Source organism: Aulonocara sp. 'chitande type north' Nkhata Bay, linkage group LG11 (assembly GCF_057382095.1).
Source record: "Aulonocara sp. 'chitande type north' Nkhata Bay isolate Kocher_YH1m ecotype deep benthic linkage group LG11, A_spYH_male_GT1.1, whole genome shotgun sequence".
Lineage (NCBI taxonomy): Eukaryota > Metazoa > Chordata > Actinopteri > Cichliformes > Cichlidae > Aulonocara > Aulonocara sp. 'chitande type north' Nkhata Bay.
Genome location: NC_141354.1, coordinates 808,829 through 880,917, shown reverse-complemented (window position 1 = coordinate 880,917; position 72,089 = coordinate 808,829). Strand labels below are relative to the sequence as shown.

Below are 72,089 nucleotides of genomic sequence, written 5' to 3'. Positions count from 1 at the left end.
AGACAGATACAAACTTTATAAGATTTATATATATCTTTTCCATATGGGCATATACAGTGGAAAAATGTTCCACAGGCTTCTCCACATTTAAAACATGTATCTGGGATTCAGTTATTATATTTTTTCAATTTCACCGGTGTTACATGTGTTTGCATGATCCAGTTGTATTGTAATAGCTTTAGGTTACTATTAATCGATTGTTTTTATGATTTTAAGCAAACTGACTTCCATGTCTCCTCAGAAATATTAATAGTTAGGTCATCTCTCCAAGATTCTAACAATCCAGTTCTAGAATGTTGACATTAAGCCTTTGTTAACACATTTTTCTCACCATTAACTCCTCTAAATTAGTTAACTGGGGGACGTTGAGAGACTGATTTTGTATGGAAGAAATGAAGCTTCTAATCTGTAAATACTTAAAGAAGTGTTTTGGGGGGATTTGAAATTTTGAGACTAAATCCTCAAATTAAACCATTATTCCATCACAAAAAAGATCACCCACTTTCCTAACACCTTTTTCTGCGCAACCCTGGAACCCTGTGTCCAAATTTCCTGGTACAAATAAGGCATTTCCCCAAATAGGACTAAGCTGAGAGAGATTATTCTTAATATTCATCATTTCTTTTATTGTAAACCAAACTTCAATCATATTGCGGACTATAGGAATATTTGTTTCTTTCTTTAATTGTTTTGGCTGTGCAGAGTATAAGTACAAGCTTAGAATTAGAATAGAATAGAGTAGAATTCAACTTTATTGTCATTGCACATGCACAGGTACAGGGCAACGAAATGCAGTTTGTATCCATCCAGAAGTGCTTTAGCCATGATATAGATATATTACAATATATATTAGCAATAATATAGATATGTAAGTATATTACAGAAATGGGTCTATTATGGTATGTTATAATGTACACAGTATGAAGTATGTTATGAATATTCTATAACTATAAGTATGTACAGGCTGTAGTGAGTACAAGCTATGTACAGGATATGAACAGGATATAAATATGAAATAAAAAAACTATACAGAAATCTCAGATATACAGTTATACAGAAATGTGAACTATGCAAGTTACAAACAGTTGTAGGATTAAAAATTATCATCTGTACAGAATGATTATTTACACAGAACTATACAGTAGTGCAGTTAAGATAAGTGAGATATGTGGATAATTTCTACAGAGGCTATATAAAGTGCTAGTGGTTGTGAGTGGTGGTTCAGTCCATGTTATTATTGTATGTTCGAGGGTACGGTTGTCCATTGTGTGTGTGTGTAGGTGGTTGTGGTGTGTGTATGTTCAGTCCATGAGTTTAGTGTGGGTCAGATGTCAGGAGGCAGAGTTCAGGAGTCTGACAGCTGTGGGGAAGAAGCTGTTCCGGTACCTGGTGGTCTTAGTCCGGAGGCTCCTGTAGCGCCTCCCAGAGGGCGGGAGGGTGAAGAGTCCATGTGATGGGTGACTGGGGTCTTTGATGATTTTCCCAGCCCTTTTCAGACACCGCTTCCTGTCCTTTAATGGCATTTTAAGAGAATTTGCTTCCATCCCCACCCAAGACCGGGTATTTTGGGATGAAAAATAAAACATTATTGTCCTTAGTTGAATAGCCAGATAGTACCAGTAAAAATTGGGGCATTTCAACCCCCCTGTATCAAAGGGAAGATACAACAAAGACAAGCGAATGCGGGGATGCTTCTACTTCCAAATAAACTCTCTGACTAATGACGCTAGTTTGGTAAACAATCAAACAGGAAGAGCCAGTGGGACATTTTGTTGGACATTCTGAAACATATATCACCAGTGTGTGAATGTGTGTGTGAATGGGTGGATGACTGGATATGTAAAGCGCTTTGGGGTCCTTAGGGACTAGTAAAGCGCTATATAAATACAGGCCATTTACCATTTATTTACCATATACAAGAGTTTAGGTAATACATTAGTTTTAAGAACACTTATCCGTCCAATAATAGATAGTGGTAAACTTATCCAATGCTCCAAATCTTTGGAAATTTTCTGTAGAATTGTATTATAGTTAAGTACCACCACATCTTTTAGTAAAGGAACTATTTTAATGCCTAGATAAGTGAATTCAGAATTAACAGTAAAGCCAGATATATTCTCACTTACGTTTTGATTATACCCTTGTTTAAGTAACATTAATGATGATTTTGTTACATTTACTTTATACCCCGAGAAGGCCCAAAACTGGTCTATTAAATGCTTTACAGCAGGCACAGAAGTTTTTAGTTGCTTTAAAAATAATATAACATCATCAGCAAATAAAGCAATTTTATGCTCCTTTCAACCAATCTTAACACCTTGTATTTGTCCACTTGTTCTAACAGCTATTGCCAGAGGTTCAATAGCTAAAAGGAATAAAAGTGGAGATAATGGTGAACCTTGTGGGCACCCTCTTTTAATGTCAAATGGTTCAGAAATGATCTCATTAGTCATAACCTGAGCAACAGACTGACAGTGTAGTAGCTTGATCCAATGCAGAAATAATTTACCCATCCCAAATCTAACAATCACATCAAAGAGATATGGCCGTACGTTTCTATCAAAAGCCTTCTCCGCGTCGAGCAAGAGAATGGCTGCATCTTCCTGTTCACTTTGATTATGAAGAATGTTGAGGACTCGTCTTACATTATGAAAACCCTGTCTATGTTTAACAAATCCATTTTGAATGAATGTTCTATCTGCCAGAAATGAGGTGAGCCATTTCAGAACAGATACAGATATCCTTACCATATGATTTAAGCTGTGAATTAAGATCTGATGATCAACGGTATCGAAGGCAGAGCTAAGGTCCAATACTACAAGGATTGAGCAATCACCTCTGTCCGCGGCCATCAAAAGGTCATTTGTGACTTTCAGGAGAGCAGTTTCTGTGGAGTGTGACTTTCTAAATCCTGACTGAAGTTTATCAAGAATGTTATGTTTCTCCAGTGCCTTCTTTACTTGGTACCAAACAACTTTTTCTAATATTTTAGAAATGAAAGGAATGAGATGGGTCTGTAGCTCAACTGAAGAGTCGAATCCAGGTTTGGCTTTTTTTTTTGTTGAATAACACCCTGTTTAAAGTACCTGGGGACAGAGCCGGACATCAGGGAACAGTTTATCAGTGTGACCACAGAGGGCCCAATGGTGTCAAAAACTCTGCAAAATAAAGAAGTAGGTAGGACAGCAGCTGGACTCATTGAGGGTGTCATGGTCCTGAGTCTGACGACCCAGTGTTTTGTGTTTGTTAATATTATCTTATGTTCTTGCTTATTCTGGTTATGTCTTTTGTTAAGATTTGCTATTTGTTAGGTTTTGGTTCTGTTTCCCACTGTTCTCTGTCTGTACCGCGTCTCTGAGTCCAGTCTGTACATTTCCTGTTTTATTTTGAAGGTCTGTATCGTATGTCATTGTGCTCTGTTTGTGCTCTCCCTGGCTGTATCCCAATTCAGGGTCTGCAGCCTTAAAGTACGCATTTCAAGGCTGATTACGTCACAGCGGCGCGCCGAAGGCTGTCCCAATTCAAAGGCTGCTCGAAATGTGGCCCTGAAATGCGTCCTTCATTTCCCTGAATTTTAAGGCTGTGGCGGTGTAGACTTCGTGGCCCAACATATCCCAGAATGCAAAGCGCGGTGGTGGGTGTGGATAATTTTGCGTGGAAAAAAACCGGCGGATGAGGGGCGGCCGACGAGTAAACTTTAAGTACTGAATATTATGTCACTTATTTATGTGCAAATGTGTAATAACGAAGAACATTAAAACATTACTGTTGGCCACATGTCGGCAAAGTTATGTGACATTAGTGACATTTGTACTAACTTGGTTTTAAAGCCTTTGCTTTAAAATATACTCCGTTCAATAGCTGAGCTTAATCTTACAGAGAATGACCAAAGCTCATGTAGAAACAAACAAACAAATGAACAAAAGATTTTTTCTTTCATTTCTGTCAAACAAAGCTGTATGACACGTTTCCAGCTGTTAGTATCATGGTTGCTAGGCAACCTGGGCAGCGCAACGGAGGCTAGACCGTCCCATTTCACAAGCCTCGCACTTCCGGCCTTAGCGGTCTTTGAGTACGCGGCCCTTGAGGATCGTTGAGGCTGCGTACTTTAAGGCTGCAGACCCTGAATTGGGATACAGCCCCTGTCTCGTCAGTGTAATCAGCATCAGCCATGTCTCCCAGCTGTTTCCTCTTACTTCTGTTCACCTCTTGTATTTAGTGTCTGCGTCTTCCTCTGCTTGTCGCAGCGTCGTACTCTCACTTTCGCTCTGTGTTCTGTTTGCTAGCCTGCCTGCCTGTTTAGTTTGTTTTTGTATTCCCAATTTAGTTAGTTTTCTGTTCTGTTGCTATCCAGCAATAAAACTGAGTGTTTTGAGTTTACGTCTGCCTCCGTGAGTGCTGCTTTTGGGTCTGCCACTCCTGCCTGCCTTCACACAGCCATGACAGAGGGTTTGATTTGGGTCAGTATTTCTGATAGATCTTCTAAAGAAACTGGGTGAAAGGATTCCATAATTACAGGCTGTGGAAGATTATGGTTGAAGGGACTGAGGGAGCTAAGTTTCCTCTTAGGTCACTGATTTTGTCTTGGAAAAATCTTAGAAAATCATCGCAGTCCTTATCTGAAAAGACAGGTGTGCACGGAGATAGGGGGGAGACTATGTTATTTACTGTGTCGAAGAGAACCTTAGGATTTATTTTTCCTACTGCAAGTAGTTTCGAGAAATAAGTGGCTCTCGCATCTTTCACCATGTTGTTAAAGGTAGATAATAGTTCTTTTAGGTGGCGCTTATGAATCTCAAGTTTTGTGGCTTTCCACAGGCGCTCAGTTTTATTCGCCTAAAGCTGCGAATAGCTTCTGTGAACCAGGTCAGGGTTTAATAGTGCTGCCTTTACTGATTTTAAGAGGAGCCACTTTATCTAGAATGTTTTGACATTGCGAATTAAAGGAGGCCACATGCCGTTCTATACCATCGGTTTGAAGTAAGTTATTATCAAACAATTCCACAAATTGTTCCACTGCAGAGTCAGTAATTAATCGTGAATGCTTCACATAAACAGAGGGCAGTGTATCACAAATAAAGGAGAGATCAAATAAAAGATATTTATGATCACTAATAAAAATTTCCTCACAACAAACTGGACTGATATTCAGATCCAGTGATGGCTGTGTATTGGCCCACATGTTGGGTAAAGTTAAGAGCCTAAAAGACTAAGAAATTCAGAAGCAGCATGGCATAAGCTGTCATCAGCATGCAAATTAAAATCCCAAAGCAGAAGGATTTTATTCAGCTTGATGGAGGAGTAAGTAACGCAAAGGGATTTAACATGGCAAATTGCAAAGAACATCTTATTGCAAGTGATTTTAGAAGTGGTGGGAATTATTTTTGTCAGTCCTGAACCCTTCACACACAGACCCTGGGAGCAAATAGCTTGTAAGTAGTTTAACTGGTTTACAGAAACAAAAAAGAAGACAAGGAGCATACGTCCAGAAACACAAGAAAACAGATCAACACAAAACCAAACTACAGGGTGGGCCGTTTATATGGATACACCGTAATAACATGGGAATGGTTGGTGATATTAAAGTCCTGTTTGTGGTACATTAGTATATGTGAGGGGGCAAACTCCTCAAGACGGGTGGTGATCATGGTGGCCATTTAGAAGGCCATCTTGGATACAACTTTTATTTTTTTCCAATAGGAAGAGGGCCATGTGACACATCAAACTTATTGGTAATGTCACAAGAAAAACAATCGTGTGCTTGGTTTCAACGTAACTTTATTCTTTCACCAGTTATTTACAAGTTCCTGACCACTTATAAAATGTGTTCAATGTGCTGCCCATTGTGTTGGATTGTCAATGCAACCCTCTTCTCCCACTCTTAGTGGGTTAGTGTCAGACCACCGCTATTGGTCTGACACTAACCCACTTCAACCCAAGTGAAGCTGAGGGTTGAAGTGGAAGTGGAGTAGGACTGAACTACAGGCTGCACTGACAGCAGAAACCTAGCAGGCTCTACTGTCTTCAGGGGTGCAGAGGTAGCAACTGACACAAACTCAACCTCTGGGGAAGCCCTGGGGTGAATCTCTGTCTCTATGTAGCCTGACTGGGCCGAAAGGTCCACTAACCTTGCGTCGTCTAACTCAAAACTCCAAGACTCTGAGCTCCCTGATTCAGGGTTGAATACTTCTGATTCCACTGACTCAGAAATCAGAGTTGTTTCATTAACATTAACAGACACAGGCTCAACAGATTTTAAGCTCATAGGTTCAAAGCTAACTGCCAACAGTCTCGAACATAGCGGAACAAATCTTAGTCTTCTCAGTTTCAAAATCAAGTGGAGAGGGAACACCAGATTTCTTCTTAGAGAGAGGCAGCTTGGCAGCAAAAACATTCTTAAAAATGGCAGTTAACATAGAAAAACTCCTCTGAACTTTCCTGATCTTAGTGAGTGAAGTTGTTCTGGTGGGGTGATGATGGCAAGGGCGCCGTTTCTTCCTTAAGGGAGGATCAATGATTTGGCTATAAACATCGACGGGAAAGGCGGCTGACGCTGAGAATACCAAGCGGCAAGGGCTTCCAGGAGGGCATCTGAATTTTCCTTGCACAGACCAGACCGTGCCAAACAGTTCAAAGCAAAATCTGGCTCTTAGAGCTGTTATTATTTGTTTTAATCTTTTAATGTCCAAAAAAGTGATGGTGAAGGTAGTGGATGACAGGAAGTTATCAAAAAACACTACCTCTGGAAGCCTCTTTAGTGTTCCGCAGTGTGAAATTATGCGCTGGCAATAATCCCACAGCTGCGCAAAAATACCCCCCCTCTGAAGCAAAACGTGAGTCCACTGGATCCATGCTGGTCGTGTCGTTCTGTCAGGGCTCTGTGTGCGGGCAGGCGGAGGTGAGGATCCAAATGCAGGACTCATGGAGAATGAATTGCAACTAAAAACCACAGCTTTATTGCTGGTGATGAACAAAACATGAACTTAATAATGAACACTGAGAACAGAAACACATAGACACAATCTGAGGGTATGACGTAACACTGACACAAAGAAACACAGGGCTTAAATACACTGAGGAAGTCATCAAGGAATTAGAGACAGAAGGGGAACACAGCTGGGAGGAATGAGACCTAACGAGACAGGGGGAGCGAAGCTAGAAACACTGACATCATAACCCTTCAAAATAAAACAGGAAACAATTCAAAAAGACACAGACTAAGAAACATGGTCTTTACACAGAGTGAATACACGGGCAGAGAAGGCTAAGCACAGAACTAAACCTAAACTAGACATGAGGGTACAAAATCAAAACGTAAGAACTAAACCCTAAACCAGAATAAACTGAAACGTAGATTTATAATAATAATCAAAACAGGATAACTAAAGAATCAGAACATAATGGCCTGTATTTGTATAGCGCTTTACTAGTCCCTAAGGACCCCAAAGTGCTTTATATGTTCAGTCATCCACCCATTCACACACACATTCACACACTGGTGATGGCATCACTAGTCATAATGCAGAAGAATACCAAACACATAAGAAACTGAAAATTCTGGGACAAAATGACCCAGAACCGTGACAGGTTGGGCTCAACGTCAGTTAATTTATTAATAACAAACCCTTCTTAGAAATACTGTCAATGCGGACTGTTTGCTGTGCGACTATGCTACTGTGACTTGTCCAGTTTTACTCTGGATGAGTAACACTACACACACAGATATGCATTTATATGTCTAGCTCAGCAGAAGGCTACCAGGTTGTTCTTCAAAGTGACGTTTGCTGTTTGGAAATTCTTCAAATCTAGTGCAAGTTAGGTTAACCAAGAAGAAATGCTGTACAGGTGTGTCTGCACTGCAAAGAACACAATTAACTTATTTCACCGCATGAAAACACACCACAAACTCAAGTATACTCCATACATGAAGGTAAGAATAAAAAACATTGCAGTGGTTGCTAAAATCAATCAATTGTTCAACATGAACTCAAATGTCTATAAAAGTGAGGCTATTGCAGTACATAGTACATAAGGATACCCATCCAGCTCACAAAGACACACTGAAATATGATGTGGCCAAAAACATCCTTGGCGAAATCAAATTCCATCTGGCCATAGACGTGTTTCCAATAAGCATGGTGAGAAATTAATGTTTCAAGAAAATAGTCAATTAATTAGACAAAAGATATGTTATCCCCCTCCAATTTTTGTGTGTCATGGCCTGCCATCCTAAATAAAGTGATGGGCAGGTATTTTCACCATAGGCACTCTGATGAGCCTAGTAGGTCACCAGAATGGGGTGATACTGTGGTGTTGCTTCATTCCTCCTTTCCTGACTCACCATTTTCTTTCTGTCTTTGTCCTCTATATGTGTGAATGAGTTTTGTGTGTGTTAAATAACTTGGCCTTGTGTTTCAGGGACAGGACTTTGGTTCCCTCCCTTCAGTGCCACGCACTATAAGCTACTTAGTTTGTTACACTATGCAGAAAGTACTGGTTGTTGGACAGAAAGAGAGGTCTTTGGAAAATTTGTGAAGCGAAGGAGATGTGAATTTGCATGTTCTGTAAGTTTTGATACCCCAGCACTTTATTTAAAAATAAAAGCAAATAACAATGAGTGTTTTCTATGAGCTAAAAACACTCAATTTCAGAAAGTTATTTATCTATTTTACCTATTATATAGTTTTGATTTCAGTGAGAGGGGAAGGTCATGTATTCACACAGCTTTAGCTGTGAGCACTGAAACCTCACCCACCTGCTGTTTAAATTTTCTGTATGCAAGACTAGAATATGAGAAGAAAGTTAGTCTAAGGGGGGAAGGGAATAAAAGGGCTTGTTTCAGACAGAGAATAAACTAGGAGTTTGTACCAGTTAAATGATAAAGGATTAAACTGTAAATTATCCAAAGTTATTCTTGTAGAGTCCAGTAAAAATGAGCATAACAAGTCCCTTTTAACAACCTGACCTAAAGTTTGTTAGATTTAATAAAATTTCTATTAACAAGGTAGGTATGATGTGTATTTCAGGAAGTAATAATACTATCTCATTGAGCTGGAACACTAAAGCCTACATCATTGTCATTATTCAGTAATTTCCTCTATTAACAAATCTTCTGGTGTAGTCTATCACCCCCGTCAGGATGCTTTGACATTTTTATTTAGTAATGCTAAAGTGTCTGTGTCCACTCTTTGTCAAGGAAATGTAGGTTCCATATGCTCCAATCCCAATCTATGGAAAGCAGAAACGTATGAGGAGCCACTTTATAGTTGTACCAGCCACTTTATAGTTGTACCAGCCACTTTATAGTTGTACCAGCCACTTTATTTCCAATAATAAAGACACACTTAAAAATGACATTTCCATTACTGAGCTCCCAGTATTGCTATCAGAACGAAGAGCTGAAAGAGCCTATCCAATTAATCAGAGAGCATTACAAGACTCACACAGGCTCTCTTATTATCTAAAATATACAGAACACTTTCTAAATTAGATGAATCAATATCCCTTCCTATTGCAAAGTGGGAAGCAGATTTATCAGTCAGCTTAGACCAAAACTTCTGGTCTCAGATTTGCTTAAAAACCTTTAAATTACTTTAAAATCCCAGTCTGCAATTAATACAATACAAAATACTACATAGAGTGCACTATACAGGTCATCGGATGTTCAAGATGGGCTTTACATCTTCCAACAACTGCTCACACTGTCAAGGCAATACACCAGACAATTACATCCACGCTCTTTGGTTCTGTCCACCAGTGCAAAAGTTTTGGCGCGAGATATGTGAAGACTTATCAAAGTGTCTGAAATGTAACATTCCAACCTCCCCCTTAGTGTGTTTACTGGGCAGCTTAGATAATGTCACTTCAGAAAAGAATATAGCCCATATGATTTTCACTGCCCTATGCATAGCCAAGAAAACAGTCCTCATGAACTGGAAAAATAAAAATAATCTTAATTCTAACCAATATAGAAATTATCTATTAGATTACATTAGTCTTGATACAGCCTCTGCCACCACATCAGATCAATTGCTCTGGACTCCTTTTATCAGCTCCATCACCTAGTGGGGGTGGGGGGTCATAATTTGGTCCCGCCTTCACTGTTGTGATTGGTGTGGGGGTAGGGACAGGCTTAGGGCGTCGGGGGGTTCCCCGGAGGCATCTTCCTTGGGGGGCTCAACCCGGGGTAGCGGTCATGTCCGGTTGGGGGCTCTGTTGGCTCTCAGGTGACTGTTTCCTCGCGGCTGCGTGCAGCGGGGCTAGGGGAGGGTCTGTGCTGACGGACGTGGGTTACTGACCTGGTAGCCTGGCTGACCCTGGGTGGGTCCGGGATGGGCGTGAGGTTCTGGGGGCGCTCCGTCTCTGGGCTGGGGCCCGGGCCGGGCCTCGGGGGCTTGGATCCTGGTTGGTGTGTTGCCGGGGTTGTGGGCGGGTGGGTGCATGGGCGCCCGGCCCTGGAGCGGGGTGCCGCCGGTGCGTCGAACCACCTGGGGGGCTCTTCAACTGGTGGGGGAGATGGTCACATCTTGCAGGAGCTTTCCTCTCTTCAGGAACTCTCTCTGCAGGAGGGGGAGATACAGGAGAGGTGGAGGAAGATCTCAGCCTGGGCGTTTACTGTCTTATGTAGTCTGGAAGATGAGTGGATGGTGGGGTGGGTGCAGTTTTCTCTGTGGTGGGGTTGGGTGGACTGTCCCGGGCTCTGTGGGGCCGGGAGGCGCTGCTGCACTGGGCCCCGGTCTGGATGGGCCTGGGCCCCCTTTCCCTGGTGGGTCGCGGAGTGTGGGAGTGCCTACTGGGGTCAGCGGGGGAGCTGGCCCCAGGGAGGGGTTACCTGCCCCTCCCTTCCTTCCCTCCCCATCTCCAGCTGCCTCTCTCTTCCCGCTCCACCACAACCACCCACACATGCAGGGCCTTGGAGTAGGGGTATGTCACCAGGGTGCAGAGGAGGCTACCCCCCCCCCCCCCCCCTCTGTCCCCTTCTGGCTGCCTCTGCCTCAATTTTATCCCACAACTTAGACATTCACATTATTCACACTCTCATTACACATACATATAGGATCTTGGGGGTGGGCACAATCACGGAGTCCAAATTACCATCAGGGTGTACACCTCACCCCTGGCGTCGTTGCCCACCTCTCAATTTTAAATACACTTAGACATTGAGGGCTATCAGGAGGGACTATGTGCTTACCTGCTGCTCCTTGGCAGGTAGCTCCATGCCCTCCTGGGTTTTAATTGCACCTTAGAACATACATGCATCAACACTACAATGAGCGGGTGGAGGGAGGTTTGGAGTCTTCTCCCACCCCCATTCTCTGCGGCCTGCTGGAGCGGGAGGGCTAGGTGGAGTTGGCCGTCCGACTGCGGTCTGGAGTGTGGGGCCTCCCTGCTGCTACGGAGTCGGGGTGGTCTGCCTCTCCCCACCGCAGGGAAAAGGGTAACACCACCTGGGTCTGGGTGCAGTTCCCCCCTCCAGGAGCAAGGGTACCTAGACCCGGTTTGTAGAGTACGCTTGGGGAGTGTGATCGTGTGTACAGCGTCTCTTTATGTCTGTCTCCACGTTGGTTGAGTGTGGAGTGAGTGCATATGAGAGCATGAGGGGGGGAATGGATGTTTGTGTCTGTGTGTGCCTGTATGTCTGTGTCTATATGTCAGGTTGGGTATCAGACGCCACCTCTCTGGGGACACCTCAGGCCCTCCAAGGTTTGGAGGCCTATCTCCACCTACCACCACTTCCCCTGCCGGTGGCGGACTCCCTCAGGTGTCGGTGCGTTGGTGGTTCTTTGTGTCTGGGGGTTGGCGTCCAGGTACACACCAGCTCACTCCTTGGCGGCCGCTTATCGGGGCCTGGAGCCTGGGGCTCGCTCGGGCCCCTTCGGGGGTGGGGTGCCCCCGGCCTCTCGGCCTGGGGCTCGGTCACTCAGGCACAGCTGGCGGCCGGCGGAGCTCACGGGCGCGTCACTGCAACTCCCCCTGGCTTCTGCTCCGCGGCTGCTGAGTGAACCCTCATCTGGGACTCTCCTCAGCTCTTACTGGAACAGTGGCGCGGCTGCCCCTCTGTTGGTCTTCCATGGTTTCTTGTGTTCTGGGGGCCTCTGAATGTCTGGAGTTTTGATCTCCTCCATACCTGCTTCACACCCTGGAGGACGGGGCTGTGGCCCCCCCACACTCCCTAGCAGATCGTTACATGGAGAAACCTTTGGAATACAAGCGCGCTGATCCACACAGGTATGCACACGGGTGTTCACTGCTCGTAGACCCAAATTACACCTTTCTTGGCTGCTACTTCGAAGCACATCTGTCCTGCGTGCTGCACAACAACATTGAATATTTAGTATTTACTGCTGTTTACACTTAGCTAGATTAATGCGATGGTGTTGTGTTTAGTATGTTGCTTTGTTTTTTGTTTTTTTGTCTTTTTTTGCTTGTTTTCTATTCTTCTCTCAACAGGTGATCCAGGAGATTTTTATTTTTTTCTCCCCCCCTTTCTCACTGTCCCTCTCCCCTTCTGTTTTTCCTTTCCTTCCTCTTTCTTTCTCCCTTTCCTATCTCTCACTCATGTCTGTCCCGTCTGTAACATCTGAAAATAAAATATAATAAATAATAAAAACAAAGATCGACCAAATGGACCAATACGGCAATGCCACGATGATCCATTTGGCAAAGTAAATCCATTGGGTATCCTTGTTGGTCTTCAGACAACAATTCTGATGGCTAAAGGACCAAATGGGACAGGCGAAAAAAAAAAAAAAAAAAAAAAAGAGAGAGGGCTGAAGAACACTGAATGAGGCAGCTTGTAGAAAGTGACAGAGAGCACAGCATCTCTAACAGCTCCACAAAGACTCCTGACAACTCCCTGTTCTGTGTGCTTTTAGTAAACAGAAGAGAGATTTAAAGCTGTGAAAGTGATATATACAGGAACATACTGAAAGTCAGATTCCACTGCATGCCATGTGGTGCAACATGGCAACAAAATATATATAATCATATTTATGCTTGAAATGGCAATCAGTGTTTGTTGTTTTTCCCCTCGCTGTACACCAGAAACTCATTACAGTGTTGAATTTTCTGCATTTTCAGGCAAAAAAAAATCAAACAAAAATCAAAAGCATGTTTATCAAAAGTATTGCAAACATTTGATTGCAATTGTTGCTGCTAAAGGTGGCCCAACCAGTTATTGGGTTTTGGAGGCAATCACTTTTTCACACAGGGCCATGTAGATTTGATTTTTTTCCCCTTTAAAATGCAGGTTCTAAATGAAGGTGTTTATTATTGTGTTTACTTGTGTTATATTTGTCCAACAAATTAAAATATTAGACAAACTGAAACATTTGAGTGTGAAGAACATACAAAAAATAGGAAATCAGGATGGCGGCAAATACTTTTTCACACCACTGTATAGGTGCTTTTATGTGCTGCTTCATGATTACCTCAGCAAATTTTTCTGCTATTTGCTGGGCTTTCATTTTGAAGCGCATCCCCTCATTAAATGGAAAGAGGGGGCCCAGAAATATTGGTATGCATTGTGGTATTATAATATTATCTTATGCTATGTTATACCCCTAATTAAAGATTGTGAAATTATTATGTAGTTTTAGTTTGCATTATTCTCCTGAATTAGAAGAAGGTGATAACTATTACATTTGTTAAATTGATTTGTATTAAATTAGACTGCTGATTTATTGTGAATGAATGATATTGTTTTATGATGCATTATACTGCTGAGTTATAAGAAATACTGTTTTCAGAGAGTCATTGCCTTATTTGTCTGATTAGAAAAGAACAGAGCATACTGCACAGGAAGCCTAGGTCATAACTTAGGCTCACTGAGTGAGAGAAAGAATGTGGATGTTGGGTTTTTACAACTAGGTGGGGGCCAACAGAGGCTATAAGAGGTTGAGTCACCCTCCACCATTTTTGAGATTTGCTGTGTCCCTCTGCATGCATGTCTCCCCATCCGGATGGTTCATGCTCAAAAGTGTTGAATTGTATGTAATAAAGTAATTGTTGATTGAGCATTTATACACCAAGTATTGTCCTTCCTTCAGCCCAAAGATCGAAAGAATTGGGAGGATTTAACAGCATCAAATACTTAATAATACCTAGTACTTTAGTCAATGTATCACCTTTAAGGAATGAAAACTTCAATGTCAAAAAAATACAGGTAATTAAATGGACTGATTCTTATATAGCGCTTTTCTACTCTCCCGGAGTACTCAAAGCGCTGTATATAACATGCCTCATTCACCCAAGCACACAAGTGAAAACTAACCAACATTCACAATCCGATGAATGCATCGGAAGGCAACTTGAGGTTAGTATTTTGCCCAAGGATATTTGGCATGCAGACTGGGGAAGCCAAGGACCAAACTACCAACCTTCCAATCAGTAGCTGATCTGCTCTACCACCTGTGTCACAGGCACCTCTAATTTACTCACTCTTTATTAGTTAAGTCAGCATATCCATCGCAAGGCAAGCAAAACCATAAACAGTTGGACAGTCCAACACAGGGAAAACACAAAAGGACAGATTCACAAATTCACAGATTTAAAGCCAATTTAGAAACACCAGTTATCCTGCATTACCATGCATGGCTTTAGAAAGCTTGAGAAATCTGAAGTACCTAGAGAGAAAGCACACAGGCAGAGACACTCACACAGAAAGGATTTTCAACAGCTGCCAGTTTCAACTCAAGGAGAGCCCTAAGAGCTCTGTATGTGTTAGTCATTATATTTCTATGTAGTTAAAAATATACACTAAAACATTACTCTTAAGACAACCTTTTAAAAACATAGATTTCTCATTCTTAATTGTTAACTGTAGCTCTGAGCTCATGAAATATCTTTGTAACAGTTCTTCTTGGCAGTAAATATGGAGAGGACCCAGGCAGACCCATCCTGTCAGTTTCCATGTAGATCAGTGCTCTTGGAATATGACTGGGTTTAAATTTAGTGGGCCAGAGAATAGGCCCCAAGGTTCTGTTACAGGTTACTCTAGCCTTTTTTAAAAGTAAGACATATTTACAAAGGGTTAAAAAGGGAATGTCCACAATAGGTGGGTGAACAACAACTAGGGGAGCCTCAAACAGCTGACAGGGACCCTAACTTACAGGGCAACAGAAAGGTACATGAACCTGAGTTGCAGACAACAGAGCAACATTATGCAACATTAGAACTGCTGTTTTATAACCAACAGGAGTCACAAGATGAGCAAATATCAGAGGAACAACAAGATGAGCAAGGAGACAGCAACTTGAACAGTTCTTCCTATCCAGGGCGTCTTCTGGTGTAACATTCGCAGCCTTCATATCATCTTTGATTTGGTCCATCCAGCAATTTTTTGGGCTTCCTCATGGCCTGTTTCTACCCAGATCTAATTGCTGGGCTGTCTTTGCGATGGAGTTCTTATTGCTACGGACAACATGGCCGTACCATCGAAGCCTCCCCTCTCGCATCTTGTCTGTGATCGGTGTCACTCCCCATCGTTTCCTGACATCTTCGTTCCTTGCTAGGTCAAGTCATGTGACACCCAGAGGCCACCTCAGCATCTTTATCTCCATGGTGTGAAGGGCTTGTTCGTGTTTGGTCATCGCTGGCCAGCACTCTGACCCGTACAGTGCCACTGGGCGCACGATCGACTTATAGACTTTCGCCTTAATATAGATTGGCATTCTCTTGTCGCATAAGACTCCACTGACCTGACGCCACTTCATCCATGCTGTATTGACATGGATCTGGCGTCTGGTAGAGTTTCGCAGTGCGAGTTGACAAGGGACCTGAGGTACTTGAATTGGGCAACTTTAGTCAGCGGCTCGCCATCGATAGTGATGGTACTGTTGGTCTGGGTACCGCATTCAAGGCACTCAGTTTTCTTGATGTTCAGACGCATGCTGTTTTCGGAGAGCCGGTCTTTCCACGCTTGTGTTCGGAAATATATATTTTGAAAAAAAGGATAAAAGCAATTAAGAAGGGGGTTGCACAGGGTCAAGGATGTACAGAGAGGCAGGTTGGCTCCAATATTAATATAGTTTTATTTATGTTTATAAAGCAATGAAGAATAAAACATTAAGGAAATACTGAATGTAACGTTGTTATCAGTGTACTCAAATCACAACAAAACAATCGTGGAACTGGGACTTACCAAAAGGAAAATCACAAAGAAAGAAAATCACAACAGCCTGCACCCAGTGCTGTACAAAGGAAAGTGTGAAAATTACCCACCACCTGAGGTCCCAGGGCGCCTGGCACGTCCTCCGTTCACTGGTTGTAATTGTCCAAGCCTCGATCACAGGCCCATCTAGCTCCCCACAGACTGGAACCGGCAACTGAGGTGGTTTAAAGTTCCCATCACAACACTCGGGCAGAGGATTGCTCTAGCCCGATCACAGAAGAGTGGGTGTAAGCAGCAGTCCAGAATAAAATCGAATAAAACCAGGCGAACCAAAAAGAAAAGGCAAGCCCACTTAATAAAAACAGTCCCACGAAAATAAAAGATGACACAAGACAAGACAGCAGCTCCACCGAGGAGGACCCCTCATAACAGCGGCTGGGAAGGCGTTTCACTCTTCCAATTAAGGTCGGGCGGTTTGCCACGGAGAGGTAAAGGCAGCAATCAAACCCCAGGACTGGAGGCACTATCCTGCACTACCGGAGATAACTCGAGCACCTCTCTCCGCAATGCTGGAGTGAAAAAGAGATGGCCGCGCTGTAGCTGTCATGCGATCTGCTCACTTGCTGATCGATCCGTAGCGGTGTGCCAGCATTTACTGCTGCTTTTTGCCAAAAGCACAGGAGGAATAAACCAGGAGAACACCGGCTTCCCTTTATACGGACCGAAGCCACTCAGCTGTGGAACGTGCTGTTCTCCGGAATTGTGGACCACCCACCTCAGACTGTCCGACAGAACCTGAGGAAACTACTGAAACGCTCTCACACACACAACTGAAACGCTCTCACACACACAACTGAAACGCTCTCATGTACACTACTGAAATGCTCTCACACACACAACTGAAATGCTCTCACGCACACTACTGAAACGCTCTCACACACACAACTGAAATGCTCTCACACACACAAGTGAAACACTCTCGCACACACTACTGAAATTTTAGCTCTCACGCACACTACCGAAATTTTAGCTCTCACGCACACTACTGAAACGCTCTCACACACTACTGAAATTTTATCTCTCACACACACAACTGAAACGCTCTCACGCAAACTACTGAAACGCTCTCACACACACAACTGAAATGCTCTCAGCCACACTACTGAAACGCTCTCATGTACACTACTGAAATTTTCTCACACACACAACTGAAATGCTCTCACACACACAAGTGAAACACTCTCACACACACTACTGAAATTTTATCTCTCACGCACACTACTGAAACGCTCTCACACACACTACTGAAATGCTCTCACACAAACACACAACTGAAACGCTCTCACACACACTACTGAAATTTTATCTCTCACGCACACTACTGAAACGCTCTCACGCACACTACTGAAATTTTAGCTCTCACACACACAACTGAAACGCTCTCACACACACTACTGAAACGCTCTCACACACAACTGAAATGCTCTCACACACACAACTGAAACGCTCTCACACACACAACGGAAATGCTCTCACGCACACTACTGAAACGCTCTCATGTACACTATTGAAATGCTCTCACACACACAACTGAAATGCTCTCACACACAATACTGAAACGCTCTCACACACACACCTGAAAGGCTCTCACAAACACAAGTGAAACACTCTCACACACACTACTGAAATTTTAGCTCTCACGCACACTACCGAAATTTTATCTCTCTCACACACTACTGAAACGCTCTCAATCAAACTACTGAAACGCTCTCACACACACTACTGAAACGCTCTCACGCACACTACTGAAACGCTCTCATGTACACTACTGAAATGCTCTCACACACACTACTGAAACGCTCACACACACAAGTGAAACGCTTTCACACACACTACTGAAATTTTATCTCTCACACACACTACTGAAACGCTCTCACACACACAAATGAAACGTTTTCACACACACTACTGAAATTTTATCTCTCACACACACAACTGAAATGCTCTCACACACACAAGTGAAACACTTTCACACACACTACTGAAATTTTATCTCTCACACACACTTCTGAAACGCTCTCACGCAAACTACTGAAACGCTCTCACACACACAACTGAAACGCTCTCACACACACAACTGAAACGCTCTCATGTACACTACTGAAATGCTCTCACACACACAACTGAAATGCTCTCACGCACACTACTGAAACGCTCTCACACACACAACTGAAATGCTCTCACACACACAAGTGAAACACTCTCGCACACACTACTGAAATTTTAGCTCTCACGCACACTACCGAAATTTTAGCTCTCACGCACACTACTGAAACGCTCTCACACACTACTGAAATTTTATCTCTCACACACACAACTGAAACGCTCTCACGCAAACTACTGAAACGCTCTCACACACACAACTGAAATGCTCTCAGCCACACTACTGAAACGCTCTCATGTACACTACTGAAATTTTCTCACACACACAACTGAAATGCTCTCACACACACAAGTGAAACACTCTCACACACACTACTGAAATTTTAGCTCTCACGCACACTACTGAAACGCTCTCACACACACTACTGAAATGCTCTCACACAAACACACAACTGAAACGCTCTCACACACACTACTGAAATTTTATCTCTCACGCACACTACTGAAACGCTCTCACGCACACTACTGAAATTTTAGCTCTCACACACACAACTGAAACGCTCTCACACACACTACTGAAACGCTCTCACACACAACTGAAATGCTCTCACACACACAACTGAAACGCTCTCACACACACAACGGAAATGCTCTCACGCACACTACTGAAACGCTCTCACACACACACCTGAAAGGCTCTCACAAACACAAGTGAAACACTCTCACACACACTACTGAAATTTTAGCTCTCACGCACACTACCGAAATTTTATCTCTCTCACACACTACTGAAACGCTCTCAATCAAACTACTGAAACGCTCTCACACACACTACTGAAACGCTCTCACGCACACTACTGAAACGCTCTCATGTACACTACTGAAATGCTCTCACACACACTACTGAAACGCTCACACACACAAGTGAAACGCTTTCACACACACTACTGAAATTTTATCTCTCACACACACTACTGAAACGCTCTCACACACACAAATGAAATGTTTTCACACACACTACTGAAATTTTATCTCTCACACACACAACTGAAACGCTCTCACACACACAAGTGAAACACTTTCACACACACTACTGAAATTTTATCTCTCACACACACTTCTGAAACGCTCTCACGCAAACTACTGAAACGCTCTCACACACACAACTGAAACGCTCTCACACACACAACTGAAACGCTCTCATGTACACTACTGAAATGCTCTCACACACACAACTGAAATGCTCTCACGCACACTACTGAAACGCTCTCACACACACAACTGAAATGCTCTCACACACACAAGTGAAACACTCTCGCACACACTACTGAAATTTTAGCTCTCACGCACACTACCGAAATTTTAGCTCTCACGCACACTACTGAAACGCTCTCAGTAGTGTGTGTGAGAGTTGCAGTGACGCGCCCGTGAGCTCCGCCGGCCCCCAGCTGTGCCTGAGTGACCGAGCCCCAGGCCGAGAGGCCGGGGGCACCCCACCTCCGAAGGGGCCCGAGCGAGCCCCAGGCTCCAGGCCCCGATAAGCGGCCGCCAAGGAGTGAGCCGGTGTGTACCTGGACGCCAACCCCCAGACACAAAGAACCACCAACGCACCGACACCTGAGGGAGTCCGCCACCGGCAGGGGAAGTGGTGGTAGGTGGAGATTTCATTTGGCCTAGACGCCAACAGATGATCCATGTAACTATGAGTCCCCAACTCTCAGTCTTTTGTGACCTGACAACCTTCACAACGCTGAACCCATTGCTTGATGTCAGAGGACATCCCGGGACAATAGCAATGCTGCCTGACCATTTCAGTGGTATGCTCAAGACCACGGCCTCTCTGTGTGAGGATCTAAACGTATTCTATGCTAGATTCGACACAGCAAACACCATGAGACCGGACAGTGTGCGCACCGCGGATGACGTCAGTGCGCACACTGTGTCTGAGGAGGATGTGCGGAAGTGCTTCAGGAAGGTGAACGCACGCAAAGCTACTGGTCCGGACGGGATTCCCGGCCGCGTCCTCAAGTCATGCGCGGCTCAGCTGGCTGGAGTGTTCACACACATCTTCAACCTTTCCCTCTCTCTGTCTGTAGTCCCAGCCTGCTTCAAAATGGCCACCATCGTCCCTGTACCCAAATCCTCCACCATCTCCTCATTGAACGCCCTGACCCACTGGTGTCAAGACAACCATCTCACCCTCAACGTCGCAAAGACAAAGGAGTTGATAGTGGACTTCCGGAGGTGCAGAGAAGTACACACCCCCATCACAATCAACGGCGCTGCTGTGGAGAGAGTGAGCAGCTTCCGGTTCCTTGGTGTACATCTGGCTGAGGATCTTACGTGGTCAGTACACACAAACAAAACAGTGAAGAAGGCGCAGCAGCGCCTCTTCTTTCTCAGGAGACTGAAAAGATTTGGCATGAGCCCCCGCATCCTCAGGACCTTCTATCACTGTGCCATTGAGAGCATCCTCACTGGATGCATCACCACCTGGTATGGCAACAGCACCGCCTACAACTGCAGAGCTCTCCAGCGAGTAGTGTGGTGCTCTGAACGGATAATTGGAGGTGAGCTTCCCTCCCTCCAAGACATCTACAGGAAGCGGTGCCTGAGAAAAGCGGGGAGGATCATCAAGGACTCCAGTCACCCCAGCCATAAACTGTTCAGACTACTTCCATCAGGAAGGAGGTTCTGCAGCATCCGGTCCCGTACCAGCAGACTGAGAGAAAGCTTCTTCCACCAGGCCATCAGACTGCTGAACACGTCATAGACACCTCACCTTCACTACTGGAACTTCAACATTATGCACTCCATACTGTACAGTAATGCCACTGTTTTGCACATGTCTCAACTCTGTATATTTTTATATATTTTATTTATTGTTTACTCTATTTAATTTGTAAAATATGTGTACACACACACACACACACACACACACACACACACAAAAACACACGTAGAAAAATATTTAGTATACACATCCAGAAATGCATATACTATTATATATTGTACATATATTTATTAGTTTCAGATGTAGCCATTCTTGTATTTTGCTTGTTTACATTATTGTATTTGCACAACTCTGTTGCTTGTGAAGCTCGCACACAAGAATTTCACTCACATGTACTGTACCAATGTACCTGCACATGTGATGTGACAATAAAAGTGATTTGATTTGATTTTGATTTGATTTGACCTTGGTGCCCATGGTCCTGGTGCAGCTGCCTCAAGATCTCAGGCTTCAGAGCCTCTGGAAGAACAACTTGTAGGGCTTCCTCACCTCCACCCGGACACAAAATCTGGCGATAAAGGATGCCATCCTTCTCCAGCAGACGATCCCACTGATGCAGCAGAACCATGACTGGTTTGGGGACCTGGCTCCTTTCGCCAGAGAGGGCGGGGACTGCCTCCTCCAATATACCAAGAAACCCTTCAGGAGGGGACCACCCTCCTGCAAATCATGAATATCCCCCGGAGAATGAGACGGAAAGGCCCCAATCTCTAACTGAGTAACAGAGGGCTACACTGCTGGACACGGAGCCTGCTGAAGCGAAATCAGGACAGGAGTCCCAGGCAACACGCCCTCGGCCAGGCTGGAGCTCATCTCATACTGTCGGGAGAGAGCATCAGCATTCCTATTACTGCGGCCTGACCAATACTTAATTGAAGGCCGCCAGCTTGGACGCCCACCTCTGCTCGGTGGCACCCAGCTTAGCTGAAGAGAGTTAATTGAGTGGATTATTGTCAGTGTAAACCACACACTTCTGCCCCAGCAGGTACTCCCGGAACTTTTCGGCCATAGCCCACTTGAGCGAAAGAAACTCCAACTTCATGGAGCAGTAATTGTCCATGTTGCACTCATGGGGTCGAAGACCTCGACTAGCATAAGCCACTGGCCTAAAACCACCTTCAATGTCTTGGGAGAGAACTGCACCCAAACCACTGTGGCTGGCATTAATCTCCAAGATAAATGGGCGTGTGAAGTCGGCATACGCCAGCACAGGGGCAGACAGGAGCTTTGCTTTAAAGGCCACAAAACTCTCCTCACACTGAGGTGTCCAGATGGCACTTGTGGACAGGAGATATTTTATTTTGTATTCTTATGATCACAGTTATAATCAGAATTATCATTGATTAATCATTTACCATTGTTGAATCAGTTGACAGAATAATCTTTGAATTATATCCATGTTAATCTGAGTAAGATATTAATGTATACAGATTATCATCACTTTAATTCAGTCTATTGTTGTTCTGTATCATTCTTTAATATTTGCTTATGGGCCTCGTACATTTAGTTTTGCACGTACTCAGCCTTACACCAACACGCACAGGGAGTTATGTAAAACACGCACGTTCACAAACACACTTATGGAGAACTGTGAGGGCGTCTCAGGACATGCTCCCTGTTTGACACACACACACACTCACAATCGACACGAATAGATATACACTCCACACACACTGGTTTTCTCGGAGTGCTGGACTGAGTGGAAACATCTGGAGTCCATATAAGGAGAACTTTTTGAGTGTGGGGAACTGTTATCATTTCCAGTAAGATCTAACTGTGACGTCAGTGGGATTATATAAGGATGGGGAGCAGTCTGCTCGAAGAAGTCCGGCTCTTCCCACACTGTAATGTGTGTTTTAATAAAATGATCTGTGCTGACCCAGCTGTATACCAGTCATAGTCTCTTCCTCAAAGTACGAACCATGACAATTCTGGTGCCGAAAAACCTGGTTTGAGGAGGGACAAATGGAGCTTGGCTGAGGTATAAGTGGTGTCAGACGGACGGCCAGGAGGTCGACTGAGTGATGGGCCCCGGAATAGGAGAGGTAAGCACCGTCTGTTAACGTCCAAAGGTGCTGAATTGGAAATTAAGCTAAATTAAATGTTCACTCAGTGGGGCTTCTGTTCTGTCCGTGGTGATCTTGGTAATTAGTGTTAAAAACAGGGAATATTGAATATTGGTCTGTCTAAATTTATTGTTGTTTATTTTGGGGGTGAATTTTGAGCTAAGAGGTTATATGTGTTTAAGACAATACGGTTTAAAGTGTTTAAAGAAGATGTGGGTTGACTGGATGCCAGCCAGTCACCCGGTAGTGTAGGGAATTTGGTTTAATTGATCAGCAGAAACGCGGTTTCGGCGTCAGGTAATTAAACTGGAGGTGGAGACCTCGCAGTGATGCTTATAATATCTTGAGTAAATTTGTTTAGGATGGGGGCGTGGCCCCTAGGAATGCAGTTTTCATTCAGCAGGTGGCACTGACCCCTAATCGCGGACGCGTGGTTAGGTTTTACCCCGGAGTTGGCCTTCCGTCGAGCACTTGGGACGCTCGCTTAACAGGCTAGGCAATCTATGAGTGATGGCCTTATACTGCATTGATTGATTGACAGAGTCGGACTCGGCTGTGACTATTTAAACGTCAGGAACTTGTGAACTTTAAGTAAAGCCAAAAGCGTGATCTGGGATATTTCACGCGGCTGGTGGAGCTCCTGGTTTTGCCTGACGGGAAGCAGTTATAAATTAATTAGTGTTTAGAAATCTGACCGCGGCCGGCGAGGGCGTTCCCGACGCGGGGTATTGACCAGCAAGGCGCGGCCTGGGCTTAGAGCTTTTAAATTGGTCTAAAAGTCAGGAATACCGGTATAGAAATAGAGAAATAAAGAAGATAAGCTGTATGGCATATAGTGTTTTCTTATGTCTATGCGGGCCCGTGTGTAAATAGAATATAAATTACCCGTGTGTGTGAATTTAAAAGTGTAAACTGTATAAACTGTCTTTTGTTGTTGAATTCCATCTGTGTGGATCCAGAGTGTGAAAAAACGAAAACGCCTTTCTCTTCTCTCGCTGTCAGAGAAGAGGAGAGTGTGTGTGTATTTCTTCTTAGGAGAAGGAGGGGCTGTGCTCTGCTATGTTGTAGCGGGCACACTCGCGAGTACGCGCGGGGTGTGTGTGTGTGTGTGTAGCTGTTGGCTTGGTCTCATCTCCCTATTTCTCCATTTCTATGCTTCTTAGTTTCTTTTTGGTTAGGTGAAAGTGTGTTTCAGAAGTGTGGTTAAAAGATTTGAGTATATTAAATAAACTAAACCTTGTAGTCTTGTGTTTGTGATTTCCTAATGTGAGTATGGTTTAATGGAATTTAATGAGTAATGATCTCTCGTGTAAAACTCCCGTAAAGTAGGAGTGTGTTGCTAAATATATTGGTGAAAATTGAGAACTTTGTGTGATTGCTGGGAGATTTTCTGGTTGGGTCATATTTTTTCTCTACCTGGAAAAGGCAGAGATCTGGGCTTTAGTTTGACGTTGTGTATATAAAGTCTTTTAAAGATCGGTTGAGTCTCTCGCTATAAGGAGGAAAACGGCGTGCATAGTAGATTGACTGGATTATTTTCATGTGTGAAAACTTTGTAGTTGTTAGGGAAGTGAATGTGAGAGTGAATTTTCGCTGGTTTTGGGTGGTTAAACTCTTGAACTAGAAGTTTGTGAAGTTTTTTTCTTGAAAGGAGCATTAGAGAGAGAGAGTGTGTGTGTGTGTGTGTGTGTGTGTGTCTGTGAGAGAAGAGGTGGGGTCCGAGTGAGTCCGCGGGGCCGAGCGGGTCCGCGGGAGCGAGCGTGCATGGGGAAAGAATGGGGAAGAAGGGAGTGAGAAAGAGCGAGTGAAAAGAGTAACCGAGTGTTTGGTGATTTTTTTTTTATTATTTCAGAGGCTGTGTGTAAGAGTTTTGATTATATTGATTGGTTTCTGTGGTTCTGGAGTTGGTGACTTTAGCTGTGAGAGTTGTGAAAAGAGCAGGTTTTTCTCTTGTTGTGATGTTAAGTATAAATTGAATAGACTGTGATTAATCGGTGATTTTCTGCCTGTTGTGCAGTGTGGAAGACACAGAAGTGTAGAAAGGTCTGTGGTTTATCTTTGTCTGACGTTTTATATAGTCAAGTCAAGTCAACTTTATTTGTCAATTCTGCCACATGTACAGGACATACAGAGAATAGAAATTCCGTTACTCTCAAACCCTAGATGAAATAGCAAATGAACATTTAAATTTAAGAGAGTGATTAAAAAATGCAAATAAAATAATTAAAAAGTAAAAATTTAAATAAATACAATACAATTTTATGTATAACAAGAAAGCTATGCAATATGCAATATACAATATTCAAGTAAGGGTAAATGACATTGAGTGTAAACCAGGCAGAGTAGTGCAAATGGAGATTTAGTAATATACGGTAAGAGATAGTGTAAATACAAAGTCTCAATCTCAGGCAGGCCTCAATCTCAGTTCTCAAAGTTTCAGCATCCTCATAAAACCCGGCGCGTATTTTGGTTTTAACCACGTTATCAGACCTCTGCTCAGCATCACCCTTTCTCCTACATTCAAAATAAGCCTTATCATTAGGGAGATTAAGCCATGTATAGGGATATGAAATTTCAGTGAGAGCCACCTCCCATGCCCCATCGAGATTGAGATGCTGGGCGAGATCCACACGGAAGCAGCTGCTGCTGTTATTTTTAAATACATTCAAACTTGATGGAAGCGTGACGTAAAAACTCTGCGACCTGACAGTCATTGCTGACCCGTTACCAAGGTGCGTGTGTGGCCCGAAGTTTGTTATGCGATGGTTTTAAGCTCACTGGCTTTAACCCAGCTATTAAATTTCTCAGGCCAGCTCCTCCATTTGACCAGGAAATAAACCTGTCCCCTCTGTTTACGTTTTGAGAGAATTTTCTCTATGTGATAGAGCTTATCCTTGACAAGAGTGATTTTCTGCAGCTCATGCTCATAAAAACTACCGATAATTTCTTCCCCGTGATAATCTTTGATTTTATAAACGGGAGGATCTCTAGGTATGCATTGGTCAATAGTAAACACCTCGCTTGTGAATGTTTGCTCATACCGCTTATCAAACACACCTCTGACTTTAGACAGCCTAACGTGATCACCCTTTTTAAATTTCATGGGCTTTTTTCTACAGCGAGAAGAGGTGCCATACAGGTTTTAAAATACTAAGGCTGTGTTGTCTGAATTTACTTGATTCGGGGCCATTTTTATGGAACGATGATAACTACTGTTATAGCTGTCTAATAAATCTTGTAACACATCGATATATCTACGTGTATTTGCAGCAGTGAAATATCTATACATTTTACTTTTAAGAGTTCTATTAAACCTTTCACAGACTGAGGCTTTTAGATCGCTCCCTGTAGCAAAATGATTTATACCATGCTTTTTCATTAAAGATTGAAAACTGGAATTAAAAAATTCCTTACCGCTATCTGTTTGGAGTTTTTGTGGGATTTGGCTATGTTTCAAGACAGATTCAAATGCCTTAGTGACTTGAACGCCTGTTTTGTTTTTCAAGACTGTTGCATAAGCTTTTTTAGAAAAAACATCTATAACTATAAGTAAATATTGATAGCCATCATTATGCTCGGATAACGCTCTCATATCACAAAGGTCTGCTGATGTGTGATCTGATTAAGAGGTCTGGGGACGAACACACGGTTTCTCGGAAAGTGCAGGCGTGCAGCTCGGTGTAAGGTGTAAGCGTCTTGTCCAGAGAGCAATTTTTGGGCTGTTTGCGCGTTAATCTTTGTACCAGTTTCATCCTGTATGCTTTTAATCAATTTTTCCACACCGCAAAAACTACTAGGGTGAGCTGGGTCATAATATGCACGTTTCAATAGATTCTGCTTTGCCATGTGTGATCTTTGAAGTTATGTTTAACTATGGTTTCATGTAACGAGTTTGCAAATATATTTTTATTTGATATAATTAATAACATTATACTTATTTTCTAGTAAAATAAAAATAATGAGTTTGATTTCTTGCAATGCTTTTCCAAAAAAGTTTTATTTGATGTAACGGTTTTCCACAAACTATTTAATCTGATGTCATGAAAGCAATAGATTTGAATGGGGGTGAAACAAATAACAAGATTGATTGTTGCAATGCTTTTCCAAAAAGTTTTATTTGATGTAATGGTTTTCAACAAACTATTTAATCTGATGTAATGAACAAACAAACATCCATCCATCCATCCATCTTCATCCGCTTTGTCCGGGGCCGGGTCGCGGGGGCAGCAGCCTAAGCAAAGAGGCCCAGACCTCCCTCTCCCCAGCCACCTCCTCCAGCTTGTCCGGGGGAATACCAAGGCGTTCCCAGGCCAGCCGAGAGATATAATCTCTCCAGCGTGTCCTGGGTCTGCCCCGGGGCCTCCTCCCGGTGGGACATGCCTGGAACACCTCACCCAGGAGGCGCCCAGGGGGCATCCTTGTCAGATGCCCGAACCACCTCAGCTGGCTCCTTTCGATGTGGAGCAGCAGCTGCTCTACTCTGAGCCCCTCCCGGATGGCCGAACTTCTCACCCTATCTCTAAGGGAGAGGCCAGCCACCCTTCGGAGGAAGCTCATTTCTGCCGCTTGTATCCGCGATCTCGTTCTTTCGGTCACTACCCACAGCTCGTGGCCATAGGTGAGGGTAGGGACGTAGATCGACCGGTAAATTGAGAGCTTCGCTTTTACACTCAGCGCATTACTGCAGCTGCAGCCCCAATCCGTCTGTCGATCTCCAGCTCCCTTCTCCCATCACTTAAAGATGGGGACCACCACCCCGGTCTGCCAGTCCACAGGTACTGCCCCTGATCTCCACGCAACATTGCAGAGGCGTGTCAACCAGGACAGCCCTACAACGTCCAGAGCCTTCAGGAACTCGGGGCGGACCTCATCAACACCAGGGGCTCTGCCACCAAGGAGTTGTTTAACTGCCTCAGTGACCTCGCCCCCGGAAATTGGCGGGTCATTCCCCTCATCCCCAGACTCTGCTTCCTCCTCGGAAGACGTGTCAGTGGGATTAAGGAGGTCCTCGAAGTATTCCTTCCACCGCCTGACAATTTTCTGAGTCGACGTCAGCAGCGCTCCGCCAGCACTATACACAGTGCAGGTAGAGCACCGCTTTCCCCTCCTGAGACGTCTGACGGTTTGCCAGAATCTCTTCGAGGCAGTCCGAAAGTCTTTTTCCATGGCCTCTCCGAACTCCTCCCACACCCGAGTTTTTGCTTCAGCCACTGCCCGAGCCGCATTCCGCTTGGCCTGTCGATACCTGTCGGCTGCCTCCGGAGTCCCACAGGCTAACCAAGCCCGATAGGAATCCTTCTTCAGCCTGGTGGCTCCCTTCACCTCTGGTGTCCACCATTTGGTTCGGGGATTACCACCACGGCAGGCACCAACCACCTTGCGGCCGCAGCTCAATGCAGCAGCTTCGGCCGTCTCCAAACAATAAACATGAACAAGAAAAGTAAGAAAAAAACTAACATTAAACATTAGAAAAACATTAAAACTAAAAACAAGAAAAATAAAACATGTTAAGAAAAATAAATGGTAATAGAGAGAGAGAGAGAGAGAGAGAGAGAGAGAGAGAGAGAGAGAACGATTACTAGGGGAGCCAAAGGGAGTATTTGTCATATAGTACTTTATCAATTATGGTCCGGGTAACTTCTGTAACGCTTGAGTCAATTTCTAGCAGTGCGGTCTCTATATTACGGGCATCTCGGAGTTCAAAGAGATATGCTTGGGCCACACCTCTGACTTGAGCCGCTGGTGGTGAAAAACCCTCTAACCGCAAAATTTGTAATAATGTGTTGGTGAAATGTCCATTCCATAATCTTGTGCAGAGTTCATCATAGTACTTGAAAAAGTAATATTTTTCCAGTGGGAAAAGACATGAATGTCGTCTTTGTGAGGGATGTGACACCTCACATCCCTGACAGACATCTTGTCTGTGTTTCTGGAGCAAGGAGTTAACGAGGTACTTTACAGTCAATTTTATAAGTTCAAACACAGCAGTAGGGAGTAGAGTCGCGGCCTCATCGTTGTCCGCGGGCGAAGGCTCATTGTCTTCAGACTCTCGGAAAAGAGCCCGGCACACAGGGTCGCCCAAGGCCCACAGCGATGCACCGGAGATTGCGGTGCTTGAGGGGGTCTGCTCCGGTGATTGCCACCCGAGAGCAGCTAGTTGTGGGTGGCTGGGCGAGTTCCATCCTTGAGGTGATGAGGGCGGGGGTGGAGGCATAGCGGCCAGAGACGCTGAGGCCTGATGCGGGCTCTCCATCAACGGACTCGATGGCGGAGTAGCCAGATCGATTGGCGGAGTGGGTGGCGGCGTAGAAGCAGCTGATGGTCGGAGGGATGATGGAGATAGAGCGCTGAGGGTTCCAAAGCTGTGGTGAGTCATGGTTGTTTTAAGTTGTGGATGAGAGAGCGGTTTTTAAGGGTTAGGATTAGGAGGAGGCAGGGGTAAGGGGGACCGGATGTGGGGCTGGGGTTATGTAGAGCGTGGCGGGTTATTTCCAACCATGACCAGCTCAGTTGTACTTTTACTCATTTTGAACAGGTTTAAGATTGTCGCATTGTTCTCGGCCATCATCTTGAGCCAGTCCTGAGTCGGAATCCGAAGCAATGTGCTGAAAACCCCGGATTGGGTGTTTGTAAGGTCCAACACAAAATCATCTGTGCAAGCTCGATCGCATGCTTGTCGACTAGCTCTACATATCCATCTGCAAAATAGAGTGCTCTTGGTCTCCCACTGGGTGTATGTGACGGTTTTGCTCACCGTGTTTTCAGTCCGGAGTGGTTTGTGTTCTTGGGTGAATCGGGGGAACGAGTAGGCCTCTTTGAAAACCCGATGCGTCTGTGTTTGCTGGTCTCTGGTTCGCGGTTGCTGCGAGCTTGTTTCCCGCACGCTTCTCTCTATTTCAGGGGTGGTAATGAGCGTAATAACAGCCCAGTCAGAGCAAGTAAAAGCGATCCGCGGTGTTAGCGGACCAAAACTTTCACCCACTTTGAGCTGATAGAAAAAGATTTCACTCTCTGGGAGGCTGAAGGCATAACCCCAAAACCCGCCATTGTTGAGGCTGAATCTTTGCTTCAAACGGCTGGCCGCTGGTGTTGACTGCACTCTGCAGAGATGTAGTCGTCTGAGTTCTGACGGCGTACCGGAGGCCCTGTAGCTAGTTACAGGCGTTTGAGAGAGCACAGTTAGGTTGGTAGGTCTGGAGGCCATGTTTCTTTGCGAAGAAAAGAGAAAACGCTTGTTTTTTCTGAGAGAGAAAAAAAAAGAGTTAAATTTAAGCTGAAATGTTAGATTATTTATCCTGAATGCCAGTAAGAGAATAAACTTATCGCTGAGAAGGTAAATCGGACCTGGAGCGGATTGGCTAACCGGGGTGCGAAGGGAGCGGCGCGATTGTTATGTGATTGGCAGCGGGGCGAAGTGAGGCGGAGTTGGTATCCGGCGCAAATTTCGAATGAGGTAAGCAGCGCATTGGGGAGCAGAGCGGGGAGCGAACAAGCAGGAAAAAATTGTGCTCTGCAAGAAGTTGTGGATCGGAGATTAAGAGCGAGGTAGAACTTAGACTCTGCGTTGAATTTTAGAGGTTGCTAGTAAGAGGGAAGTTTTTGAAGAAAAAAGACTAAGGACTTTTCCCCCTGTTTTGAATATAAGGTTTTGGAAACAGAGGGGTACCTAACAAGTTATTCTAGGGTTTTGGAGAAAACGCGGAGGATTTTTTAAAGGAGTTTTGCCTTTTGCTCGGTGGAGGATCGGTGGGCGGGAGCCACGGGGCGCTGAATTTGAGAAAAAAGACTAAGGATTTTTTCAGGATTTCCCCTGTTATCGAATATAAGGTTTTGGGAATAGAGGGGGTACCCTAACAAGTTATTCTAGGGTTTTTGGAGAAAACGCGGAGGGTTTTTTAAGGAGTTTTCCCTGCTTATGTTTCTAAGGATTAGGTTAAGGGGGCTGCGGGGATCGCGAGAGTTTTTTTCTGAGTATGAGTTTTATTCTAAATCTACAAATGCATATAAATTGAAATAAAGTTTTCCCCCAAGGCATGCAGCCTGTATTTGTGGCCATACTGAACGTTACAAAAGCACAAGTTTAACTAAACAATTTTAATATGGTTTAATACATTTTTAAACACATGAGCACGGAGCTCGAGAGAGCACGGTCCGGGGGCGCGCCCAGGCACTGACCCGCCACCAGATGGCGTTTTTTGAGCATAAAAAATAAAAAAATTTTGATGGGTTAAAAAAATAAAAGAATGCTCTTTGATATATAAGAAAGTATCTAAATAATCAATTAGTTGTTTTTAGGGGGGGGGAAAGCAATGAGCTATGAACTAGCATATTTTTATGAATATCATATTTTTTATGAATATCATATTTTTATGAATATCATAATTTTATTACTTCCTACTTCCTGACCTCATGAATAATTTATTGGGGGTCATAAATCAATTAGGGGGCCATATATCACTCAGTTTGACATAAGGGGTATAATATCACTCTCTACTGACCTGCCGAAAAGGTCTGCGCGACTGTGTAAAATGTCTGTGTAAATGTTTGTGTTTTCTGTGTGTTGAGAGTGAATTGATTTAAACAGCACAATACGCTGCTGAATCACTCTCATTGTTATTGTCATTTTATTTCCTGTTAGTAGCTGAAGTACTGGTGACAAAAGAGAAAGGTTGAGTTCAGCCTCATAAAATTGACACCGCTCCAGAATAGCTGGAGTTGAAGGGCGTGTCAATAACCACTCTTAAGTCTAATACCAGAGAAGGCTCTGCAGTTCTGTTTTAATGGGTAATCAGCCCACTAAGTTTACTGTTGACGAACAGTGGTTAGAGGAAAAAATGTCCATGCACCGGACAAATTAGTGTGCAAAGATTGGAAACAGACCCCAACGAATAGATATAAATATAAGAAGTACAAAAATAAAATAAACAAAGAGAAAATTACATTAGAACTTATTTTTAACGTATTGAAACTAATAATAGGAAGGATAACAACCTGTAAACTGATATTAACAATGAAACATAGTTGGCATGACGACCATGCCCAGAATGTATAAAATGAATAAAAGGAAAAAATTCACACGATAACCTTTTAAATAAAATAGAGAGATGCATAAGGTACATTAAGGCCGTGTCATTGTTCAGCCAAGGAAAGTGTGTGAAAAGGTAAATGTCTCCAGCTTGGGAAAGGGTGAAACTGCAGATCACCCGAAGCCCTTGATGGATACAAAATAAAATATAAAATATATAGTAATAAACTGCTTGGTTCGACATGCAACAGAGAGAATGAATGTGACTGAAGGTTTGATCTGAGATGAGGCAAACAGAAGACCAGTCTAAAAAGTAGGCACAAACCTGTTCAGAGAAAAAGCAAATTTGTACAGATTGGATGAATTCTAAATTATCTGTTTGCTGAGTAAGATGATCCTAACTATTAATTTGGCTCAGTAGTAGTGTGGTGATATACACTAATAAAATATTGTAATATACTATTGTTATTATATAGAAAGAAAAAGATGATGATAATAATGATATAATATTAAATGGTAAATGTCCTGCATTTGTATAGCGCTTTTCTAGTCCTTAAGGACCCCAAAGCGCTTCACACTACATTCAGTCATTCACCCATCCACACACACATTCACACACTGGTCATGGCAAGTTACATTGTAGCCACAGCTGCCCTGGGGCGCACTGACAGAGGCGAGGCTGCCGGACACTTCTTAATAAGAAGACGTATCCTAGTCAGTTATGATGTGAGAAGCATTTGAAAGTCCTGGAGTGGCCTAGCCAGTCTCCAGACCTCAACCCCATAGAAAATCTGTGGCGGGAGTTGAAAGTCCGCGTTGCTCAGCGACAGCCCCAAAATATCACTGCTCTCGAGAAGATCTGCATGGAGGAATGGGCCAAAATACCAGCTACTGTGTGTGCAAACCTGGTAAAGTAAACGTTTGACCTCTGTTATTGCCAACAAAGGTTATGTTACAAAGTATTGAGTCGTATTTTTGTTACTGGCCAAATACTTATTTTCCACCCTAATTTACGAATAAATTCTTTACAAATCCTACCATGTGAATTCATGGATTTTTCTTTCACATTCTGTCTCTCACAGTTGAAGTGTACCTCTGGTGCAAATTACTGACCTGTGTCATCATTTTAGGTGGGGGAACTTGCACAATCGGTGGCTGACTAAATACTTTTTTGCCCCACTGTAACTGTTTAAAGGCACTACTATCCTCGGAAACGTAAAATGATTGGCTAGAATCTAAAGTGTATCACAGCTCAGGAAAAAAAAGCACCGAAATAAAGCACCAAAATGTGCGCTGCTTTTCGGTCTGGTTACTACCGTTTATGTCAGAACCGGTGCCATCATGGCACCGGACACCGGTACCCATCCCTAGTCGCACAGCAGTTCAAAACAATATCCCTATTTTCTACTAAAGTTGTCTCTCTAACAGATTTATCCATTGGTTCACTTGTATCAATTAATGCATCTTTTCACTGAGGTCTGATTCAAACTTTCTTACTTCTGATTCTTTCCAAAAATAATTTCACATGTAACAATTTATATATGTGTGTTTTCTATTTTTATTTACCTCTTTGTTGTGATCTGGTGGACATCTCTAAACACCATCATGAGTTCCGGCTTCAATTTCAACCCAATTATACTCCTCTGGGCTTCACCTTCCCACTGGCCCCTGTGCCCTTCTCAAAGTGTCCTTTGTTGTCTTAAATCTCCAGCAAACACAGTCTGTTTCTTCTCCATTTCTTTTCAGTATTTTCCTTTTAGATTAAGTCCCAGCCAGGCAAATCATTTTACGTTTCCGAGGATAGTAGGCGGGCCCAGGTACGTACGTTCTTTTATGCAGAGCTACAGATTAAAAATGTCCAAGGCGAAGCGGTCAAAAGTCTGGCTGTACTTCACAGCAAAATATGCAAACTCAGCAGCCTGCAACAAGTGCTTTAAGCTGATACTGTGATACTGTCAAAGGAGGTAACACCTCAAATCCGATGAAACACCTGGCGACGCATAGCGTTTTTTTTAAAGCCCAGAAATGCGCCGTATTTGATAGCTTGCTGCGAGACCTCACACCGAGCGCATCTACTACCCCCAAAAACATGAAGAGGAGAGTCCTGGCCCCTAGCCCTGCCAGTGTAGCAGAAATGATGAGGATGATGATGGCAGCAGCAGCCGCTCTTCTCTGCGTGAGTAGCTTCATGTTGTTCGAGTGTAATTTACGTTGAGTAGGCTAACCACGTTATTACATTAATGCATGTAAGGTGAACTAGCAAACATCATCATAGCTACATGCGGCTGTCCTCTTGTTTGATGGCAGATACTCCCTTCACCCTGGCCAAAAAGGCTAAAATGACCAAAGAAAAAGTGGAAAACAGTTAAACATGAGAGGTTTAGGACAAAGTTTGTGTTTTTTCCATTGTTTAAGCCCTGCTTCCAGCCAAGAGTGATACCATATATGCCCCATAGCTGCAGAAAAGGCTAACATTGTTATCTTTTTACAAAAAACAGCTGAACATGAGAGGTTTTTGGACCAATTTTGTGTTCTCCATTCTTTAAGCACCGGTTTGAGCACCGTTTGAGCACCGGCACCGTTTCAAAAGTACCGATTTGGCACCGGTATCGGATAAAACCTAAACGATACCCATCCCTATGTGCGACGCTTCTCAAGTCTCTTGCAGATTAAAACCAGGCAATAAGGTCCATGCCAAGTACTCCTAACGACGCCAACAGTTTGCAAAATCGCTGAGAGGCCCTTTTGGATCCACCAGAGCCATTGCAAAAAAGGTGGAAGTGAGTGACAGCATAACCTAAAAGACACCACCACCCCGACTCTTTGGACAACCAGCAAGCCCTGGTCACATGACCTCAGGGACCTGCTGGGAATGTATGGATGTAAAAGTTCACTTATATATGTTGGTGCTTATCCATGCAGAGCCCTGAAAGTCATGTCAAAACCTTAAAGTGGATTCTGAATTTAACGGGGAGCCAGTGCAGCTGAATCAGCAGGGGTGTGACATGGGAGTACTTGGAGGACTTGGACAGAAGCGTTGCAGCAGCATTTTGAACAAGTTGCAGATGCTCCAAAGAGGCTTTACATAAACAAGTAAACAAAGAATTACAATAATCCAGACGAGATGAAACAAATGCATGAATGGCAATTTCTAATTTGGAGCGCGATACAATGGGACTCAGCTTAGCAATGTTTCTCAAGTGATATAAACAGGAGCGAACCAGAGATTTTACATGAGCATCCAAAGTCAGAGCTGAGTCAATAGTAACACCAAGGTTCCTGATAGACGGTTTGGCAAATGTAGCAAGTGGACCCAAGTTTTCCATAACACTAGGTACAAATTTTTTAGGAGCACAAACAAGGACTTCAGTCTTCTCCTCATTTAGTTGAAGAAAGTTTCCAGCCATCCAACCTCTAATGGAGTCTATGCACTTATGCAAAATCTGTAGCTTGGAAACATCATGGGGCTTAAAGGAGATATATAATTGAATATCATCTTTATAGCAGTGATACGAAATGTCCTTAAAAGTGCTCAATAAGTGTTGAAGAGGAAGTAAATACAGCAAGAACAATAAAGGCCCCAAAACTGAACCTTGTGGCACACCATAGGCAAGAAAAGTAGAAGAGGATCTGTACTTAGAGGTAGCCACAGAACAGGATCGTTCATGCAAATAGGATTCAAACCAGTCCAAAGCAGCCCCTGATATACCCACCCAGTGTCTCAGCCTATCTAGCAGAATATGATGGTCCACAGTATCAAAGGCGGAGGTCAGGTCCAACATCAATAGAACGGAGCATTCTCCTGCATCACATCTCATCAAAATGTCGTTGGAGACTCTAAGAAGTGTAGTTTCAGTAGAGTGAGCTCTACGAAAGCCAGATTGGAATTTATCCAGAATGCTGTATTCATCTAGAACAGCTATAAGCTGCTTAGCCACAACCTATTCTAAAATCCTAGCAATGAATGGTAATTTTGAAATCGGTCAGTAGCTACTAAGAAGAGAAGCATCAAGCTTAGGTTTTTTTTAACAGTGGATGAATGAAAATTGTTAGTTTACAATGAATGTTACTGATTATGTGGTAGTATTTTTGTGTTAATTGTTTTGTTTTTTGTTTTTGTTTGTTTGTTTTAATTCGGTGGGTGAATGACAGTATAGATTTGTGATATTAGAGCCTTACTGTGAGGCTTCAACTGGAATAAGTCTTCCCACCAAGGCTTGAGAGGCTGACTTGGAAACTCTGACCAGATAGAAGATGCACAGTGTCTTATTTGAAAGTAGCAGAACAAATGATACGAGGGCAAATCGTACAAAGAACAAAGTTCACTAAAGCTGAGAAAAATGTTATCTTTGAAGAAGTCATGAAAACATTTGATACCTTTTCTTGCCCATATACTGAAGGAGGAGTCCACCAGGGATGGGGGGAAGAGGTGGTTGTTGCAGACTGGGGTCAGAGCAGAAGCAGAGATAGAATTGAAGTGACGCCGGAATTGATACCATATTTTTAGAGAGCCAAAATATGGCTCTCTGTTGTCTGTGAATCGTAACAGGGAAACCGGAAGGGATGAAAATAATAGTGCTGGGAGTGAGGAAGAGAAACACGATTGAGCCTCAAGGCAACACCAAGTAGCTTGAGGATCATTCAGCCAATAGGTATACTTCTGAATGTTGGCTGCCCAATAATAAAAGATCAAGTTGGGCAGAGCAAGACCCCCACTGAGCTTACCCTGTTGTAGTGAGGTCATACTAATCCTGGGGGTCTTATTTGCCCATATAAATGATGAAATCATTCGATTCACAGATTTGAAAAAGGACTTAGGTAGAAACAATGGGATACACTGAAAAAGGTAGAGGAATTTAGGTAGAATATTCATTTTTATAATATTAATCCTGCCAAGAAGTGACACAGGAAGATTTGCCCACCTCTGAAAAGCCAACCTGACATAGGTCAGCAAAGGGTTAAGATTAGCTGTTCGCAAAGCTTTAAATGAACTGGTAATATACACTCCTAGATATCTAAAACCTGAGGAAGCTAAATGGAAATTAAAATCTGTCTGTCTAAGCTCCTTTGCAGCTGGGTTTATAGGAAATCATTCACTTTTTTGTATATTAATCTTGTACCCAGAGAAAGAGCCAAAACTCAGAAGTATTTCCATTATAGAGGATAAATAAATTGTTGGATTTGTAACATATACAGTGGGGCAAAAAAGTATTTAGTCAGCCACCGATTGTGCAAGTTCCCCCACTTAAAATGATGACAGAGGTCAGTAATTTGCACCAGAGGTACACTTCAACTGTGAGAGACAGAATGTGAAAAAAAAATCCATGAATTCACATGGTAGGATTTGTAAAGAATTTATTCGTAAATTAGGGTGGAAAATAAGTATTTGGTCACCTCAAACAAGGAAAATCTCTGGCTCTCACAGACCTGTAACGTCTTCTGTAAGAAGCTTTTCTGTCCCCCACTTGTTACCTGTATGAATGGCACCTGTTTGAACTCATCATCTGTATAAAAGACACCTGTCCACAGCCTCAAACAGTCAGACTCCAAATGCCGCCATGGCCAAGACCAAAGAGCTTTCGAAGGACACCAGGAAAAGTATTGTAGACCTGCACCAGACTGGGAAGAGTGAATCTACAATAGGCAAGCAGCTTGGTGTGAAAAAATCAACTGTGGGAGCAATCATCAGAAAATGGAAGACATACAAGACCACTGATAATCTCCCTCGATCTGGGGCTCCACGCAAGATCTCATCCCGTGGGGTCAAAATGATCATGAGAACGGTGAGCAAAGATCCCAGAACCACACGGGGGGACCTGGTGAATGACCTGCAGAGAGCTGGGGCCAAAGTAACAAAGGTCACCATCAGTAACACACTACAACGGCAGGGAATCAAATCCCGCAGTGCCAGACGTGTTCCGCTGCTGAAGCCAGTGCATGTCCAGGCCCGTCTGAAGTTTGCCAGAGAGCACATGGATGATACAGCAGAGGATTGGGAGAATGTCATGTGGTCAGACGAAACCAAAGTAGAACTTTTTGGTATAAACTCAACTCGTCGTGTTTGGAGGAAGAAGAATACTGAGTTGCATCCCAAGAACACCATACCTACTGTGAAGCATGGGGGTGGAAACATCATGCTATGGGGCTGTTTTTCTGCCAAGGGGACAGGACGACTGATCCGTGTTAAGGACAGAATGAATGGGGCCATGTATCGTGAGATTTTGAGCCAAAACCTCCTTCCATCAGTGAGAACTTTGAAGATGAAACGAGGCTGGGTCTTGCAACATGAAAATGATCCAAAACACACCACCCGGGCAACAAAGGAGTGGCTCCGTAAGAAGCATTTGAAAGTCCTGGAGTGGCCTAGCCAGTCTCCAGACCTCAACCCCATAGAAAATCTGTGGCGGGGGTTGAAAGTCCGTGTTGCTCGGCGACAGCCCCAGAACATCACTGCTCTCGAGAAGATCTGCATGGAGGAATGGGCCAAAATACCAGCTACTGTGTGTGCAAACCTGGTAAAGACCTATAGTAAACGTTTGACCTCTGTTATTGCCAACAAAGGTTATGTTACAAAGTATTGAGTTGTATTTTTGTTATTGACCAAATACTTTTTTTCCACCCTGATTTACGAATAAATTCTTTACAAATCCTACCATGTGGATTCATGGATTTTTTTTTCCACATTCTGTCTCTCACAGTTGAAGTGTACCTCTGGTGCAAATTACTGACCTCTGTCATCATTTTAGGTGGGGGAACTTGCACAATCGGTGGCTGACTAAATACTTTTTTGCCCCACTGTAGTAATAAGTCATCTGCATACAGAGCAACCCTATATTCCGTACCACCACGAATAACCCCTTGAAACAGAGGCGAGGTTCTGAGAGTCACAGAAAGAGGCTCTATTGCTAAAGTGAAAAGTAAAGGTGAGAGTGGGCAGCCTTGACGTGTACCACGTGATAGAGTAAAATACTCAGAATTCACATTATTAGTACAAACAGATGCCAGTGGCGTAGTATATAAAAGATGAATCCAAGATATAAAACTGTCACCAAAACCAAATTTCCTCAAGACTGCAAAAAGATACTCCCATTCCACTCGATCAAATGCTTTTTCAGCATCCAATGAGATCACCACCTCAGGGACAGTGCTATGATTTTTGGAATATATTATATTAAGAAGGGACCGTATATTAAAAAAGGAATGTCTTCCTTTAATAAAGCCTGTCTGTTCGTCTGATATAATAGAAGGGAGAACTCTTTCCAAACGGGTTGCTAGCAGTTTGGATAAGATTTTAAAGTCTACATTAAGAAGGCTTATTGGTCGATAGGAGCCACAACAGGTAGGATCCTTTCCTTCTTTATGCAGTAATGAGACAGAAGCCTGTCTTAGTGTCTGAGGGAGAGAGCCGCATTTCAGTGACTCCTCAAAAGCCGACAGCAGCAAAGGGACCAGTTTTAAGTGGAATTTTTTATAAAATTCGGCAGGGAACCCATCGGGACCAGGGGACTTTCCAGACTGTAAGGATGTGATTGATGATATGACCTCATCCAAAGTGAGCGGTGCATCAATTTCTGCTGCTGTTGAGGTTGTAATTGTAGGGGTATCCAATTTGTTAAGAAACTGGTTCATATCTATAGAATTAGAGGGGAACTCTGATGTATACAGAGAACTATAAAATGACTTAAAAATTGAGTTGATTTCCGTTGGATCAGAAGTCAAAGTTCCCGATTCATTTCTAATTTGCAATATTTGGCGAGATGCCGATTGGTGACGTAGCTGGTGGGCTAGCAGACGAGAGGCTTTATCACCATGTTCATAATAGTTGCCACGGGACCGTAATAACAATTGCTCTGCATCATGGGTCGACAGGAGACTGAACTCCGATTGCAGGTTAAGACGCTGCTTATATATTTCAGGTGAGGGAGTTTGAGCGTATTGCCGATCTAGAGCTTGAATTTTGGCAGAAAGTTCATTTTGCTTAGCTTTCTTAGATTTAGATAGGTGAGATAAATAGGAAATTATTTGGCCCCTGAGGTATGCTTTAAGAGTTTCCCATAGTAGAGAATTTGAGATGTCCTCAGACTCATTTGTAGTTAAGAAGTTATCAATTGCAGATAAGATATAGTCACAGAAAGCTGAATCAGACAAAAGAAGAGAGTTCAACCTCCATGGGTGCTGAGGTCTATAGCCAGGAGACAAAGCCATATCCAGGATTAATGGAGCATGATCAGATATAACAATCGGAAGATATTCAGAGTTGCAAACTTTAGAAGCCATTTATAAAAAAGTAATAGATCCGAGAATATGTGTGATGAACATTTGAAAAAAAGGAATATTCTCTGGCTTGGGGATTAAAAAATCTCCAAGGATCAATGTATCCATTTTGGGTCATAAAGTGTGAGAAAGCCCTGGACATAGCAGATCATGCTTTAGAGCCAGTGGCAGATTTGTCTAAAGCTGGGTCAATAACGCAGTTTAAATCACCTCCGAATATTAGGAGGTGTGTATTTAGGTCAGGAATCATCCTCAAAAGATTATTAGCAAACAGAGTGTTGTCAAAGTTTGGGGCATAGACGTTCACTAAAACAACTGGGTTATTCATGAGGGTCCCTACTACAATTAGATATCACCCATTTTTCTCAGCAATCAATTTAGTGAGAGAAAAATGTATTTTATTCCTAATTAAAATTGCCACTCCTCTGGCTCGAATATCAAAGTTTGAGTGAAACATATGACCTATCCATGGAGGTTTAAGTCTTTTATGATCTTTGGCTCGCAAATGAGTCTCCTGGAGAAAAGCTACATCTGCACTGAGATGTTTTATGTGGCTGAGAACCCGAGATCTCTTTACCGGACCATTCAAGCCTTTCACATTCCAAGACAAGAATCTAATAGTACTATTGTTAGTGCTATAACTAGCCATATATATGTTTTACTGAAATCTGGTGACAATAACAAGTTGACCGTACATGGGAGGGGACAAGAGAAAATAAAACAAAACAAAACAAAACAAAAAAACACAAACCCACATACAACCAAAGCAAACAAACACAGGAACAATATCTTGGGGCCATAGTTCCCCCCACCCACTAGGTCCCCTTTCTGAACTAAGGTGACCGCAGTATATTCCCAACAGCTTCAACCTCCTAGCCCAAACTCCTGCTACATAGAAACTCCATATAACCTAACTTTGAAGTGCTAAGTGTATGTCCCAGTATAAGTCGAACCTTCTAGGGATCAGTGAACATAAATTCAAAATATTACAAAAGAAACATAAGAACCAAGTGTTAGAACGGTGACAACTAGTATTCCATGAAGTAACAGAAACATGTAGTGCTTGCCTGCCTTCTCTGCAATCGTCCGATTGCCTGCAAGTCAACAAGGATTCAAGTCACTTTACTCGCAGCTGTCAGTCACTGTGGCCTTTGAGCTTCAGCCTCGTTCCTCAAGCCTTGCACGAACTTATCGGCCTCTGAAGCAGACGTAAACCACTTTTTCTCCCCTGCGGGAAGAACGATGCGCAGTTTAGCCGGGAAGAGGAGCGCAGGTTTAAATCCCCGCTTATAAAGTTCAGACATCGCGTCTTTATACTCAGCTCGGACTGAGAACCTTCACAGACACTTAGCTCGGTTCTTCACCACCTCCGGGCTGTAATCTTCATATAGCCGGATCCTATGGCCGTTGTAGCTGAGCTCGCCTTTCTTATGAGCTTCCCGGATTATAAGATCTTTTATTTGGTACCGGTGAAATCGCAGAATGACCGGCCGTGGTTTCGTCGATTTCGGAACTGGACTCCGGTGCGCCCTGTCCAGCTCGGGCGGCGAGGGAAGTATCTGCATTCCGAAAACATCGACGAGGAGCTGAGAAAAGAAAGCTGTCGGGCGTGGGCCTTCAATGTCCTCAGGTAGTCCTACAAGTCGTATATTCTGCCTCCTGCTGCGACCTTCCAAGTCTGCCACCTTGGATTTTAGCCAGTTGTTGTCTTTGCGAAGCGTAGAGCATTCGGACTCTAATTGGTCCAGACGTTGGTCAAATTCAGTGTATGTCGATTCCAAAGAATCAATGCGTTGACCGTGGTCCTTCACTGCAGACTGCACAGTGTCTAACTTAGAGGACAAGTCCTGAAAGGATGACTTGAAGTCCGCTAGCAATGCAGCTCTATGCTCCTCGAGCATTAAGCTAATCTCGGCTGCAGTTACAGGCGCCGCAAGTGTCGAGGTTTCTCGGTCTTGTTTGCCCCTTGACTTGGACATTCTTTAAATCTTCGGTAATCGACAAAGGCAAAAGACATTCAAAACTGGGAATCAAAATCTCAAAGAAGTAGGTTCGTTAGGTAAATGCTGAGCCATGTAGCAGAGCGGACCTAAAACACGTCTACCCAGTAAACGCCATTACCGGAAGTCTCCCTCTAATGATTACTTCTTATTGAAATTTATGTTGTTCAGTGCAGGGAAAGTGCTCACACCTCTACATTAGAGAAACCAAACAGCCACTTCATAAACGGACTGCACAACATACAGTGGGGCAAAAAAGTATTTAGTCAGCCACCGATTGTGCAAGTTCCCCCACCTAAAATGATGACAGAGGTCAGTAATTTGCACCAGAGGTACACTTCAACTGTGAGAGACAGAATGTGAAAAAAAAATCCATGAATCCACATGGTAGGATTTGTAAAGAATTTATTCGTAAATCAGGGTGGAAAATAAGTATTTGGTCAATGACAAAAATACAACTCAATACTTTGTAACATAACCTTTGTTGGCAATAACAGAGGTCAAACGTTTACTATAGGTCTTTACCAGGTTTGCACACACAGTAGCTGGTATTTTGGCCCATTCCTCCATGCAGATCGTCTCGAGAGCAGTGATGTTTTGGGGCTGTCGCCGAGCAACACGGACTTTGTGTGAATGTGTGTGTGAATGGGTGGATGACTGGATATCAGAATCAGAATCAGAATCAGAATACTTTATTGATCCCTGGGGGAAATTATTTTTTGTTACAGTGCTCCATTTTAAACCAACATTAAGACAAGACAGACAATACGCTAACTAAGAATAGTACAATATATACATATATATACATACATACATACATAAGTCACTTATAAATAAATAGTTGGAAAAGAAACATGTGTAGCTGTAGCAGCAAACAGTGTGTTAAGTGGATGCGTTGTACAGGGAGATGGCCACAGGCAGGAATGATTTCCTGTGTCGTTCAGTGGTGCTTTTCGGTAATCTCAGTCTCTCACTGAACGAGCTCCTGTGACTGACCAACATGTCATGGAGTGGGTGGGAGGTGTTATCCAACATTGTCTTTATCTTGGACAGCATCCGCCTCTCCGACACCACCTTGAGGGAGTCCAGCTCCATCCCCACAACATTGCTGGCCTTACGGATCAGTTTATTAAGTCTGTTGGCATCTGCGACCCTCAGCCTGCTCCCCCAGCATGCAACAGCATAGAGGATCGCACTGGCCACAACAGACTCATAGAAAATCCTCAGCATTTTCTGGCAGATGTTGAAGGACCTCAGTCGCCTCAAAAAATAGAGACGACTCTGGCCCTTCCTGTAAAGTGCTGTGGTGTTTTTAGCCCAGTCCAGTTTATTGTCAATGTGTACTCCAAGGTATTTATAGTCCTCCACAATGTCAACACTGACCCCCTGGATTGAAACAGGGGTCAAGTGTTTCCTGGTCTTCCTGAAGTCCACGATCAGTTCCTTGGTCTTTGCCACGTTGAGCTGCAGATGATTCTGCTCACACCACGTGACAAAGGAGTCGACCACAGCCCGGTACTCTGTCTCATCATCCCTGCTGATGCATCCAACCACCGCAGAGTCATCAGAAAACTTCTGAAGATGGCAGGTCTCTGTGCAGTGGCTGAAGTCTGTGGTGTAGAGGGTGAAGAGGAAGGGGGAGAGGACAGTCCCCTGTGGTGCCCCTGTGTTGCTAATCACCTTGTCAGACACACACTGTGGGAGACGTACATATTGTGGTCTTCCTGTCAGGTAATCAACAAACCAGGACACCAGAGAAGCATCCACCTGCATCGCTGCTAACTTATCACCCAGGAGGGTCGGCCTGATGGTTTTGAAAGCACTGGAAAAGTCAAAAAACATGACCCTCACAGTGCTCATATGTAAAGCGCTTTGGGGTCCATAGGGACTAGTAAAGCGCTATATAAATACAGGCCATTTACTTTCAACTCCCGCCACAGATTTTCTATGGGGTTGAGGTCTGGAGACTGGCTAGGCCACTCCAGGACTTTCAAATGCTTCTTACGGAGCCACTCCTTTGTTGCCCGGGCGGTGTGTTTTGGATCATTGTCATGTTGCAAGACCCAGCCTCGTTTCATCTTCAAAGTTCTCACTGATGGAAGGAGGTTTTGGCTCAAAATCTCACGATACATGGCCCCATTCATTCTGTCCTTAACACGGATCAGTCGTCCTGTCCCCTTGGCAGAAAAACAGCCCCATAGCATGATGTTTCCACCCCCATGCTTCACAGTAGGTATGGTGTTCTTGGGATGCAACTCAGTATCCTTCTTCCTCCAAACACGACGAGTTGAGTTTATACCAAAAAGTTCTACTTTGGTTTCATCTGACCACATGACATTCTCCCAATCCTCTGCTGTATCATCCATGTGCTCTCTGGCAAACTTCAGACGGGCCTGGACATGCACTGGCTTCAGCAGCGGAACACGTCTGGCACTGCGGGATTTGATTCCCTGCCGTTGTAGTGTGTTACTGATGGTGACCTTTGTTACTTTGGTCCCAGCTCTCTGCAGGTCATTCACCAGGTCCCCCGTGTGGTTCTGGGATCTTTGCTCACCGTTCTCATGATCATTTTCACCCCACGGGATGAGATCTTGCGTGGAGCCCCAGATCGAGGGAGATTATCAGTGGTCTTGTATGTCTTCCATTTTCTGATGATCGCTCCCACAGTTGATTTTTTCACACCAAGCTGCTTGCCTATTGTAGATTCACTCTTCCCAGTCTGGTGCAGGTCTACAATACTACAATACAGGTCTACTGGTGTCCTTCGAAAGCTCTTTGGTAGTGATGGCCCGCTTGAAGCTGACGCTCCGGAGCATGTGTCGAAAAAAACAACACACTGGTTCAGAAGCACTGTGTCGAGGCTTGCTTCGTTTGGCAAAAGTCACGTGACCAGTGACGTCCGAAGCTTCATTACGCACGTAACTGCTTCGGTACCTGATTCAAACGGATATAAGGAAGTGAATCATCCACGGGATTCGTGGAGTGTGTTGATGGTGACAGATAGCGACGAGGTGATCATTCCACTGACAGATATGGAGCCAGCGAGGAAGAGAGGACATTCTGGCGTGTGGGAATATTTTGAGTTGATTTTGCTCAATTCATTTTATCTGCCGAAGTGCAAAACTTGAAATGTCCAAAATCATGTTTTCATAATGTAAATATCATTACAGCATATGACTTTAGGAACACTTCCATGTGAATTAAAGCTAATGAAGACTACAAAAATGTATTTGACACTATACGTACATTACATTGCTACACAGTTTAGAAAATCATTTTGTTTATTGTTTTTAGGTGATAGTCTGCAGGACCCAGGAATACCTGCATATCTACCAGCTTGCAGTGTGGTTCCTGCACTCCACAGCCTCTTCTGTTCCATGCAAGTGGATTTTCTCCAGGGCAGGAGAAACTATTTCTAAGAAAAGAAACAGACTCAGCCAGCGCACAGTAACACTAATCCTCTTTTTAAATGTAAATAACAAAAGGGCTACCTTACATAGATCATGTTTTTACTTTGCAAGTTCTTGATTAGGGGTGGGTTTTGATTATCGCTTTTCTGATTACAATCCATGCTAAATTGAATAAAGTGATATTGAGTCATTAAAATCCCGTGTCGATTTGTAAATTAACGTTATTATGCCTGAAACGCCAGCATCTCAGGTTAAACCTCACAACATGTCGTCAAACACCATACAGCTAAAACAGTAACTGGGAGCATGTTTACGGATTCTGCATACAAACGTAAACACAGAGCGCGGACCCGACGCGTCAGAATCAGATTTTGGTGTGTCGTTGGGTCCGCGCTGTGTTTGCCTCTTTTTTTTTCGCTGGCTTCTGCAGCTGCAGGTTTCATAACTCTCTGTTTACATCTCTAATTAAGTCTCACATGTGTCAGCTTTCTTTTAATAGATACGAAATTATGGATATATACTGTTAAATGATCAGAATTGTAATATTTCTGACTGAGGCAAAACTTTCCAGATTCCAATCAAATTGAATCGGATCCTGTATCGAATCAAAATGATTCTACAAATCAGTGACGATGCAGCCGTACTCAGCCCCCTAAGCATTTTCCCTTTCCAGTTCACAATCAATCCCACCCCTAGGTCAAAAATATGTATAGGAATTGGCCTAATCTAATATTTTGTATGAACCTGTCCAGCTGTCCAGTGATTAAACGACAAGTAGATGGAGGCAGGACTTCACAGCAGGGGCATACTCCATAATGTGCTGTGCATTCTCATATGTATATTATATATATTGCTCACTTATTGTATTTACCAACATCAAGGAGTTATGAGCAAAGAAAGGCCACACCATAGTGCATGTTTAAATAGGGAAAGTTTATTGATCAAAATGTATTACGCAGATACGCATTACATTTTTTTCAGCCCCCCAATCGAGAAAACAAAACCAATTACATGTTCAAAGCAACGGAACGGTGGCCCAATATCAGAGAGAACTCCACTCTTGAGTGAGCAGTGATAATTGAGCAGTCCGTTTTATTTTGCAGATTCAAGCTGCTCTTCAAAATTTTCACCACCAGATGTCACCGGAGAGGACTGTGTTGAAAAGCTTCGAGTAATGAACCGTTTTTCAATACAAGCTTCAGTGCTTCGGAAAGCTTCATTTGGCCATCACTACTCTTTGGTCTTGGCCATGGCGGAGTTTGGAGTCTGACTGTTTGAGGCTGTGGACAGGTGTCTTTTATACAGATGATGAGTTCAAACAGGTGCCATTCATACAGGTAACGAGTGGGGGACAGAAAAGCTTCTTACAGAAGACGTTACAGGTCTGTGAGAGCCAGAGATTTTCCTTGTTTGAGGTGACCAAATACTTATTTTCCACCCTAATTTACGAATAAATTCTTTACAAATCCTACCATGTGAATTCATGGATTTTTTTTTCACATTCTGTCTCTCACAGTTGAAGTGTACCTCTGGTGCAAATTACTGACCTCTGTCATCATTTTAAGTGGGGGAACTTGCACAATCGGTGGCTGACTAAATACTTTTTTGCCCCACTGTAAAAGAGACACCTCAATAGGACAGGCACTATCCCCTTTAGTCTTCTGTCTTGTACAAGAAGCAACTAATAGATTTTGAGCTTGTGGAAAAAGCAAGCAGATGGAGATTGTCCATTTACTGTTTTGTTTGTAAGTATGATGAGTTTAAAACAAATTCTGAAGTCAATTGGGATTCAATGTAAAGGGAAGTAAATGGATGTAAAGAGAATAAACTGTATGAAATGGTGACTGTGACAAAGGGTACATTTTTTAATTAGCCTGTAATACTTTAAGGTAGTATATTAATGTCATTCCATTCCATAAGTGAAAAATAAAAGAAACCACTGAGTTAGTTTCAGGATTGAAGTTTGAATGGCTGTCCTATCACTCTTTAGTAACATGTTGAGTTGAGTTTAATGGGGCCCTGCCTCAAATTTTTGAGCAAGATTTGCACTCTTCAGGGGTTAGCTGACAGCAGATATCAGCCAGAATGTTTCAGAATTCAAGGTGTTAAAAACAAGCAGTAAAATCTGTAATTTTAAAACTCACGGTCAGTGAAGGACAACAATGAAAAGTGTAACACGAGCATTTCTCTTACTGAATGTCTACAATTTGAAAGCAGTGTTTCAGTGCAGTTTTCTGGAGCAAATACCTGAGTGTAACTCATTTGGAAACACAAGAATAACAATTCCAAAAAAAGCCACTATTTTGAAACCTGCTGTACATGTGTGTACAAACATGTATGAACTTTCTCCTGGAATTTTGTGAGCAAATAGTGCACAGTAATTGCATTGCTGCCATCAACCAATAAAAAAAGATGCAAAAATGTTGTCCAGATGTTGCAAAAATGATACAATGGTCCATATACTTAATTTTTAATCATTAAAATTAATGACGAAGCAGTTAGATGCTCCATTGTTCATTTTACTGATTCTCACATAATAAATTCCCATAGCATTAGAATTTTGTCCAGAAAGATCTGCTGACAATTTAAATTTACCTTGACATTTGTTACTACTTAATGAATAAAGAAATTATAATTAATTATTATGTGACACAGCACCCATGGTAAAAAGAAATGGATCTTAAATTGAAATTGTGTTTTTCATTACAGCTCCATATAGTCGGCACAGATGGAGCGAGGTTACAGGAGCAAATGTCCCTTATTGTTTCCAATGCGTTTCTTTTTTTTCTTCTTACACTCTCCGTTATACCTTTATTTGTTTGAGAGATTAAATCGTTTGAGTGCAGTTTTCATGGCCTATGGAATAGCTGCTCTGAGGGGACTCCACCATCCGCTCACAATAAATGAAATGTGGCATGCCAATCTGTGGTTAGAGGCTCAGGTCATGATAAATGCCCTCATACATAAATTACCTAGTTGATTCACAGCTAATCATCCATACAGATGCACAGGGCACCACTGTCTTGTGATTTGTATTTCTGGTAAAATTGTGTGAAATAAGCTTGACATCCAACAATCAGACATATATAATCCAGCTGTATGCATGCGTGCAACACATCAAACCACATGTAAAAATGTATAATTGTGAAGTTATCCAGTGACTACTGGATATAACCATTAAACTAATTCTTTAATGGATGTATTCAGCAGATACTAATTAAAGTAACTAATATACCTTTAGACTTAAATTCTACTGCTTTTGGAACATTTCAGTGCAGTTATAATGTGCCTTGTCTGTGATACAAATGATCCTAATAACAAAAGAGTTCAGTGCCCAGTGAACATAGCCTCTTCCACTCCTCTTTCAAACCATCTGTATTCTATGTGCAGAATGTGAGCACTGGCAAAAGAGTCATCTTTATCCTTTAGATCAGGGGTCGGCAACCTTTCTGATGATGAGTGCCATCTAAAATTTCCTCAGAAGTCAATGTGCCATATGACTGCATTAGCAATACATTTAATAACGCTCTATATTAACAGTTACACACTGTATAGAACCACTTTATAGAATTATATTTGTTTGCAGATGTTGGCAGCTATCAGCGAATAGTTTTCAGCTATTTTGAAACATAAAACAGACACTTTTTTTCCATAACAAGAACTCCATAACAGCAAATGAACTGTACAACAGAAAATGCAACAATGATAAGAAAAATAAACTGGGCCAATATGGCATGTTTGTTAATACAGAGACACACATGTTAATGTGATCTCTGATCTCACACTCAGAGACACAGGTCTCCAAGTGTCCTGCATTACCTGTCCACTCTCACACATAGTGTCCGGCTACCTAACGGGTGGCTGTGGCTCAGGTAGAGCAGATCAGCTACTGATCAGAAGGTCGGTGGTTCGATTCTTGGCTTCCCCAGTCTGCATGTCAAGTATCGTTGGACAAGATACTAACCCCAAATTGCCCTCTGATGCGTTCATCGGAGTGTGAATGCGTATGAACACAGGTTAGTTTGCACTTGTGTATATAAGTGCTTGTATGAATAAGTGCTCGTATGAATGAGTGAATGAGGCATGTTGTATAGAGCGCTTTGAGTACTCCGGGAGAGTAAAAAAGTGCTATATAAGAATCAGTCCATTTACCATTTACTCTTTGTGTGAGAGAAAATCTGCTCACACAGATATGTACTGTATCTAGGTGCAGGATTCACCCGCACATCAAAACAGGAAAATCAGTGTTTTAGAGTCTCCACTCTAACAGACTCCAACACATCCCATTCACTTCTGCTAGAATTCAGTCACCTTTCCTTAATCTAAGAACGATCAACTAATTTGCATATCAGCTATTAACCCACCAAGTTGACAGGACAACAGAAATGCATGTTCAAAATATTATCACAAAAATAGTATTTCCCTCATACAGTAAATTACTTTTGCTGCATCAGTCAAGCAGAAAGCATCTCCTAATTTACTATATTAACAACTAAATTTATTGTCTGATCACTGGTTGGTCAAACCAGAATCTTTTTTTTCCCACAAAAGTTAAAATGTTGTCCTGTAACCTAGAGAGTTAATTGTCAGCATTGGATAAATTCAGCATTTGATAACAAGCTGATTTTCATTGCATGTGTGTGTTATTAAGCAGGTTTAATCTATGTCTGTGGAGCTGTATATCCAGCAGGGCATGTTCTTAAAGCTGCCTTTCCTACACATTTTTCTGCTATTATTTGATCATTTCTTAACTAATTTGCTATTAGTCCACTGGTCTTTGCATCACTTTTCATCACACTAAGTGACTTGGACAAGATGACAAACAGAATCTCATGCTTAAGATGCTGTCTAATCTTCATGAGCTCTCTTGTGTTTGTAAGTGTTAGTAAGGTTAACACATTTTCTGTTTGTGTGTGTGATTTTGTATATGTTTCTTTTTGCAGTGTTTCAGACTCCTTCACAATTTTCCCACTTAAAGCAGTTTCCTTTTTTCCCAGGATTGCTAACCCAAGACCACTGTCTACTCTATGATTATTATTTAATACTGTATTGATAGAACCAACTGATTCTGCAGCAGAGCATCCCCAGTCCCTGAGCTCCTGCTGCTGCACCCACAGGTATGTACAGCAAGCACTGATAGCTTTTTAGTTGGTGGGATTGCCTTGTGATCACCTTTACTAAATATCTACAATCAGTCTGATTATATCCTGTTTTTGTTTTTTGTTTTTTTTTTCAATGTTGAAATTAAAATCTAGTAGCCTTCTCATTTCTTTGTGTTTTGTGCTGTTTTACAGGCCCACAAGGGAGGATGGCTCCGAGGCAGATGAGGGACGGGTCCCAGGACGGTCCATCGGCGCTGGAGCTGGCCATCCTGGTATCCCTGAAGAGTCCACACCAGTCTCCAACGGAGCATTTCCTCCTCAGCCTTGTTCCTGCTCTGGAGAGCAGCTGGTCCTTTTTATTCCTGTCTCTCTGTAAATACTTATGTTTTACATATTTATGTTTAATGTTTTTCTGTTTGAGAATTTTAATATTATTTCAAAAAAATTTTTATAATGACTAATGTCTCAGTTCTACTACACAGCAAATGTTGGCACACGACTTGTCACATGTAGAATTTATTTCATATTATACTAATGACAAAATATACTAATACAGTGGGATGCAAAAGTTTGGGCAACCTTGTTAATAGACATTATTTTCCTGTATAAATCGTTGGTTGTTACAATAAAAAATGTCAGTTAAATATATCATACAGGAGACTCACACAGTGATATTTGAGAAGTGAAAAGAAGTTTACTGGATTTACAAAAAGTGTCCAATAATTGTTTAAACAAAATCAAGCAGGTGCATAAATTTGGGCACCACAAAAAAGAAATGAAATAAATATTTAGTGTATATCAATGTGTGTGTCTCCTAAATTATATATGGGGTGCCTTTGTCTGGACGTGCTTCCCATCCAGAGCTGCACAGCACAGAGGAAAGTTCCAGTGCTCCTGGAATCCCTCTGTGATGGACCGCCAGTCTCCAGGTGAAGGCACAGCCATGAAGTCGTCCACCAGACAGTCCCAGATGGCCGTCGCTACCTGGGGGATGATCTGACACACCGACTCTGAAACTGAACGCTTGGTGAAGGAGTCCCCGGTGACAAGGAACCTGGACAAAATTGTTCAAAATCAGTATTATGTGTACTGCAGTTAGAAAATACATTATTCAAATTCCAAAATACTTTTGTGATGTCAGATTTAAGTCACAAAACTTAAATCTTACATAAAACATTTTGTAATTATAAGGATAATTACAAAATGTATATTAGATAATATCTAAAACAGTTGTGTTTTGTTTTAACTTTAACATATCATAATTTGATTGGTAGCAACTTTCACAACTACAGTGAGCCAATCACTCATAATTCCTAAACATGTCAATCAGGTAGGAATGAAGTGAGACATTAATAGAAATAAAGAGTTGTATGTTGACATGTAGCCCTTTCCTTGCTTAAATCATTAAGCAAGGAATGTGTGTGTGAATGGGTGAATGACTGAATGTAGTGTGAAGCGCTTTGGGGTCCTTACGGACTAGAAAAGCGCTATACAAATGCAGGCCATTTACCATTAATATGTTTGAAAAATTAATCTGTGATAAGACATAGCTTATCAAGATAGAACCAAAGATGAACCAAACTGTTCAGTTTTATCTAAGTCTGTTTTAATAAAGGCTGGCGACCCCTGCTATAGAGTCTGACAGCTGTGGGGATTATATACAAATATTCAACTATACCAGAATTAAACCAGGTCTAAATAAAAAGGAGTGAGTATCACTACAAAGGTTATCTCAGTGGTCCTAATGCTACAGTTTGATATCAGCAAACCCCGAGCACATACATTGATGTGACACCACAGCCATGCTATCATTGCAAACACTGATAACAGCATAAATCGAATTAAATCGGGACTTGATGAGAGCTTCTGAGTATCACTAGAAATATTATAAACAGTCGTCTCCGTACTAGAGATGGTACGATACCACTTTTTTATGTCCGATACCGATATCATAAATTTGGATATCTGCCGATACCGATATAAATCCGATAGTGTTTTTTTAATCAACAAAAGTGTTTTTTAAAATATCTTGCTGCATTTTGCAAGTCTGCAAGTTCATACTCAAGTTTAAAACAACAACTACACTAAAGCTATTCTGTTATACCTGTATGCAAAAAAAAATATTTCATAGTTCAGCAATACTGATCAATCTAATAAACTTAAACCTACACCATCCTCCCTATTCTGGTATTTTAAAGAGTACTTAGCGTAAATATTAAGCAACCTAACTAATAGGGTTCCAACTCCCAGCAACAACAAAAATAAATAAATAAAAAATAGGGAACCACCCCTCACACGCCACCTCATGATGCTTAATCGACGTAATCAACCTTAATTTGATGCAGTGTGAAAAAAAAATGCACAGAAATCAATTATTTTTCAAGAAATATTAAATAGATTCAACATCTTTCTTCAACAAAATTGCAGACTGCACAGATGGTACCTTCCCAAAGGAAAAAGTACTATAGCTTACTAGGGTATATATATTAGACTTAATAGTCACTATATACAGTAATTGACTTCTATTCCTTTTACATCAAATTAAAACTTTGGGTGTCAGATAATTATTTATTAAAAGCTAGACATTTTAAATGAGAATAAGAAAGAAAAGTATGTCTTTGTGCCCCCTTTTCCCTGTTCATGCCCTATCGGCCCCCCTGGCTAAACTTTGCTAGACCCTGCACAGTTACCAGTGTCAGCTACGTAGAAAAAGATCCTCGAGTAGAAAGTAATATTAAATACATTCTAACAACAGCTTATCAAGCTTAAACGTGCTGCTGTTGTTCAGCTGCTGGTTTCCTCTTTCTGGTGCAAAGTGGGCCAAAAACAAAGAAGAGAGATGGAGTCGCGACAGAAAAGCCGATCAGCTGATCATTAAGCAGTTTCACGATTGAAGTAGCAGCCGGAGAGCGAGAGGCAGTCGCTCCATATATCGTTTGGTAAACTTAACGCAGGAATGCTTTACATTCAGAGATGGACTTACACACTTGCTTTACTTCTCTCGGGGATAACTTTGTCGGAGATGAAATGCCGGGTTGCTAGCGAAGCTCCACATGCTATCCAGACCACCGACAGGTCCCGCATGCCACAGCCGCTCTATCACGTGATGCATACTGCTCCGACGTGCTAACGTTCTGAGGCGAGTTACGGCGTGTTGCAAGTTTTGTGAGGTGCTTTCGTGATATTTAATGGATCGGATTAAATTTTTTATTTTTCTCCGATATCCGATCCAGTAATTTAGGTCAGTATCGGACCGATACCGATACGTAATATCGGATCGGTCCATCTCTACTCCGTACCACAGTTTTCTATCAGTAAACACCGACAGCATTCACTGTTAGCATACCACATTCATGTTAGCAGTGTATAAACGATAGTTTAGCATATATTAGCACAGGTATCAATAAAGGACTACCGTATTAAACACTTTTACTAACCTCAGGCAGATGGACAGGCGCTCTGCAGGTGGGATTGAGCGCCTGTAATTGGTGTCTAGGCGGGCGATTCTGGGACTGACGCAGGAAAGCAGGTCCTCAAACTGGCAGAGTGAACGACGGTGATAGCGCTGGAATCCGCCGTCATCCAGGCGCAGCTCCTGGAGCAAATGGTGAAACTCACCAAACTGCTCAAGCCTCTGGAGGACATGATGGACCCAGGTACGGCGAGGACGTCTTTTACGCCGCTGCTCTGCTCTCCACAGTACATAGAGAAGGGAGACTCTCTCTTCAAGCGCTAGCTCGACAGCTGCCATCTTGCAAAGGTGGGAGGAAGTCTGGCACAACTTCCTCCCACATTCCTCCCACATTTCCGGTTCACGCGCGTCAAAATGACGCGCTATGGATTTTTCTTGGACACGCGTAGAGGTGCAAATGTGCACGCGTCAAATTAGGGGCGTTTGGGGCGTTTTGTTCGTGTCCATCGCGTTCGGTGTGAACACACCATAAGGCCTTCTGTACTCACTGTTCGTGTTGTTTTCGTTCACGGGAAGAGTCTCTGGATCCCATCAATCGCCATCCAGCCTGAGGGGAGTTCAGACGCAAACTGTCCACCTGGTGACAAAGTTAAGCACCAGTTCTTTCAACAGGCGTCCCAGACGCTGGCTGCTAGCAGACTTTGGCGGCGTCATCTCCCTCTCCTCGGTGGATGTGATGTGTTGGGTTCTGGCTCAGAGGACCAAATAAATGTTGGATCTGTGTTTCCACAAGCCCCGCTAGTTTAGAGACTAACAGAACATCTTCAACCCGCTAGGGAAGTTTTTGGTCAAGAACCAGCTCTTGGAGCTCACGCTCCTAACCTGTCTCCAGCCCAAAATCCTTCAGAGAGCAGCTGTCCCCATAGCTATTTATTAACATGACAGTTACAATACACAATACAACACAAGCACCTCCCACCGTAAAACCCCCCAATGGTTCTAAGACAAGGCACTATGTGTGTGTGTGTAAGCACCTATGCATGTGTAAGAACGTGTGTGTGTGTGTGTGTCATGTGAGAATGTGTGTGTGTGTGTGTGTGTGTGTGTGTGCGCCTCTCTGTATGCATGTGTCTCTGTATTAGTGATGTGTCGGTCGCGAACTAAATGGCTCTTAGAGAAGGATCTTTGATGTGAACGACGCGAGCCAGCTCCTTATCGCGAGCCGTGGGCTTTTTTTTTTTCCTTTCTCTCACCCTCTCTCTCGCACTGTTTTTCGCTTCACTCTGCACGCGAGTCTTGTGCTTGCGCTGGGAAGACGGGGTAGGGGCGGTAGTTACAGTCACAGTAGCACAGGAACAGAGCGGGAGGGAGAGACAGAGAAAGAGAGCCAGGGACAACAACGTCACATTAGAAAGGTATAGGTAATCATCCACAACTATTTTCAGTTGCGGATGATAAAGGAAAGTTTATTCATGCAGGCCCATATGACAGAGAATGTGCATCTTCTTTTTGTTTTCATATTTGAATTTATATTTAATTGCGTTGTGGTTTGCAGTGTTTTGTGTTGTTTCACTTTAAATTTGTTTAAAAGGAAAAAGCTGAAAATTTAAATAGTTAAAAGTTGAAATGTGAATAGTTGGTTTTTGTATTATATGATTTATTTATTTTTATTTTATTTATTTATTTATTACATTTTTTATGGTGGCCCCTAGAGACAAAGCATGTACAAACTTTAAAATACGTCTGAACTCTGAAGCACGTACAAACCCTGAAGCACGTACAAACTCCGAAACACGTAAAAACACGTACAAAAGACAACAGAAGTGCTCCAGGATGCTAGGCGCAGTGTTGAGCTTTTGTTACCTAGTGGCTACACAAGCCAGCAAGTACCAGCGACCGGATTTGGTGTGTGGTAGTAACAGGTAAATGAATTTTTTGAATTATTTGAATATATATGAGTGCATGTGTATAAATACACAAACAATACACATATGCTTTCAATTGTGTAATTTAAGTGATCTAGGTAGCTCTGTTTTGGAAGTTCAGTTAACGCTAGAAATGTGTTTTGTAGTTTGTACGTGCTTTGTCTCTAGGGGCCACCGCATATATTTATATATAAACATGTATAAATAAAACCACTTCTTTTTTTACATTATTAATATTTTTGTGCATAATTTTATATTGTTGTTAATAATAAATTAATTAAAGCAACAAAACAACCTAAAGAGCTGGTTCGGAGCTGAAAGAGCCGGCTCTTTTTAGTGAGCCGAGCCGAAAAAGCCGGTTCTCTAAAAAGAGCCGGAAATCCCATCACTACTCTGTATGCATGACTTCCTGCTCACCAAAAGGATTATAAAAGCAGGAAGCAGCGTCACAAGAAACAGATCTTCCAGATAGAATGTATCTGCAATAAAACCTCCCCCAGCACAGAGTGGTTGGAGACCTCCTCCCCTTTCCCTCATCCACCTGCTGGCCTCTGTGAAAGCTTGACCATAGCCACCACCAAACAACTGAGTTATTTTTACACATCGGCCAGCATCTGGCCAATCCACCACCAAAATCACCATCAGCCCACTGGGTATGCCTGATGGCCAGTCCAGCTATGGTCGTGCCATCAGTTAACCCTTCACATGCCAGCTGTGGCACATGTGCCCAGGGTTGCCGACCCCTGCTTTAGATGCATACGTATAGCTGAGTCTCATCCTTTTGAGTTGGCTCTTCTATATTGTGCCATGCTTTTATGGAGTGGCTATTTGGTTTCTCCAATGCATGCCAAGCCTGCTAGTATTAACTAATCTTATAAAAAAAAAATAAAAATTATAAACGGTCATTTAAATGATCATTTATAAAAAAGACCAAGTATCATCAGAATTCAACTATTTTTAGACATTGAATTTATTACACTGAATTTTTATCCTCCAAATTTCCCTGCAAAAATATCCACCTGCAAAAATTCAACTGCAAAAGTGATGAACTTAAATGACCCAAACGAGAGCAATCAGCACTAAATCGAGTTGAGCGGCTCTCAGCCAATTAAATCACGCTGTTTGATCACATGCCACTGTTAGCCAGCAGTGTGTCTCCTAAAAGAGAGCTGTTTAAAGGTGAGTGAAGTGTGAAGTTTTTCTCCTAAATAGAGATCATTACAGTCTGCCTAGTCCTACTTAAAATCCCATTCATTTTCCTTTTATTTTATCATCTACTCGAACTGAGGAAAACGTTTGACTAACCCACAGACAATTTCCGCGCCTCCCCTCTCTGTCTGCAGAGGCAGTTTTGAAGATGGCAGCGGCAAACCCTGGCGATTCTCCAGTAAGTATATTGTTTCTTATCTTCAAGTTTGTCTTTTGAAACGTTAATTTTATTTAAATCCGTTGCTTACTTATAAAGTACACAGACAGGGTCTTTGCTCAACTCGTCTGAGGCGTGTCCTACTAAGCGCAACATGCTAGCATCCTGCTAACCGAGCTACCCTTTACATGCTGTGCTTTAGAAAATAGGACACTCGGTACAAAACCATACTCCGCAGATATTGATAGGTAGATGAACAATGCAAATAAAAGGTTGGAAACGAGAACGGCATTTGGTGAAGGGGTAAAATACACCATGAATAAAGCCATAGAGTGAATGGCTGCCATGGTTGCAGAACAGCCTGATTTAATGACAAGAATGGGGAAAAGTGAGGTGAAGTGAACCAAAGCTACAAAACACGGTCAGAAAAGGCAGGAATAGGGCAGTGATATGTCTGTCAGTATGAAGTTGGTGTGTGCTTTGATGCACAAAAACTCGAGACCGGTAGCAGGAAGATGGGAGACTCATGTTTCACTGGAATAGTGGTGAATTAAAACATCCTTTGTTGGGGAAATTTAGGTGTAAATGCATCCATACAGGCGAGACAGAGGCAGACCAGACAGTGAAAACAAGACAAACATTAGAAATATTAAAACGGAAATATAGGATTAATATAACATACAATTAGGGAAAACTGAAGGAGCACAATGTAAATTATATTGTAAATTCATTAAAACAGCATACTCTGATGAAAAGAAACATTTAATTGGGTAGGATGATAATAATAATAATATGAAAAAACATGTACACGATGGGCATGTATACTTGTACCCAGAATTTAACAACAATAAAGTTGTAGCATGCCAGTACCTAACCCCATCCGTTACACCCACACTTTCAGAAAAGGATATGATCAATATCTTTACAAATACTATCTAAACTTAAACAGATAGCATAAGTTAAAAGTAAGACTTTGAGGGTAAAAAAATACGAAATGACAGATAAGCCAATTATTACATCTGTATCGAAGACATTGAGAGACCATCTTGATTGAATGTAACTTCACTCCACACAAGTTTTATGGTAGACAGATTTATATTGGCATCTAATAAATGATTAATTCTTAGATTTTATTGAACGTTAATTTATAAATAGTTTCTGTCTGTATGTGTTTGTTTCAGATTATGTAAAATGAAATTATTCAGTCAGAATATTCAGTTGGATGCTGACATCATCCAACCAATATATATACACTCAACAAAAATATAAACGCAACACCTTTGTTACTGCTCCCATTCCCCATGGGATGGACGTAGAGACCTAAAATTCAGTCCAGATACACAATATAACCATCCCTCCCAAACAGTGGTCACAAATCAGTCCAAATGTGTGGTAGTGGGCACATCTGCCATATTGAGATAATCCATCCCACCTCACAGGTGTGCCACATCAGGATGCTGATCTGACATCATGAGTAGTGCACAGGTGTACCTCAGACTGCCCACAACAAAAGGCCACCCTGGAATGTGCAGTTTTGTCTCACAGCAAAATGCCACAGATGCCACAAGCAATGAGGGAGCGTGCAACTGGCATGCTGACAGCAGGAATGTCAACCAGATCTGTCGCCCGTGCATTGAATGTTCATTTCTCAACCATAAGCCGTCTCCACAGGCGTTTCAGAGAATATGGCAGCACATCCAACCGGCCTCACAACCGCAGACCTCGTGTAACCACACCAGCCCAGGACCTCCACATCCAGCAGGTTCACCTCCAAGATCGTCTGAGACCAGCCACCCAGACAGCTGCTGGAACAATTGGTTTGCACAACCAAACAATTTCTGCACAAACTGTCAGAAACCGTCTCAGGGACGCTCAACTGCATGCCCGTCGTCCTCATCGGGGTCTTGACCGATGTTGTGGGCAGTCTGAGGTACACCTGTGCACTACTCATGATGTCAGATCAGCATCCTGATGTGGCACACCTGTGAGGTGGGATGGATTATCTCAATATGGCAGATGTGCCCACTATCACACATTTGGACTGATTTGTGACCACTGTTTGGGAGGGATGGTTATATTGTGTATCTGGAATGAATTTTAGGTCTCTACGTCCATCCCATGGGGAATGGGAGCAGTAACAAAGGTGTTGCGTTTATATTTTTGTTGAGTGTATATCCAACAACCTTGCACAGCCATTGAAGTGGAGTGGACCAACATTCCACAGGCCACAATTGACAATCTGATAGACTCCATGCGACGATGTGTTGCACTGCATGAGGCAAATGGTGGTCACACCAGATACTGACCGGTTCTGGGTCCCCAGACCCCCAATAGCGCAAAAAACTGCACATTCCAGGGTGGCCTTTTGTTGTGGGCAGTCTGAGGTACACCTGTGCACTACTCATGATGTCAGATCAGCATCCTGATGTGGCACACCTGTGAGGTGGGATGGATTATCTCAATATAGCAGATGTGCCCACTACCACACATTTGGACTGATTTGTGACCACTGTTTGGGAGGGATGGTTATATTGTGTATCTGGAATGAATTTTAGGTCTCTACGTCCATCCCATGGGGAATGGGAGCAGTAACAAAGGTGTTGCGTTTATATTTTTGTTGAGTGTACGTGGGAACTGGTACACGCTGTCGTATACGCCGGTCAAGCACATCCCGAACATGCTCAATGGGTGACATGTCCGGTGAGTATGCTGGCCATGCAAGAACTGGGACATTCTCAGCTGCCATCTGCCCTGAACAATGTGAACCATGATTCATCCGTGAAGCGCACACCTCTCCAACGTGCCAGACGCCATCGAATGTGAGCATTTGCCCACACAAGTCTGTTACGGCGACGAGCTGGAGTCAGGTCAAGACCCCGATGAGGACGACGGGCATGCAGTTGAGCGTCCCTGAGATGGTTTCTGACAGTTTGTGCAGAAATTGTTTGGTTGTGCAAACCAATTGTTCCAGCAGCTATCTGGGTGGCTGGTCTCAGACGATCTTGGAGGTGAACCTGCTGGATGTGGAGGTCCGGGGCTGGTGTGGTTACATGAGGTCTGCGCTTGTGAGGCCGGTTGGATGTGCTGCCATATTCTCTGAAACGCCTGTGGAGACGGCCAAACAAAAAACAAGGAGCACCAGAGTCCAAAAACGCAGGAAAGCACATCAAAAACAAAACGAAACCAGAGCTCAACGAGAGTCCACGAAGAGTTCAGGGGGCCGACCGTGCACACGGCAACGGCAGGCAAACAGTTCTGGGGGCCGACCGTGCACACGGCAACGGCGGGCGAACAGTTCTGGGGGCCGACCGTGCACACGGCAACGGCGGGCGAACAGTTCTGGAGGCCGACGGTGCACACGGCAACGGCTGCAGCGCAGGCAAAACCAATCAGGAGGCCGACCACTTGGAAGGCAGTGGCGGCCACTGAGCAGGTCCAGAGGTCGGCCGCGATGCCAGCCGCGGCGATAAACTCCTTCCGGAGGCCGTCCCCGAAGGCCATGATACCAACTTAGAGGCCCGGAAAACAGCCGGCAGAGGCGAGGCGGAACGGGTCGAGCTGGCTCTGACGGCGGTGTGGCAACCGCAGGACCAGACGAGGCAGGACCAGACGAGGCAGGACCAGACGAGGCAGGACCAGGCGTGGATGAAGACGCGGAGGCTGGACCAGGCGTGGATGAAGACGCGGAGGCTGGACCAGGCGTGGATGACGGCAGCGGGACGGCTGCGGAACCTGACGGCAGCGATGCTGCAGTTGGTGATGCGAATGGTGATGATGTAGAAGTCGCGGGGGATGATTCAGCAGATGACGGCTGAACAGACTTCCCCGGACCGTCAGCAGATGTGAGGATGTGCTGGGCGGGCTCCTCGGACCCACCAGCTAACTTGGCTTGAAGCTGAATGGGCGGCTCGGGCCCTCCAGCAGACGTGACATGAGGCTGGCTGGGTTCTCCCGAACCCCCAGCAGACGAAACTGTAGGCTGGACGGGCTCCTCGGGCCCTCCAGCTGGAGCAGATGCAGGGCCAGAGGCAATAGGGACCTCTGACTGAGGGTGAAGATGAGTGGCTGACTTAGCAGATGACAAAGCTAATGATTCCTCCACTAACTGTGCTACTGACTGGGCTATGGACTGTAACAAGGTTTGGAGAAAGTCTGATTGTGGTAGAGCCTGAGCTATGGATAGCGGGGGTGAAGACTGAGCTATGGGTGACTGAACTTGAGATGAAAGTGATGGTGGTGGAGTTGGTGACTGGGCTACAGGCGGCTGCTGAGCAGGAAACACTGGACACTGAGCTGAAGGCGGCTGCTGAGCAGGAAACACTGGACACTGAGCTGAAGGCGGCTGCTGGGCAGGAAACACTGGACACTGAGCTGAAGGCGGCTGCTGGGCAGGAAACACTGGACACTGAGCTGAAGGCGGCTGCTGGGCAGCTAACTGAGCTGAAGGCGGCTGCTGGGCAGCTAACTGAGCTGAAGGCGGCTGCTGGGCAGCTAACTGAGCTGAAGGCGGCTGCTGGGCAGCTAACTGAGCTGAAGGCGGCTTGGAGAAATTCTGCTGTGGCTGCTCCTGCTGTGGTGTGAAAATGACAACTGCTTCAGTCCGTACCACAGGAGAGAATGGAAGTGTGGTTGGATGATGATGGTGAGGGTTGCATTTCTTCTTTAAAGGTGGATCGAACGACTTGGCAATGAACCTTGGCAAAACATACTGCTGACGTCGAGAGCACCAAGTGGCGAGGGCCTCCAGGAGAGCAGCTGAATCCTCCTTCCCTGGGCCGCCCATGCCAAACAGTTCAAAACAAAAACTGGCTCTCAGAGCTGTTACTATTGTTTTTAATCCGTTAATGTCCAGAAAGGTTATGGTGAAGGTAGGGGATGACAAGAAGTTGTCTAGAAACACTACCTCTGGAAGCCTCTTGTAGTTATCCACAGCGTGAATTATGCGCCAGCAATAATCCCACAACTGTGCGAGGTACTTTCCCTCTGAGGCAAAAAGTGAGTCCGCTGGATCCATCTTATGGTCGCGTCGTTCTGTCAGGGCTCTGTGTGCGGGGAGGTGGAGATGTGGATCCAAGTGCAGGACTCTGAGACGGAAATATAACTGAAAACCACAGCTTTATTGTTGGCACCAACAAAACAGAAACCAAACATGAAAACACTAACTAGAACACACAGGCAGGGTCTGAGGGTACGACGCGACACCGAGCATGGGAAAACACAGGGCTTAAATACACAGGGTAGTAATGAGGGAATGGGCCACAGAAGGGAGACACAGCTGGGGGAGATCAGGGCTAACGAGACGGGGGGAACAAAGCTGCACACACTAACATAAGACAGACTTTCACAATAAAACAGGAAACATGAATCACAACTCAGAGACACGGACTCAACACAGAGACAGAAAATGACACATGGAACTGAACTATACATGAAACCACAATACCTAAAACATGGATAACAAAAACATGAAACTCTAATAATAATCATCACAACCACAACAAGAGAACAAGAAAACAATCCATGATGCAAAATTACACCAAAACATAATAAACTCAAAATACTGGGTCCAACGGACCCAGAACCGTGACACCTCAGGCCCTCCAGCTGATGAGACTTGAGGCTGGACGGGCTCCTCGGGCCCTCAAGGGCCATGATCTGCAGTTATGTTTTCATCTTGATGAATTAACATGAGTTCATGATCAGCGTTTACAGTTTTCAGTTCATGAAACACGAGTAGCTGGGAAAACAGGATCACTAGTCATGTCACACTTTAATTCATGATTTGCCACTTCTGCAATATCCTTGCTTACAGTGGCTTCAGAGGGCCCCGGAGATGGGAAAACACAGTTCTTGAGGTCTGGCTCCGACACCGACACACCTGTTGGCCCATTGATGAAGGGTGTGGCTTGGGAGCCGGTCAGCTCTGGTACATTTGAACCTTTATTTTGAACATGGTCTTCAGACATGACCTTCACCAGTGACTGAGTTATACTATCATTACCTTCATTAAGTGACTGGCGGAGGAGCAGAGCCGACTCAGGAAGGAAGATATTTGCCACAGACAGCTCAGACTTGTCTGAACTTGTCTGATGAAGACACAAAAGGAAGCACCTCCATCCCACTACTCACGCTATTAACATGAGAATCAGTGGAAGTCTCTTTCAGTCTATGTGTAGATTCTGAGGTCCCTACAAGATTGAGTGAATTATTCATGACTGATTGAGAAGAAATGTTTCTAGACTGTGGCTTGGTTGACAGAACACCTTCACTCACCTCCAAGTGCTGGGCGGTGTGACGGCGATGCGAACGCCGCTTTTTCTTGGCTGTGGACCTCGTTGAAATAGACGGTGGAGCCTCTTGCAGCGTCACAGAGGCTGGGGAGGCGAGTGTTGGCGGAGCGGTAGGTGGGAGCTCCTAGAAACTCCGGGGGCCCCCAAGAGCCAGGCGTGTACTGTGGAAAACCTCCTCATAGTTAGGAGTGAGCCACAGCTTCCACTGGACCTCCTCCTCTAGTTGAGCACATGCGGCCCACTGCCGCTCAACAAGGTCCAAGTCTATGATCTCCACAGCAGCTTCCTGTCGCACTGTGGAGGGCGAGACATGCCATAGTGATGCGCGGCGGCGTGAACGCCGCTTCCTCTTTGAAGCGGCCGTGGACAAGACGTGACTTTCCATGGCGACCGGCTCCTTGTCCTCCGACCACATCCATGATAGAAAGGTAGCAGGAGGGTGGGCGGCCGGTTCGAGGCGGGGCGGCTGGCGAGAGCTCCTCCTGCGTAGTGCAGTCAGGCGGTGGCGAAGATGCGGAAGCCGATGAAGCGTGAGCCAACTGTGTGTCGGCAGCGAGTCTCACCGTTCCGACTCTGACTGCTTCTGGCTCCCAAGGCAGCGGAGAAACAGCGCAACAGCATGGCTCTGGCGACGAAGCACGCACGAAGGGCAGCGGCTGTTGCGAGCAGGGGAATACGGACACGCATACCCCTACTTGGCGAGCTAACTTTTCCCGTTCCTCCTCTCTGGAACACTGCAGCCATTTGCCGCATAGCGACTCCACTGTCCGGGTGATCTCCTTCTCTTGTGTCGCTGGGTCCGGCATGGTTGCGCCGTACTGTCACAGTCTGTGGAGACAGGCCGTGCAGTGGTGTGTGTGGTGGACCCAGGTGCGTACACAACTGAGTAGACGGGAGTGAACTTAAACTGAAAGCAAGCCTTTATTATGGCTGATGACACAGAGTTCAAACAAAGCAGAAATACAGTGACTAAACTATAGCTAAACTGGGAAACTAATACTGTGATAAATTATGGAGACCCAGAGAACTATGACAATGACTGCAAAGACTGGCTGTGAAAACATGGAGGGTGGGAACACAGACGACATGACACAGACTGAATGAAACACAGAGACTAAATACACATAAGGGATGATCAAGGGAAGTGGAAACACATGAGGGGGAACAGCTGATACACATGAACCTAATGACAGGACAGGGAAAGTGGAACTACATATACTGAAATTAGACACAGACTTTCAAAGTAAAACAGGAAACATGGGGATTAGACGTGACCTGAACTGAACATAACAACACACAGTGTTGGGAAGGTTACTTTTAAAATGTATTCCACTACAGATTACAGAATACATGCCCCAAAATGTATTTAACGTATTCCGTTACTCAATGAGATTACTTAATATATTATCATGCTTTTTACAACTACATGAATGTACTATTGCTGTGTGATGTATTACTATTACTGAAGGTCCGCGGCTCCGAACCGTAGCAAAAGGACCTCTTGCTAATACGTCGGGTTCGTAGCCGAAAACTGGCTTTACTTTGTTGTCTGGGTCAACTTTGTTAGCCAGAGACAGAGAGAGGCGGTGAAAGGCTGCTCCAAAGGAGCTTATTGTTTCAGAGGAAAACACGAACACAGTGTACAGTCGAGTCTTAATAGCTTACTTGCAACTGGGCTCATCAGGCACTCTTCTTGGCTGCAGTGGTTATTAATATATTTACATCCTTCCAGCTCCCGTTTCTGCTCGATGACAGCTCGTACTTTTCAATTCTCCTTTTTCTCCCTCCTCACGCTCACAGACACATAACGGGTATGGCAGTCCATTCTCCCTGCAGCACGGACTACACTGCCCGTGAGGCTACAGTCTTTAGGGTTATACCTGTAGCATTCTGCCTATTAGCTTAGCACAACAACAAAAAGGCGCTCTCTCACCCAGGAAACAGTCCCAGGGAGCGCGCGTCATCCTGTAACCATGGCAACCGTAACGCTGCAGCCTGGAACAACAGAACATACTGTAGCTGTCAAACAAAACCAAAACAGTCCTGACCTGAGACAATATGAAACAGGAAAATATCAGAATCAGAATCAGAATACTTTATTGATCCCTGGGGGAAATTTTTTTTTGTTACAGTGCTCCATTTTAAACCAACATTAAGACAAGACAGACAATACGCTAACTAAGAATAGTACAATATATACATATATATAAATACCACCGTGTTATCCATTTATTTCAACAAAGTAACTGTATTCTAAATACCACCTTTTTAAATGGTAACTGTAGGGGAATTGTCACGGCGAGTGAGATGAGCCGTGTGGAAAATAAAGGAGGATCCAAACGCAGGCACAGGTGTGAGGGTGGTTTATTAAACACAAAAAGGAAATGGACAAACGGCGAACGGAGCAATGACTAAACTAAACTGGGAACAAACTAACTACTGAGCACAAACACGAACCTGAACATAAAGGAAGGAAGGAAGGAAGGAAGGAAGGAAGGAAGGAAGGAAGGAAGGAAGGAAGACGATGGTACATGATGATGACGGCAGTGAACACACGGATGAAACATGGTGGATACGCAGACGGACCAGCAACTACAAACACAGAAGACACGACTTAAATACACTCAGAGAATCACAGGGAGATTACACACAGGTGGGAGACACAGCTGGGAGTCATTAATGAGACGAGAGGTAAAACTGAACACACTCACATGAGATGCAGACCTTCACAATAAAACAGGAACAAGAAACCATCACACTAAGACGCAGACTCGACATTGAGAGACAGACAGAAAATGACACATGGAACTAGACATATACTAAGCAGACACAACCAAAGAACAAATCCTAAACACTAACAGAAACATGAAACTCTAATAATAAACATCATAATCATCATCATTAACACAACAAGAGAACAAGAAAACAATCCCTGATGCAAAATTAAACCAAAACATAATAAACTCAAAATACTGGGTGGAAACTGACCCAGAACCGTGACAGGAATACAGTTACTCATATTTTGTATTTTAAATACGTAACGGCGGTACATGTATTCCGTTACTCCCCAACACTGACTACACAGACATGACGAGGTAGACACACGGATCAGGGAGACTGAATACAGGAGGAGATGACATAAACAACTAAGAAACAAAGGACTAAACAGCAACCTCGAAATTAACTAGATGAACTAAACTAGGGCACAAATGAATACCAAAATATATAAGAACTCAAACACTGGGTCACAGACCCAGCCCATGACAGAGATGAATTGCAGAATGGCAGATAAGAGACAAAATACTGTTACTGTTAATCTGACTATCTTCAGTTTTTACATGCTTACATATACACACGCAGTTACTGTCCCTCCATTTAGAAAGGCAGAGGCGTCACAGTGTAATTATTTTACGTGTAGTTGTTTTTTTTCCCTGTGTAATATTCAACATTGCTATCAATACATTTTTCAAAAAATGCCTCTCTGTGCAAAATGGGTTCAAAAACATAAACAACGGTGGGATAATGTTAGTCCGCGATTTGAACCGTGGGAACAAATCGTGGCAGGATCAGCCTGATATTGTTTGTATCCCGCTGTAACTTTACTGTATAAAGAGCTAACATCTCCGAAATGTCAGGAATAGTTAGTCATTACAACAAGTGTTTGTGAACTAAAAATCAAGAATGTGGGCTACTGTTTGTCCGTGATTTGAAGAGCCCAGTGTGTGCTCCCGACAAAGGGAAAACCAATTATGCTGGGGAGACCTACCTTGGCACTTGTGCAGTCTTTGGCTTAGAATGAAGTTGGTTTGGAAACATATTCAGTGATGCTTCATCTCCTGCTTTGCGTTTGTGTGGGCGCCCGTGCTAGCAGTGTCCAAGCGTATTGGGTTTTTTTCCCCCCTTTTCATACCGCAGTTTGAAGTTTGCTTTTAACCATGCATCACAAAAGAATGCCCAGCAGTTTGCCCCATGATGTGCAAGTCTGCCCATGAAACTTATGGCCCCAGCGATAACAGAACTTATTTATGTACTGCAACCTTTTCCTCTATTCATGTGTATTGTTTGTTTAAAAAAGAATCGAATAGAAATCAAATTGAAGTCAGTGCTTAGTGGAGACTAGCTCTGATGTTTCACTCTGCCTGTCCATGCTTAACAGAAGACAAGTTTTCTGTGAGTAGATGGTTTGGGGCTGGGATGGTGGGGGGAGTCCAAGTTCTTTGACAGAACTTTAAAGCAGCAGAATGAACAGATGTTTCCCAATGATTAATGTTCCTCCCTGACTTTCCTCAGAGGGGTTGCATGCCTATGCATCTCTAACCCTGGACACCTCCGCAGCACTCAATAAAGCCAATTTCTTCACCCCACAGTTTCTCTTTTTTTGCATTTCGTATTGTCTTTTCTTTATTTATATTTCTTTTGTGAAACATCTGCTTTTATTTTAATTCAATTCTAACAAGTCAACTGTTACTAAATAATGGATTTAATTTTTTGTAAAGACAGTGTATTGAGAAGTACATCCAGTTTCATTTGAAGCCACTACAGTGCAAAGGTTTAGGTGGAAATCCCCTCATACTGTAATATGGCAAGACAATAAACGCCAGGGCTGTGTGCTGAAGGGATCAATCATAGAGAGAACCAAACAGAAACAGTCAGGCACTTCTCCCTCTAAAAACTGTCATTTAAATAACATAAACTGTGTCTTAAAGGTGTCATCTCATAGTGTGAGCCTGACCCCAAGTGGCAGAAATGGGAATAGAAATGCTGAAGGTTCTGTAGAGGAGTTACCAGGAAAGAGTCTAGTTCATATTTTCTCTTCTGCACCTATTTGTTCTGTAAAGTTAGACTTCACTCCAGCTTATTTTAATTCACATAAAACAGATAATACAATACATGTAACTTCTTTCATTCAGTCGTTGAAAAATCCATCATCAGTCAGAGAGTTAGCATAACAGTTATTGTGACTTTGCAAAGCATGCAAGTTTTTTACTCAGACTTGTCTCTCAGTTCATCTCCTCTATTTTCTTTCAATTTTTGGAGGCACTGTCGAAAGGAGTGCAGAGCAACAGCGTCCCCTGCTGCTTCACATAATGAGTACGGATCCCTGTGAACACAGTCTCAAGGGAAATTCCCTGTTAAAATCTGGCACTACGTAATAATGAATGCCAGGCCATGGGTAAAGGGCTCACATTAAATATTTATGTCACTTAATATTTCATATGGTAATTTTGTATTTAAATTGGATTTAATATTTAATATAAATACAGACCTAAGTGCAGTGTACTATTCTCAAACACCAATCCAGACACCTTTCATATGACCTGGGGGAGTAAATATGACACAGACTACATACAGATGCAGACATTCAGTGTTAGAACACACAGACAAACAAGGACAGCCATTTTTATTTGAACCATCTTTAAGGATAGGTAAAGGCTTTATTCACAGTTCACTATATTTCAATAGTAAAAATAATTATAATAATAATGATATATAATTACCTGGTATTATTGATGTAATTATCTTTGCACTCATAAGTAAATGAGTAAAGAGCCAGAATTTAATAATCAATCCTAAAATTCGCCGCTTCATCATCAAAGCATTCATTACTACCATGATAAACAAGTTTTTAAAAGTTTCTCACATCATATGTTGCCTAAAATTTCTTTCACATGGTAGGAAAGGAAAACAAATTTTTTGTAATGACAAGTGAGACTATTCGTCTACTTGCTAATGGTAGCCCTGTTTCCACACAAAACGGAGATGGAGCAGTGAAAGTTGAACAGGCGGCAGCTTGCCTATGATTCTGCTCTACGCCACCATATTTCCAACTAAAAACTTAACCACACTTAATCTATCAAATTAACCCAGCATCAACCAAATACTTCAGAGTAACAAAATTTTGCCTTGTTGCCATCTATTATGTGTACTTTGTAGACACATATAAATGTCATGCTTGTTAAGTTATGGTAATGAACTAATCATTTGTTTCAGGTGTGTTGACCCAGGGTGAGATCTAAAACCTGCAGGACACCAGCCCTCGAGGCCTGGAGTTTGACACCCCTGCTGTAGAGGATTAAACTGAATAAATGTTCGGACTATTTGGCATAGCTTTATCTGTGTGGGCATGGCATAAAACCATGACTGACAGCATCGGGAAGATTTCTCAACATGATAACAAGAGCCAAGATAACATACAAGTATATGTGAGGGCATGTCATCCTTGTCAGTGGCCGTTGGATAAGCTGTCATTTCAAGCATTCAGCCCAGAGGAGGAACAGACAGCAGCATGGAGATCTGTCTCCATCACGGGAAATGTAGAGTTTTCCTAAAATAGTCTATTTTTGTCTTTCTTTCTCAGCAGACATTCTGTATTTTCCCAGGAAAAAAGTGATGAAGTGGATTCACCAGGCCAGAACTCTTCCCATCAAAGCAAATAGGGCAGACAGACCAAATCAATCAGTGGAATGTGCTCCCAGCTGATAGGATTTAGACATATTGTCAGCTCTCCATGGTTACTCCCCATTTATCTTCCGACTGTTTCATTCATCTTCATCTTATCCTTCACGTCTAAGATCAGTAATTTCACATGGTTCTTCTGATGTAACATCTCATTCATTAAAAACATACTCCCCTTCAGATTGTATACTGTATATCTCAGTAAGTTAAGAATTTACATGTTGTAATAGGTGGCAGGGTGACCTTTCAGCCTCCTGAATTCATGTCTTGAACTTCCCAACAGCAATGTCATGACTAGTGGTATGGCAGGAAGACCCAAATGCAGGACTCGAACCAAAAAGTTTAACTGTAGCAGGCAGCTTTAATAGCTGTGAAAAACTCAATACAAGAAAACATAACCAAAACTAGAAACAGAGACAAGAAGACAGGGGAAATCACAGAGACATGATGTAACAACGTGACAATGGACAGAGGAAAAGGGCTTAATTACACCGGGGAGTAACAATGGAATGGGAAACAGGAGGGACACACAATTGGGAATACTCTGACAAAATGAGACAGGGTGGAAGCAAAACTGAAAACAGTGAACACAGGACATGAGACTGTCGTAATAAAACAGGAAAACAGGGCGAACATGGAGCACAGAGACAAGAGTAACAAATTGTGACATGGAGACACGACTGACACAGGAGATGCATGAGCTTAGAAACTGGGAAAGAACAGACAAGAAAACATATTCGATGTGACACATGGAACACACGTGAGGCAAAGTAACAAAAACCTAAGATCTAAAAGTATAACCAGAAACTAACTGAAACAAAGAATATCAATAATCAAAAACACAAACACTGACTCACCAGATTCAGGACCATGACACAAAATATTCTTGCTTGTTAGAAGAAACGTTGGGTCATCATTAATGTCTCCAAGAGGCTCTCTTAGAGCAAACATTACGTAGCACAAGCTGGCAAGATAAAGAAAAAATATAATCACATGCCGCTAGTGAATGATCAGCAAAGCAGAGACAAATACAGAAATCTTGCTGGACTTGTTCCTATTCCTCAAGATGTCAAGTGTCTCATTAACTGCTTATCAACCTCTCACTAACTACAGGCCAATCTCCAAACTCCCTTTTATATCCAAAATATTGGAAAAAAGTAGTTTTAAAATAACTTTTAAAACTTTAGACCTTCAGATGCAAATAGCATCAACAAAAAATTTCAGCCTGGTTTTAAACCTCACCACAGTACTGAGACAGCATTACTTGGAGTTTTTTTAAATTATCTTCTGTTAACCGCTGACTCAGGCTATTCCACGGTTTTAGTTGTACTAGACTTTACTGCTGCTTTTGACACGGTTGACCAAAACATTCTTTTATCTAGATTGGAACATGTTGTTGGTCTTAAAGGCATAGTTTTATTCTGGTTTAAATCTTTTTTTCCTTTTTTTGTTGTTGTTGTTGTTGTGGTTTAAATCGTATCACTCTGAGAGGTCATTCTCTGTTGCCATGGGGCAACACTCCTCGGCCTCTGCCTCTATTTACTGTGGTGTGCCTCAAGGGTCTGTGCTCGGTCCAGCTCTTTTCTTCTTGTATATGCTGCCATTGAGAATAATTTTTAAAAAATATATCATCTCCTTCCACTGTTACGGTGATGATATCCAAATTTATTCTCCTTTGACATCTGATGTCTTTGC

At 43.2% G+C, this 72,089-nt stretch overlaps 1 long non-coding RNA gene across 1 annotated transcript; it reads left to right on the top strand.

Moving 5' to 3' along the window:
- The first annotated feature begins 22,923 nt into the window (after positions 1–22,923).
- Positions 22,924–51,878, top strand: LOC147318283 (uncharacterized). Its single transcript, XR_015131365.1, has 3 exons — positions 22,924–23,113; positions 50,900–50,960; positions 51,138–51,878. It is a non-coding gene; the product is annotated as an uncharacterized LOC147318283 (long non-coding RNA).
- The last annotated feature ends 20,211 nt before the right edge of the window (positions 51,879–72,089 follow it).